Raw genomic sequence first — 70,471 nt, 5'->3', positions numbered from 1 at the left:
TTGCTCAGCCTCATCTGCCCATGGCACTGCTCGCACAGAGGCACAGAGACTGGGGCTGCTTGCTTGTTTTACCCCCTCAAACTTCAAACGTAGCTTAGGTGGTCCGTGCCGGGCGACTTTGACAGCCCTGCTCCGAAAATGCAAACGTCTGCAGATAGCTCGCAGGCAGAAAGAGCTAGCCTGGAAAGCTGTTGCTCAGCCTCATCTGCCCATGGCACTGCTCGCACAGAGGCACAGAGACTGAGGCTGCTTGCTTGTCTTGCCCCCTCAAACTTCAAACGTAGCTTAGGTGGTCCGTGCCGGGCGCATCCGGCAGCCCTGCTCTGAAAATGCGAACGCCTGCAGATAGCTCGCAGGCAGAAAGAGCTAGCCTGGAAAGCTGTTGCTCAGCCTCATCTGCCCATGGCACTGCTCGCACAGAGGCACAGAGACTGGGGCTGCTTGCTTGTCTTGCCCCCTCAAACTTCAAACGTAGCTTAGGTGGTCTGTGCCAAGCGCCTCCGGCAGCCCTGCTCCAAAAATGCGAACGTCTGCAGATAGCTCGCAGGCAGAAAGAGCTAGCCTGGAAAGCTGTTGCTCAGCCTCATCTGCCCATGGCACTGCTCGCACAGAGGCACAGAGACAGAGGCTGCTTGCTTGTCTTGTCCCCTTAAAATTCAAACGTAGCTTAGGTGGTCCGTGCCGGGCGCCTCCGGCAGCCCTGCTCCGAAAATGCGAACGTCTGCAGATAGCTCGCAGGCAGAAAGAGCTAGCCTGGAAAGCTGTTGCTCAGCCTCATCTGCCCATGGCACTGCTCGCACAGAGGCACAGAGACTGGGGCTGCTTGCTTGTCTTGTCCCCTCAAACTTCAAATGTAGCTTAGGTGGTCCGTGCCGGGCGCATCCAGCAGTCCTGCTCCGAAAATGCGAACATCTGCAGATAGCTCGCAGGCAGAAAGAGCTAGCCTGGAAAGCTGTTGCTCAGCCTCATCTGCCCATGGCACTGCTCGCACAGAGGCACAGAGACTGGGGCTGCTTGCTTGTCTTGTCCCCTCAAACTTCAAATGTAGCTTAGGTGGTCCGTGCCGGGCGCATCCGGCAGTCCTGCTCCGAAAATCCGAACATCTGCAGATAGCTCGCAGGCAGAAAGAGCTAGCCTGGAAAGCTGTTGCTCAGCCTCATCTGCCCATGGCACTGCTCGCACAGAGGCACAGAGACTGGGGCTGCTTGCTTGTCTTGTCCCCTCAAACTTCAAACGTAGCTTAGGTGGTCTGTGCCGGGCGCCTCCGGCAGCCCTGTTCCAAAAATGCAAACGTCTGCAGATAGCTCACAGGCAGAAAGAGCTAGCCTGGAAAGCTGTTGCTCAGCCTCATCTGCCCATGGCACTGCTCGCACAGAGGCACAGAGACTGGGGCTGCTTGCTTGTTTTACCCCCTCAAACTTCAAACGTAACTTAGGTGGTCCGTGCCGGGCGCATCCGGCAGCCCTGCTCCGAAAATGCGAACGTCTGCAGATAGCTCGCAGGCAGAAAGAGCTAGCCTGGAAAGCTGTTGCTCAGCCTCATCTGCCCATGGCACTGCTCGCACAGAGGCACAGAGACTGGGGCTGCTTGCTTGTCTTGTCCCCTCAAACTTCAAACGTAGCTTAGGTGGTCTGTGCCGGGCGCCTCCGGCAGCCCTGCTCCGAAAATGCGAATGTCTGCAGATAGTCCGCAGGCAGAAAGAGCTAGCCTGGAAAGCTGTTGCTCAGCCTCATCTGCCCATGGCACTGCTCGCACAGAGGCACAGAGACTGGGGCTGCTTGCTTGTCTTGTCCCCTCAAACTTCAAACGTAGCTTAGGTGGTCCGTGCCGGGCGCCTCCGGCAGCCCTGTTCCGAAAATGCAAACGTCTGCAGATAGCTCGCAGGCAGAAAGAGCTAGCCTGGAAAGCTGTTGCTCAGCCTCATCTGCCCATGGCACTGCTCGCACAGAGGCACAGAGACTGGTGCTGCTTGCTTGTCTTGCCCCCTCAAACTTCAAACGTAGCTTAGGTGGTCCGTGCCGGGCGCCTCCGGCAGCCCTGCTCCGAAAATGCGAACGTCTGCAGATAGCTCGCAGGCAGAAAGAGCTAGCCTGGAAAGCTGTTGCTCAGCCTCATCTGCCCATGGCACTGCTCGCACAGAGGCACAGAGACTGGTGCTGCTTGCTTGTCTTGCCCCCTCAAACTTCAAACGTAGCTTAGGTGGTCCGTGCCGGGCACATCGGGCAGCCCTGCTCCGAAAATGCGAACGTCTGCAGATAGCTCGCAGGCAGAAAGAGCTAGCCTGGAAAGCTGTTGCTCAGCCTCATCTGCCCATGGCACTGCTCGCACAGAGGCACAGAGACTGGGGCTGCTTGCTTGTCTTGCCCCCTCAAACTTCAAACGTAGCTTAGGTGGTCCGTGCCGGGCGCATCCGTCAGTCCTACTCCGAAAATGCGAACATCTGCAGATAGCTCGCAGGCAGAAAGAGCTAGCCTGGAAAGCTGTTGCTCAGCCTCATCTGCCCATGGCACTGCTCGCACAGAGGCACAGAGACTGGGGCTGCTTGCTTGTCTTGCCCCCTCAAACTTCAAACGTAGCTTAGGTGGTCTGTGCCGGGCGCCTCCGGCAGCCCTGCTCCGAAAATGCAAACGTCTGCAGATAGCTCACAGGCAGAAAGAGCTAGCCTGGAAAGCTGTTGCTCAGCCTCATCTGCCCATGGCACTGCTCGCACAGAGGCACAGAGACTGGGGCTGCTTGCTTGTTTTACCCCCTCAAACTTCAAACGTAGCTTAGGTGGTCCGTGCCGGGCGCCTTTGACAGCCCTGCTCCGAAAATGCAAACGTCTGCAGATAGCTCGCAGGCAGAAAGAGCTAGCCTGGAAAGCTGTTGCTCAGCCTCATCTGCCCATGGCACTGCTCGCACAGAGGCACAGAGACTGGGGCTGCTTGCTTGTCTTGCCCCCTCAAACTTCAAACGTAGCTTAGGTGGTCTGTGCCGAGCGCCTCCGGCAGCCGTGCTCCGAAAATGCGAACGTCTGCAGATAGCTCGCAGGCAGAAAGAGCTAGCCTGGAAAGCTGTTGCTCAGCCTCATCTGCCCATGGCACTGCTCGCACAGAGGCACAGAGACTGAGGCTGCTTGCTTGTCTTGTCCCCTTAAAATTCAAATGTAGCTTAGGTGGTCCGTGCCGGGCGCCTCCGGCAGCCGTGCTCCGAAAATGCGAACGTCTGCAGATAGCTCGCAGGCAGAAAGAGCTAGCCTGGAAAGCTGTTGCTCAGCCTCATCTGCCCATGGCACTGCTCGCACAGAGGCACAGAGACTGGGGCTGCTTGCTTGTCTTGTCCCCTCAAACTTCAAATGTAGCTTAGGTGGTCCGTGCCGGGCGCATCCGGCAGTCCTGCTCCGAAAATGCGAACATCTGCAGATAGCTCGCAGGCAGAAAGAGCTAGCCTGGAAAGCTGTTGCTCAGCCTCATCTGCCCATGGCACTGCCCGCACAGAGGCACAGAGACTGGGGCTGCTTGCTTGTCTTGTCCCCTCAAACTTCAAACGTAGCTTAGGTGGTCTGTGCCGGGCGCCTCCGGCAGCCCTGCTCCAAAAATGCGAACGTCTGCAGATAGCTCGCAGGCAGAAAGAGCTAGCCTGGAAAGCTGTTGCTCAGCCTCATCTGCCCATGGCACTGCTCGCACAGAGGCACAGAGACTGGGGCTGCTTGCTTGTCTTCTCCCCTCAAACTTCAAACGTAGCTTAGGTGGTCTGTGCCGGGCGCCTCCCGCAGCCCTGTTCCGAAAATGCAAACGTCTGCAGATAGCTCACAGGCAGAAAGAGCTAGCCTGGAAAGCTGTTGCTCAGCCTCATCTGCCCATGGCACTGCTCGCACAGAGGCACAGAGACTGGGGCTGCTTGCTTGTTTTACCCCCTCAAACTTCAAACGTAGCTTAGGTGGTCCGTGCCGGGCGCCTTTGACAGCCCTGCTCCGAAAATGCAAACGTCTGCAGATAGCTCGCAGGCAGAAAGAGCTAGCCTGGAAAGCTGTTGCTCAGCCTCATCTGCCCATGGCACTGCTCGCACAGAGGCACAGAGACTGAGGCTGCTTGCTTGTCTTGCCCCCTCAAACTTCAAACGTAGCTTAGGTGGTCCGTGCTGGGCGCATCCGGCAGCCCTGCTCCGAAAATGCGAACGTCTGCAGATAGCTCGCAGGCAGAAAGAGCTAGCCTGGAAAGCTGTTGCTCAGCCTCATCTGCCCATGGCACTGCTCGCACAGAGGCACAGAGACTGGGGCTGCTTGCTTGTCTTGTCCCCTCAAACTTCAAACGTAGCTTAGGTGGTCCGTGCCGGGCACATCGGGCAGCCCTGCTCCGAAAATGCGAACGTCTGCAGATAGCTCGCAGGCAGAAAGAGCTAGCCTGGAAAGCTGTTGCTCAGCCTCATCTGCCCATGGCACTGCTCGCACAGAGGCACAGAGACTGGGGCTGCTTGCTTGTCTTGCCCCCTCAAACTTCAAATGTAGCTTAGGTGGTCCGTGCCGGGCGCATCCGTCAGTCCTACTCCGAAAATGCGAACATCTGCAGATAGCTCGCAGGCAGAAAGAGCTAGCCTGGAAAGCTGTTGCTCAGCCTCATCTGCCCATGGCACTGCTCGCACAGAGGCACAGAGACGGGGGCTGCTTGCTTGTCTTGCCCCCTCAAACTTCAAATGTAGCTTAGGTGGTCTGTGCCGGGCACCTCCGGCAGCCCTGCTCCGAAAATGCAAACGTCTGCAGATAGCTCACAGGCAGAAAGAGCTAGCCTGGAAAGCTGTTGCTCAGCCTCATCTGCCCATGGCACTGCTCGCACAGAGGCACAGAGACTGGGGCTGCTTGCTTGTTTTACCCCCTCAAACTTCAAACGTAGCTTAGGTGGTCCGTGCCGGGCGACTTTGACAGCCCTGCTCCGAAAATGCAAACGTCTGCAGATAGCTCGCAGGCAGAAAGAGCTAGCCTGGAAAGCTGTTGCTCAGCCTCATCTGCCCATGGCACTGCTCGCACAGAGGCACAGAGACTGAGGCTGCTTGCTTGTCTTGCCCCCTCAAACTTCAAACGTAGCTTAGGTGGTCCGTGCCGGGCGCATCCGGCAGCCCTGCTCTGAAAATGCGAACGCCTGCAGATAGCTCGCAGGCAGAAAGAGCTAGCCTGGAAAGCTGTTGCTCAGCCTCATCTGCCCATGGCACTGCTCGCACAGAGGCACAGAGACTGGGGCTGCTTGCTTGTCTTGCCCCCTCAAACTTCAAACGTAGCTTAGGTGGTCTGTGCCGAGCGCCTCCGGCAGCCGTGCTCCGAAAATGCGAACGTCTGCAGATAGCTCGCAGGCAGAAAGACCTAGCCTGGAAAGCTGTTGCTCAGCCTCATCTGCCCATGGCACTGCTCGCACAGAGGCACAGAGACTGGGGCTGCTTGCTTGTCTTGTCCCCTTAAAATTCAAATGTAGCTTAGGTGGTCCGTGCCGGGCGCCTCCGGCAGCCCTGCTCCGAAAATGCGAACGTCTGCAGATAGCTCGCAGGCAGAAAGAGCTAGCCTGGAAAGCTGTTGCTCAGCCTCATCTGCCCATGGCACTGCTCGCACAGAGGCACAGAGACTGGGGCTGCTTGCTTGTCTTGTCCCCTCAAACTTCAAATGTAGCTTAGGTGGTCCGTGCCGGGCGCATCCAGCAGTCCTGCTCCGAAAATGCGAACATCTGCAGATAGCTCGCAGGCAGAAAGAGCTAGCCTGGAAAGCTGTTGCTCAGCCTCATCTGCCCATGGCACTGCTCGCACAGAGGCACAGAGACTGGGGCTGCTTGCTTGTCTTGTCCCCTCAAACTTCAAACGTAGCTTAGGTGGTCTGTGCCGGGCGCCTCCGGCAGCCCTGCTCCAAAAATGCGAACGTCTGCAGATAGCTCGCAGGCAGAAAGAGCTAGCCTGGAAAGCTGTTGCTCAGCCTCATCTGCCCATGGCACTGCTCGCACAGAGGCACAGAGACTGGGGCTGCTTGCTTGTCTTCTCCCCTCAAACTTCAAACGTAGCTTAGGTGGTCTGTGCCGGGCGCCTCCCGCAGCCCTGTTCCGAAAATGCAAACGTCTGCAGATAGCTCACAGGCAGAAAGAGCTAGCCTGGAAAGCTGTTGCTCAGCCTCATCTGCCCATGGCACTGCTCGCACAGAGGCACAGAGACTGGGGCTGCTTGCTTGTTTTACCCCCTCAAACTTCAAACGTAGCTTAGGTGGTCCGTGCCGGGCGCCTTTGACAGCCCTGCTCCGAAAATGCAAACGTCTGCAGATAGCTCGCAGGCAGAAAGAGCTAGCCTGGAAAGCTGTTGCTCAGCCTCATCTGCCCATGGCACTGCTCGCACAGAGGCACAGAGACTGAGGCTGCTTGCTTGTTTTGCCCCCTCAAACTTCAAACGTAGCTTAGGTGGTCCGTGCCGGGCGCATCCGGCAGCCCTGCTCCGAAAATGCGAACGTCTGCAGATAGCTCGCAGGCAGAAAGAGCTAGCCTGGAAAGCTGTTGCTCAGCCTCATCTGCCCATGGCACTGCTCGCACAGAGGCACAGAGACTGGGGCTGCTTGCTTGTCTTGTCCCCTCAAACTTAAAACGTAGCTTAGGTGGTCCGTGCCGGGCACATCGGGCAGCCCTGCTCCGAAAATGCGAACGTCTGCAGATAGCTCGCAGGCAGAAAGAGCTAGCCTGGAAAGCTGTTGCTCAGCCTCATCTGCCCATGGCACTGCTCGCACAGAGGCACAGAGACTGGGGCTGCTTGCTTGTCTTGTCCCCTCAAACTTCAAACGTAGCTTAGGTGGTCCGTGCCGGGCACATCCGGCAGCCCTGCTCCGAAAATGCGAACGTCTACAGATAGCCCGCAGGCAGAAAGAGCTAGCCTGGAAAGCTGTTGCTCAGCCTCATCTGCCCATGGCACTGCTCGCACAGAGGCACAGAGACTGGGGCTGCTTGCTTGTCTTGCCCCCTCAAACTTCAAATGTAGCTTAGGTGGTCCGTGCCGGGCGCATCCGTCAGTCCTACTCCGAAAATGCGAACATCTGCAGATAGCTCGCAGGCAGAAAGAGCTAGCCTGGAAAGCTGTTGCTCAGCCTCATCTGCCCATGGCACTGCTCGCACAGAGGCACAGAGACTGGGGCTGCTTGCTTGTCTTGTCCCCTCAAACTTCAAACGTAGCTTAGGTGGTCTATGACGGGCGCCTCCGGCAGCCCTGCTCCAAAATTGCGAACGTCTGCAGATAGCTCGCAGGCAGAAAGAGCTAGCCTGGAAAGCTGTTGCTCAGCCTCATCTGCCCATGGCACTGCTCGCACAGAGGCACAGAGACTGGGGCTGCTTGCTTGTTTTGCCCCTTCAAACTTCAAACGTAGCTTAGGTGGTCCGTGCCGGGCGCCTCCAGCAGCCCTGCTCTGAAAATGCGAACGTCTGCAGATAGCTCGCAGGCAGAAAGAGCTAGCCTGGAAAGCTGTTGCTCAGCCTCATCTGCCCATGGCACTGCTCGCACAGAGGCACAGAGACTGGGGCTGCTTGCTTGTCTTGTCCCCTCAAACTTCAAACGTAGCTTAGGTGGTCCGTGCCGGGCGCATCCGGCAGCCCTGCTCCGAAAATGCGAAAGTCTGCAGATAGCTCGCAGGCAGAAAGAGCTAGCCTGGAAAGCTGTTGCTCAGCCTCATCTGCCCATGGCACTGCTCGCACAGAGGCACAGAGACTGGGGCTGCTTGCTTGTCTTGTCCCCTCAAACTTCAAACGTAGCTTAGGTGGTCTGTGCCGGGCGCCTCCGGCAGCCCTGTTCCGAAAATGCGAACGTCTGCAGATAGCTCGCAGGCAGAAAGAGCTAGCCTGGAAAGCTGTTGCTCAGCCTCATCTGCCCATGGCACTGCTCGCACAGAGGCACAGAGACTGGGGCTGCTTGCTTGTCTTGCCCCCTCAAACTTCAAACGTAGCTTAGGTGGTCCGTGCCGGGCGCCTCCGGCAGCCCTGCTCCGAAAATGCGAACGTCTGCAGATAGCTCGCAGGCAGAAAGAGCTAGCCTGGAAAGCTGTTGCTCAGCCTCATCTGCCCATGGCACTGCTCGCACAGAGGCACAGAGACTGGGGCTGCTTGCTTGTCTTGTCCCCTCAAACTTCAAACGTAGCTTAGGTGGTCCGTGCCGGGCGCCTCCGGCAGCCCTGCTCCGAAAATGCGAACGTCTGCAGATAGCTCGCAGGCAGAAAGAGCTAGCCTGGAAAGCTGTTGCTCAGCCTCATCTGCCCATGGCACTGCTCGCACAGAGGCACAGAGACTGGGGCTGCTTGCTTGTCTTGTCCCCTCAAACTTCAAACGTAGCTTAGGTGGTCCGTGCCGGGCGCCTCCGGCAGCCCTGCTCTGAAAATGCGAACGTCTGCAGATAGCTCGCAGGCAGAAAGAGCTAGCCTGGAAAGCTGTTGCTCAGCCTCATCTGCCCATGGCACTGCTCGCACAGAGGCACAGAGACTGGGGCTGCTTGCTTGTCTTGTCCCCTCAAACTTCAAACGTAGCTTAGGTGGTCCGTGCCGGGCGCCTCCGGCAGCCCTGCTCCGAAAATGCGAACGTCTGCAGATAGCTCGCAGGCAGAAAGAGCTAGCCTGGAAAGCTGTTGCTCAGCCTCATCTGCCCATGGCACTGCTCGCACAGAGGCACAGAGACTGGGGCTGCTTGCTTGTCTTGCCCCCTCAAACTTCAAACGTAGCTTAGGTGGTCCGTGCCAGGCGCCTCCGGCAGCCCTGCTCCAAAAATGCGAACGTCTGCAGATAGCTCGCAGGCAGAAAGAGCTAGCCTGGAAAGCTGTTGCTCAGCCTCATCTGCCCATGGCACTGCTCGCACAGAGGCACAGAGACTGGGGCTGCTTGCTTGTCTTGCCCCCTCAAACTTCAAACGTAGCTTAGGTGGTCTGTGCCGGGGGCCTCCGGCAGCCGTGCTCCGAAAATGCGAACGTCTGCAGATAGCTCGCAGGCAGAAAGAGCTAGCCTGGAAAGCTGTTGCTCAGCCTCATCTGCCCATGGCACTGCTCGCACAGAGGCACAGAGACTGGGACTGCTTGCTTGTCTTGTCCCCTTAAAATTCAAACGTAGCTTAGGTGGTCCGTGCCGGGCGCCTCCGGCAGCCCTGCTCCGAAAATGCGAACGTCTGCAGATAGCTCGCAGGCAGAAAGAGCTAGCCTGGAAAGCTGTTGCTCAGCCTCATCTGCCCATGGCACTGGTCGCACAGAGGCACAGAGACTGGGGCTGCTTGCTTGTCTTGTCCCCTCAAACTTCAAATGTAGCTTAGGTGGTCCGTGCCGGGCGCATCCGGCAGTCCTGCTCCGAAAATGCGAACATCTGCAGATAGCTCGCAGGCAGAAAGAGCTAGCCTGGAAAGCTGTTGCTCAGCCTCATCTGCCCATGGCACTGCTCGCACAGAGGCACAGAGACTGGGGCTGCTTGCTTGTCTTGTCCCCTCAAACTTCAAACGTAGCTTAGGTGGTCTGTGCCGGGCGCCTCCGGCAGCCCTGCTCCAAAAATGCGAACGTCTGCAGATAGCTCGCAGCCAGAAAGAGCTAGCCTGGAAAGCTGTTGCTCAGCCTCATCTGCCCATGGCACTGCTCGCACAGAGGCACTGAGACTGGGGCTGCTTGCTTGTTTTGCCCCTTCAAACTTCAAACGTAGCTTAGGTGGTCTGTGCCGGGCGCCTCCGGCAGCCCTGTTACGAAAATGCAAACGTCTGCAGATAGCTCACAGGCAGAAAGAGCTAGCCTGGAAAGCTGTTGCTCAGCCTCATCTGCCCATGGCACTGCTCGCACAGAGGCACAGAGACTGGGGCTGCTTGCTTGTTTTACACCCTCAAACTTCAAACGTAGCTTAGGTGGTCCGTGCCGGGCGCCTTTGACAGCCCTGCTCCGAAAATGCAAACGTCTGCAGATAGCTCGCATGCAGAAAGAGCTAGCCTGGAAAGCTGTTGCTCAGCCTCATCTGCCCATGGCACTGCTCGCACAGAGGCACAGAGACTGAGGCTGCTTGCTTGTCTTGCCCCCTCAAACTTCAAACGTAGCTTAGGTGGTCCGTGCCGGGCGCATCCGGCAGCCCTGCTCCGAAAATGCGAACGTCTGCAGATAGCTCGCAGGCAGAAAGAGCTAGCCTGGAAAGCTGTTGCTCAGCCTCATCTGCCCATGGCACTGCTCGCACAGAGGCACAGAGACTGGGGCTGCTTGCTTGTCTTGCCCCCTCAAACTTCAAACGTAGCTTAGGTGGTCCGCGCCGGGCGCCTCCGGCAGCCGTGCTCCGAAAATGCGAACGTCTGCAGATAGCTCGCAGGCAGAAAGAGCTAGCCTGGAAAGCTGTTGCTCAGCCTCATCTGCCCATGGCACTGCTCGCACAGAGGCACAGAGACTGGTGCTGCTTGCTTGTCTTGCCCCCTCAAACTTCAAACGTAGCTTAGGTGGTCCGTGCCGGGCGCCTCCGGCAGCCCTGCTCCGAAAATGCGAACGTCTGCAGATAGCTCGCAGGCAGAAAGAGCTAGCCTGGAAAGCTGTTGCTCAGCCTCATCTGCCCATGGCACTGCTCGCACAGAGGCACAGAGACTGGGGCTGCTTGCTTGTCTTGCCCCCTCAAACTTCAAACGTAGCTTAGGTGGTCTGTGCCGGGCGCCTCCGGCAGCCCTGCTCCAAAATTGCGAACGTCTGCAGATAGCTCGCAGGCAGAAAGAGCTAGCCTGGAAAGCTGTTGCTCAGCCTCATCTGCCCATGGCACTGCTCGCACAGAGGCACAGAGACTGGGGCTGCTTGCTTGTTTTGCCCCTTCAAACTTCAAACGTAGCTTAGGTGGTCCGTGCCGGACGCCTCCAGCAGCCCTGCTCTGAAAATGCGAACGTCTGCAGATAGCTCGCAGGCAGAAAGAGCTAGCCTGGAAAGCTGTTGCTCAGCCTCATCTGCCCATGGCACTGCTCGCACAGAGGCACAGAGACTGGGGCTGCTTGCTTGTCTTGTCCCCTCAAACTTCAAACGTAGCTTAGGTGGTCCGTGCCGGGCGCATCCGGCAGCCCTGCTCCGAAAATGCGAAAGTCTGCAGATAGCTCGCAGGCAGAAAGAGCTAGCCTGGAAAGCTGTTGCTCAGCCTCATCTGCCCATGGCACTGCTCGCACAGAGGCACAGAGACTGGGGCTGCTTGCTTGTCTTGTCCCCTCAAACTTCAAACGTAGCTTAGGTGGTCTGTGCCGGGCGCCTCCGGCAGCCCTGTTCCGAAAATGCAAACGTCTGCAGATAGCTCGCAGGCAGAAAGAGCTAGCCTGGAAAGCTGTTGCTCAGCCTCATCTGCCCATGGCACTGCTCGCACAGAGGCACAGAGACTGGGGCTGCTTGCTTGTCTTGCCCCCTCAAACTTCAAACGTAGCTTAGGTGGTCCGTGCCGGGCGCCTCCGGCAGCCCTGCTCCGAAAATGCGAACGTCTGCAGATAGCTCGCAGGCAGAAAGAGCTAGCCTGGAAAGCTGTTGCTCAGCCTCATCTGCCCATGGCACTGCTCGCACAGAGGCACAGAGACTGAGGCTGCTTGCTTGTCTTGCCCCCTCAAACTTCAAACGTATCTTAGGTGGTCCGTGCCGGGCGCCTCCGGCAGCCCTGCTCCGAAAATGCAAACGTCTGCAGATAGCTCGCAGGCAGAAAGAGCTAGCCTGGAAAGCTGTTGCTCAGCCTCATCTGCCCATGGCACTGCTCGCACAGAGGCACAGAGACTGGGGCTGCTTGCTTGTCTTGTCACCTCAAACTTCAAACGTAGCTTAGGTTGTCCGTGCCGGGCGCCTCCGGCAGCCCTGCTCCGAAAATGCAAACGTCTGCAGATAGCTCGCAGGCAGAAAGAGCTAGCCTGGAAAGCTGTTGCTCAGCCTCATCTGCCCATGGCACTGCTCGCACAGAGGCACAGAGACTGGGGCTGCTTGCTTGTCTTGTCCCCTCAAACTTCAAACGTAGCTTAAGTGGTCCGTGCCGGGCGCATCCGGCAGCCCTGCTCTGAAAATGCGAACGTCTGCAGATAGCTCGCAGGCAGAAAGAGCTAGCCTGGAAAGCTGTTGCTCAGCCTCATCTGCCCATGGCACTGCTTGCACAGAGGCACAGAGACTGGGGCTGCTTGCTTGTCTTGTCCCCTCAAACTTCAAACGTAGCTTAGGTGGTCCGTGCTGGGCGCCTCCGGCAGCCGTGCTCCGAAAATGCGAACGTCTGCAGATAGCTCGCAGGCAGAAAGAGCTAGCCTGGAAAGCTGTTGCTCAGCCTCATCTGCCCATGGCACTGCTCGCACAGAGGCACAGAGACTGGGGCTGCTTGCTTGTCTTGCCCCCTCAAACTTCAAACGTAGCTTAGGTGGTCTGTGCCGGGCGCATCCGGCAGTCCTGCTCCGAAAATGCGAACATCTGCAGATAGCTCGCAGGCAGAAAGAGCTAGCCTGGAAAGCTGTTGCTCAGCCTCATCTGCCCATGGCACTGCTCGCACAGAGGCACAGAGACTGGGGGTGCTTGCTTGTCTTGTCCCCTCAAACTTCAAACGTAGCTTAGGTGGTCTGTGCCGGGCGCCTCCGGCAGCCCTGCTCCGAAAATGCAAACGTCTGCAGATAGCTCGCAGGCAGAAAGAGCTAGCCTGGAAAGCTGTTGCTCAGCCTCATCTGCCCATGGCACTGCTCGCACAGAGGCACTGAGACTGGGGCTGCTTGCTTGTTTTGCCCCTTCAAACTTCAAACGTAGCTTAGGTGGTCTGTGCCGGGCGCCTCCGGCAGCCCTGTTCTGAAAATGCAAACGTCTGCAGATAGCTCACAGGCAGAAAGAGCTAGCCTGGAAAGCTGTTGCTCAGCCTCATCTGCCCATGGCACTGCTCGCACAGAGGCACAGAGACTGGGGCTGCTTGCTTGTTTTACACCCTCAAACTTCAAACGTAGCTTAGGTGGTCCGTGCCGGGCGCCTTTGACAGCCCTGCTCCGAAAATGCAAACGTCTGCAGATAGCTCGCAGGCAGAAAGAGCTAGCCTGGAAAGCTGTTGCTCAGCCTCATCTGCCCATGGCACTGCTCGCACAGAGGCACAGAGACTGAGGCTGCTTGCTTGTCTTGCCCCCTCAAACTTCAAACGTAGCTTAGGTGGTCCGTGCCGGGCGCATCCGGCAGCCCTGCTCCGAAAATGCGAACGTCTGCAGATAGCTCGCAGGCAGAAAGAGCTAGCCTGGAAAGCTGTTGCTCAGCCTCATCTGCCCATGGCACTGCTCGCACAGAGGCACAGAGACTGGGGCTGCTTGCTTGTCTTGTCCCCTCAAACTTCAAACGTAGCTTAGGTGGTCCGTGCCGGGCACATCCGGCAGCCCTGCTCCGAAAATGCGAACGTCTGCAGATAGCTCGCAGGCAGAAAGAGCTAGCCTGGAAAGCTGTTGCTCAGCCTCATCTGCCCATGGCACTGCTCGCACAGAGGCACAGAGACTGAGGCTGCTTGCTTCTCTTGTCCCCTTAAAATTCAAACGTAGCTTAGGTGGTCCGTGCCGGGCGCCTCCGGCAGCCCTGCTCCGAAAATGCGAACGTCTGCAGATAGCTCGCAGGCAGAAAGACCTAGCCTGGAAAGCTGTTGCTCAGCCTCATCTGCCCATGGCACTGCTCGCACAGAGGCACAGAGACTGAGGCTGCTTGCTTCTCTTGTCCCCTTAAAATTCAAACGTAGCTTAGGTGATCCGTGCCGGGCGCCTCCGGCAGCCCTGCTCCGAAAATGCGAACGTCTGCAGATAGCTCGCAGGCAGAAAGAGCTAGCCTGGAAAGCTGTTGCTCAGCCTCATCTGCCCATGGCACTGCTCGCACAGAGGCACAGAGACTGGGGCTGCTTGCTTGTCTTGTCCCCTCAATCTTCAAACGTAGCTTAGGTTGTCCGTGCCGGGCGCCTCCGGCAGCCCTGCTCCGAAAATGCAAACGTCTGCAGATAGCTCGCAGGCAGAAAGAGCTAGCCTGGAAAGCTGTTGCTCAGCCTCATCTGCCCATGGCACTGCTCGCACAGAGGCACAGAGACTGGGGCTGCTTGCTTGTCTTGTCCCCTCAAACTTCAAATGTAGCTTAAGTGGTCCGTGCCGGGCGCCTCCGGCAGCCCTGTTCCAAAAATGCAAACGTCTGCAGATAGCTCGCAGGCAGAAAGAGCTAGCCTGGAAAGCTGTTGCTCAGCCTCATCTGCCCATGGCACTGCTCGCACAGAGGCACAGAGACTGGGGCTGCTTGCTTGTTTTGCCCCTTCAAACTTCAAACGTAGCTTAGGTGGTCCGTGCCGGGCGCCTCCAGCACCCCTGCTCTGAAAATGCGAACGTCTGCAGATAGCTCGCAGGCAGAAAGAGCTAGCCTGGAAAGCTGTTGCTCAGCCTCATCTGCCCATGGCACTGCTCGCACAGAGGCACAGAGACTGGGGCTGCTTGCTTGTCTTGTCCCCTCAAACTTCAAACGTAGCTTAGGTGGTCCGTGCCGGGCGCATCCGGCAGCCCTGCTCCGAAAATGCGAAAGTCTGCAGATAGCTCGCAGGCAGAAAGAGCTAGCCTGGAAAGCTGTTGCTCAGCCTCATCTGCCCATGGCACTGCTCGCACAGAGGCACAGAGAGTGGGGCTGCTTGCTTGTCTTGCCCCCTCAAACTTCAAACGTAGCTTAGGTGGTCCGTGCCGGGCGCCGCCGGCAGCCCTGCTCCAAAAATGCGAACGTCTGCAGATAGCTCGCAGGCAGAAAGAGCTAGCCTGGAAAGCTGTTGCTCAGCCTCATCTGCCCATGGCACTGCTCGCACAGAGGCACAGAGACTGGGGCTGCTTGCTTGTCTTGCCCCCTCAAACTTCAAACGTAGCTTAGGTGGTCTGTGCCGAGCGCCTCCGGCAGCCGTGCTCCGAAAATGCGAACGTCTGCAGATAGTTCGCAGGCAGAAAGAGCTAGCCTGGAAAGCTGTTGCTCAGCCTCATCTGCCCATGGCACTGCTCGCACAGAGGCACAGAGACTGAGGCTGCTTGCTTGTCTTGTCCCCTTAAAATTCAAATGTAGCTTAGGTGGTCCGTGCCGGGCGCCTCCGGCAGCCCTGCTCCGAAAATGCGAACGTCTGCAGATAGCTCGCAGGCAGAAAGAGCTAGCCTGGAAAGCTGTTGCTCAGCCTCATCTGCCCATGGCACTGCTCGCACAGAGGCACAGAGACTGGGGCTGCTTGCTTGTCTTGTCCCCTCAAACTTCAAATGTAGCTTAGGTGGTCCGTGCCGGGCGCATCCGGCAGTCCTGCTCCGAAAATGCGAACATCTGCAGATAGCTCGCAGGCAGAAAGAGCTAGCCTGGAAAGCTGTTGCTCAGCCTCATCTGCCCATGGCACTGCTCGCACAGAGGCACAGAGACTGGGGCTGCTTGCTTGTCTTGTCCCCTCAAACTTCAAACGTAGCTTAGGTGGTCTGTGCCGGGCGCATCCGGCAGCCCTGCTCCAAAAATGCGAACGTCTGCAGATAGCTCGCAGGCAGAAAGAGCTAGCCTGGAAAGCTGTTGCTCAGCCTCATCTGCCCATGGCACTGCTCGCACAGAGGCACAGAGACTGGGGCTGCTTGCTTGTCTTGTCCCCTCAAACTTCAAACGTAGCTTAGGTGGTCCGTGCCGGGCGCCTCCCGCAGCCCTGCTCCGAAAATGCGAACGTCTGCAGATAGCTCGCAGGCAGAAAGAGCTAGCCTGGAAAGCTGTTGCTCAGCCTCATCTGCCCATGGCACTGCTCGCACAGAGGCACAGAGACTGGGGCTGCTTGCTTGTTTTACCCCCTCAAACTTCAAACGTAGCTTAGGTGGTCCGTGCCGGGCGCCTTTGACAGCCCTGCTCCGAAAATGCAAACGTCTGCAGATAGCTCGCAGGCAGAAAGAGCTAGCCTGGAAAGCTGTTGCTCAGCCTCATCTGCCCATGGCACTGCTCGCACAGAGGCACAGAGACTGGGGCTGCTTGCTTGTCTTGCCCCCTCAAACTTCAAACGTAGCTTAGGTGGTCCGTGCCGGGCGCCTCCGGCAGCCCTGCTCCGAAAATGCGAACGTCTGCAGATAGCTCGCAGGCAGAAAGAGCTAGCCTGGAAAGCTGTTGCTCAGCCTCATCTGCCCATGGCACTGCTCGCACAGAGGCACAGAGACTGGGGCTGCTTGCTTGTCTTGTCCCCTCAAACTTCAAACGTAGCTTAGGTGGTCCGTGCCGGGCGCCTCCGGCAGCCCTGCTCCGAAAATGCGAACGTCTGCAGATAGCTCGCAGGCAGAAAGAGCTAGCCTGGAAAGCTGTTGCTCAGCCTCATCTGCCCATGGCACTGCTCGCACAGAGGCACAGAGACTGGGGCTGCTTGCTTGTCTTGTCCCCTCAAACTTCAAACGTAGCTTAGGTGGTCCGTGCCGGGCGCCTCCGGCAGCCCTGCTCTGAAAATGCGAACGTCTGCAGATAGCTCGCAGGCAGAAAGAGCTAGCCTGGAAAGCTGTTGCTCAGCCTCATCTGCCCATGGCACTGCTCGCACAGAGGCACAGAGACTGGGGCTGCTTGCTTGTCTTGTCCCCTCAAACTTCAAACGTAGCTTAGGTGGTCCGTGCCGGGCGCCTCCGGCAGCCCTGCTCCGAAAATGCGAACGTCTGCAGATAGCTCGCAGGCAGAAAGAGCTAGCCTGGAAAGCTGTTGCTCAGCCTCATCTGCCCATGGCACTGCTCGCACAGAGGCACAGAGACTGGGGCTGCTTGCTTGTCTTGTCCCCTCAAACTTCAAACGTAGCTTAGGTGGTCCGTGCCAGGCGCCTCCGGCAGCCCTGCTCCAAAAATGCGAACGTCTGCAGATAGCTCGCAGGCAGAAAGAGCTAGCCTGGAAAGCTGTTGCTCAGCCTCATCTGCCCATGGCACTGCTCGCACAGAGGCACAGAGACTGGGGCTGCTTGCTTGTCTTGCCCCCTCAAACTTCAAACGTAGCTTAGGTGGTCTGTGCCGGGGGCCTCCGGCAGCCGTGCTCCGAAAATGCGAACGTCTGCAGATAGCTCGCAGGCAGAAAGAGCTAGCCTGGAAAGCTGTTGCTCAGCCTCATCTGCCCATGGCACTGCTCGCACAGAGGCACAGAGACTGGGACTGCTTGCTTGTCTTGTCCCCTTAAAATTCAAACGTAGCTTAGGTGGTCCGTGCCGGGCGCCTCCGGCAGCCCTGCTCCGAAAATGCGAACGTCTGCAGATAGCTCGCAGGCAGAAAGAGCTAGCCTGGAAAGCTGTTGCTCAGCCTCATCTGCCCATGGCACTGGTCGCACAGAGGCACAGAGACTGGGGCTGCTTGCTTGTCTTGTCCCCTCAAACTTCAAATGTAGCTTAGGTGGTCCGTGCCGGGCGCATCCGGCAGTCCTGCTCCGAAAATGCGAACATCTGCAGATAGCTCGCAGGCAGAAAGAGCTAGCCTGGAAAGCTGTTGCTCAGCCTCATCTGCCCATGGCACTGCTCGCACAGAGGCACAGAGACTGGGGCTGCTTGCTTGTCTTGTCCCCTCAAACTTCAAACGTAGCTTAGGTGGTCTGTGCCGGGCGCCTCCGGCAGCCCTGCTCCAAAAATGCGAACGTCTGCAGATAGCTCGCAGCCAGAAAGAGCTAGCCTGGAAAGCTGTTGCTCAGCCTCATCTGCCCATGGCACTGCTCGCACAGAGGCACTGAGACTGGGGCTGCTTGCTTGTTTTGCCCCTTCAAACTTCAAACGTAGCTTAGGTGGTCTGTGCCGGGCGCCTCCGGCAGCCCTGTTACGAAAATGCAAACGTCTGCAGATAGCTCACAGGCAGAAAGAGCTAGCCTGGAAAGCTGTTGCTCAGCCTCATCTGCCCATGGCACTGCTCGCACAGAGGCACAGAGACTGGGGCTGCTTGCTTGTTTTACACCCTCAAACTTCAAACGTAGCTTAGGTGGTCCGTGCCGGGCGCCTTTGACAGCCCTGCTCCGAAAATGCAAACGTCTGCAGATAGCTCGCATGCAGAAAGAGCTAGCCTGGAAAGCTGTTGCTCAGCCTCATCTGCCCATGGCACTGCTCGCACAGAGGCACAGAGACTGAGGCTGCTTGCTTGTCTTGCCCCCTCAAACTTCAAACGTAGCTTAGGTGGTCCGTGCCGGGCGCATCCGGCAGCCCTGCTCCGAAAATGCGAACGTCTGCAGATAGCTCGCAGGCAGAAAGAGCTAGCCTGGAAAGCTGTTGCTCAGCCTCATCTGCCCATGGCACTGCTCGCACAGAGGCACAGAGACTGGGGCTGCTTGCTTGTCTTGCCCCCTCAAACTTCAAACGTAGCTTAGGTGGTCCGCGCCGGGCGCCTCCGGCAGCCGTGCTCCGAAAATGCGAACGTCTGCAGATAGCTCGCAGGCAGAAAGAGCTAGCCTGGAAAGCTGTTGCTCAGCCTCATCTGCCCATGGCACTGCTCGCACAGAGGCACAGAGACTGGTGCTGCTTGCTTGTCTTGCCCCCTCAAACTTCAAACGTAGCTTAGGTGGTCCGTGCCGGGCGCCTCCGGCAGCCCTGCTCCGAAAATGCGAACGTCTGCAGATAGCTCGCAGGCAGAAAGAGCTAGCCTGGAAAGCTGTTGCTCAGCCTCATCTGCCCATGGCACTGCTCGCACAGAGGCACAGAGACTGGGGCTGCTTGCTTGTCTTGCCCCCTCAAACTTCAAACGTAGCTTAGGTGGTCTGTGCCGGGCGCCTCCGGCAGCCCTGCTCCAAAATTGCGAACGTCTGCAGATAGCTCGCAGGCAGAAAGAGCTAGCCTGGAAAGCTGTTGCTCAGCCTCATCTGCCCATGGCACTGCTCGCACAGAGGCACAGAGACTGGGGCTGCTTGCTTGTTTTGCCCCTTCAAACTTCAAACGTAGCTTAGGTGGTCCGTGCCGGACGCCTCCAGCAGCCCTGCTCTGAAAATGCGAACGTCTGCAGATAGCTCGCAGGCAGAAAGAGCTAGCCTGGAAAGCTGTTGCTCAGCCTCATCTGCCCATGGCACTGCTCGCACAGAGGCACAGAGACTGGGGCTGCTTGCTTGTCTTGTCCCCTCAAACTTCAAACGTAGCTTAGGTGGTCCGTGCCGGGCGCATCCGGCAGCCCTGCTCCGAAAATGCGAAAGTCTGCAGATAGCTCGCAGGCAGAAAGAGCTAGCCTGGAAAGCTGTTGCTCAGCCTCATCTGCCCATGGCACTGCTCGCACAGAGGCACAGAGACTGGGGCTGCTTGCTTGTCTTGTCCCCTCAAACTTCAAACGTAGCTTAGGTGGTCTGTGCCGGGCGCCTCCGGCAGCCCTGTTCCGAAAATGCAAACGTCTGCAGATAGCTCGCAGGCAGAAAGAGCTAGCCTGGAAAGCTGTTGCTCAGCCTCATCTGCCCATGGCACTGCTCGCACAGAGGCACAGAGACTGGGGCTGCTTGCTTGTCTTGCCCCCTCAAACTTCAAACGTAGCTTAGGTGGTCCGTGCCGGGCGCCTCCGGCAGCCCTGCTCCGAAAATGCGAACGTCTGCAGATAGCTCGCAGGCAGAAAGAGCTAGCCTGGAAAGCTGTTGCTCAGCCTCATCTGCCCATGGCACTGCTCGCACAGAGGCACAGAGACTGAGGCTGCTTGCTTGTCTTGCCCCCTCAAACTTCAAACGTATCTTAGGTGGTCCGTGCCGGGCGCCTCCGGCAGCCCTGCTCCGAAAATGCAAACGTCTGCAGATAGCTCGCAGGCAGAAAGAGCTAGCCTGGAAAGCTGTTGCTCAGCCTCATCTGCCCATGGCACTGCTCGCACAGAGGCACAGAGACTGGGGCTGCTTGCTTGTCTTGTCACCTCAAACTTCAAACGTAGCTTAGGTTGTCCGTGCCGGGCGCCTCCGGCAGCCCTGCTCCGAAAATGCAAACGTCTGCAGATAGCTCGCAGGCAGAAAGAGCTAGCCTGGAAAGCTGTTGCTCAGCCTCATCTGCCCATGGCACTGCTCGCACAGAGGCACAGAGACTGGGGCTGCTTGCTTGTCTTGTCCCCTCAAACTTCAAACGTAGCTTAAGTGGTCCGTGCCGGGCGCATCCGGCAGCCCTGCTCTGAAAATGCGAACGTCTGCAGATAGCTCGCAGGCAGAAAGAGCTAGCCTGGAAAGCTGTTGCTCAGCCTCATCTGCCCATGGCACTGCTTGCACAGAGGCACAGAGACTGGGGCTGCTTGCTTGTCTTGTCCCCTCAAACTTCAAACGTAGCTTAGGTGGTCCGTGCTGGGCGCCTCCGGCAGCCGTGCTCCGAAAATGCGAACGTCTGCAGATAGCTCGCAGGCAGAAAGAGCTAGCCTGGAAAGCTGTTGCTCAGCCTCATCTGCCCATGGCACTGCTCGCACAGAGGCACAGAGACTGGGGCTGCTTGCTTGTCTTGCCCCCTCAAACTTCAAACGTAGCTTAGGTGGTCTGTGCCGGGCGCATCCGGCAGTCCTGCTCCGAAAATGCGAACATCTGCAGATAGCTCGCAGGCAGAAAGAGCTAGCCTGGAAAGCTGTTGCTCAGCCTCATCTGCCCATGGCACTGCTCGCACAGAGGCACAGAGACTGGGGGTGCTTGCTTGTCTTGTCCCCTCAAACTTCAAACGTAGCTTAGGTGGTCTGTGCCGGGCGCCTCCGGCAGCCCTGCTCCGAAAATGCAAACGTCTGCAGATAGCTCGCAGGCAGAAAGAGCTAGCCTGGAAAGCTGTTGCTCAGCCTCATCTGCCCATGGCACTGCTCGCACAGAGGCACTGAGACTGGGGCTGCTTGCTTGTTTTGCCCCTTCAAACTTCAAACGTAGCTTAGGTGGTCTGTGCCGGGCGCCTCCGGCAGCCCTGTTCTGAAAATGCAAACGTCTGCAGATAGCTCACAGGCAGAAAGAGCTAGCCTGGAAAGCTGTTGCTCAGCCTCATCTGCCCATGGCACTGCTCGCACAGAGGCACAGAGACTGGGGCTGCTTGCTTGTTTTACACCCTCAAACTTCAAACGTAGCTTAGGTGGTCCGTGCCGGGCGCCTTTGACAGCCCTGCTCCGAAAATGCAAACGTCTGCAGATAGCTCGCAGGCAGAAAGAGCTAGCCTGGAAAGCTGTTGCTCAGCCTCATCTGCCCATGGCACTGCTCGCACAGAGGCACAGAGACTGAGGCTGCTTGCTTGTCTTGCCCCCTCAAACTTCAAACGTAGCTTAGGTGGTCCGTGCCGGGCGCATCCGGCAGCCCTGCTCCGAAAATGCGAACGTCTGCAGATAGCTCGCAGGCAGAAAGAGCTAGCCTGGAAAGCTGTTGCTCAGCCTCATCTGCCCATGGCACTGCTCGCACAGAGGCACAGAGACTGGGGCTGCTTGCTTGTCTTGTCCCCTCAAACTTCAAACGTAGCTTAGGTGGTCCGTGCCGGGCACATCCGGCAGCCCTGCTCCGAAAATGCGAACGTCTGCAGATAGCTCGCAGGCAGAAAGAGCTAGCCTGGAAAGCTGTTGCTCAGCCTCATCTGCCCATGGCACTGCTCGCACAGAGGCACAGAGACTGGGGCTGCTTGCTTCTCTTGTCCCCTTAAAATTCAAACGTAGCTTAGGTGGTCCGTGCCGGGCGCCTCCGGCAGCCCTGCTCCGAAAATGCGAACGTCTGCAGATAGCTCGCAGGCAGAAAGACCTAGCCTGGAAAGCTGTTGCTCAGCCTCATCTGCCCATGGCACTGCTCGCACAGAGGCACAGAGACTGAGGCTGCTTGCTTCTCTTGTCCCCTTAAAATTCAAACGTAGCTTAGGTGATCCGTGCCGGGCGCCTCCGGCAGCCCTGCTCCGAAAATGCGAACGTCTGCAGATAGCTCGCAGGCAGAAAGAGCTAGCCTGGAAAGCTGTTGCTCAGCCTCATCTGCCCATGGCACTGCTCGCACAGAGGCACAGAGACTGGGGCTGCTTGCTTGTCTTGTCCCCTCAATCTTCAAACGTAGCTTAGGTTGTCCGTGCCGGGCGCCTCCGGCAGCCCTGCTCCGAAAATGCAAACGTCTGCAGATAGCTCGCAGGCAGAAAGAGCTAGCCTGGAAAGCTGTTGCTCAGCCTCATCTGCCCATGGCACTGCTCGCACAGAGGCACAGAGACTGGGGCTGCTTGCTTGTCTTGTCCCCTCAAACTTCAAATGTAGCTTAAGTGGTCCGTGCCGGGCGCCTCCGGCAGCCCTGTTCCAAAAATGCAAACGTCTGCAGATAGCTCGCAGGCAGAAAGAGCTAGCCTGGAAAGCTGTTGCTCAGCCTCATCTGCCCATGGCACTGCTCGCACAGAGGCACAGAGACTGGGGCTGCTTGCTTGTTTTGCCCCTTCAAACTTCAAACGTAGCTTAGGTGGTCCGTGCCGGGCGCCTCCAGCACCCCTGCTCTGAAAATGCGAACGTCTGCAGATAGCTCGCAGGCAGAAAGAGCTAGCCTGGAAAGCTGTTGCTCAGCCTCATCTGCCCATGGCACTGCTCGCACAGAGGCACAGAGACTGGGGCTGCTTGCTTGTCTTGTCCCCTCAAACTTCAAACGTAGCTTAGGTGGTCCGTGCCGGGCGCATCCGGCAGCCCTGCTCCGAAAATGCGAAAGTCTGCAGATAGCTCGCAGGCAGAAAGAGCTAGCCTGGAAAGCTGTTGCTCAGCCTCATCTGCCCATGGCACTGCTCGCACAGAGGCACAGAGAGTGGGGCTGCTTGCTTGTCTTGCCCCCTCAAACTTCAAACGTAGCTTAGGTGGTCCGTGCCGGGCGCCGCCGGCAGCCCTGCTCCAAAAATGCGAACGTCTGCAGATAGCTCGCAGGCAGAAAGAGCTAGCCTGGAAAGCTGTTGCTCAGCCTCATCTGCCCATGGCACTGCTCGCACAGAGGCACAGAGACTGGGGCTGCTTGCTTGTCTTGCCCCCTCAAACTTCAAACGTAGCTTAGGTGGTCCGTGCCGAGCGCCTCCGGCAGCCGTGCTCCGAAAATGCGAACGTCTGCAGATAGTTCGCAGGCAGAAAGAGCTAGCCTGGAAAGCTGTTGCTCAGCCTCATCTGCCCATGGCACTGCTCGCACAGAGGCACAGAGACTGAGGCTGCTTGCTTGTCTTGTCCCCTTAAAATTCAAATGTAGCTTAGGTGGTCCGTGCCGGGCGCCTCCGGCAGCCCTGCTCCGAAAATGCGAACGTCTGCAGATAGCTCGCAGGCAGAAAGAGCTAGCCTGGAAAGCTGTTGCTCAGCCTCATCTGCCCATGGCACTGCTCGCACAGAGGCACAGAGACTGGGGCTGCTTGCTTGTCTTGTCCCCTCAAACTTCAAATGTAGCTTAGGTGGTCCGTGCCGGGCGCATCCGGCAGTCCTGCTCCGAAAATGCGAACATCTGCAGATAGCTCGCAGGCAGAAAGAGCTAGCCTGGAAAGCTGTTGCTCAGCCTCATCTGCCCATGGCACTGCTCGCACAGAGGCACAGAGACTGGGGCTGCTTGCTTGTCTTGTCCCCTCAAACTTCAAACGTAGCTTAGGTGGTCTGTGCCGGGCGCATCCGGCAGCCCTGCTCCAAAAATGCGAACGTCTGCAGATAGCTCGCAGGCAGAAAGAGCTAGCCTGGAAAGCTGTTGCTCAGCCTCATCTGCCCATGGCACTGCTCGCACAGAGGCACAGAGACTGGGGCTGCTTGCTTGTCTTGTCCCCTCAAACTTCAAACGTAGCTTAGGTGGTCCGTGCCGGGCGCCTCCCGCAGCCCTGCTCCGAAAATGCGAACGTCTGCAGATAGCTCGCAGGCAGAAAGAGCTAGCCTGGAAAGCTGTTGCTCAGCCTCATCTGCCCATGGCACTGCTCGCACAGAGGCACAGAGACTGGGGCTGCTTGCTTGTTTTACCCCCTCAAACTTCAAACGTAGCTTAGGTGGTCCGTGCCGGGCGCCTTTGACAGCCCTGCTCCGAAAATGCAAACGTCTGCAGATAGCTCGCAGGCAGAAAGAGCTAGCCTGGAAAGCTGTTGCTCAGCCTCATCTGCCCATGGCACTGCTCGCACAGAGGCACAGAGACTGGGGCTGCTTGCTTGTTTTGCCCCTTCAAACTTCAAACGTAGCTTAGGTGGTCCGTGCCGGGCGCCTCCAGCAGCCCTGCTCTGAAAATGCGAACGTCTGCAGATAGCTCGCAGGCAGAAAGAGCTAGCCTGGAAAGCTGTTGCTCAGCCTCATCTGCCCATGGCACTGCTCGCACAGAGGCACAGAGACTGAGGCTGCTTGCTTGTCTTGTCCCCTCAAACTTCAAACGTAGCTTAGGTGGTCTGTGCCGGGCGCCTCCGGCAGCCCTGTTCCGAAAATGCAAACGTCTGCAGATAGCTCACAGGCAGAAAGAGCTAGCCTGGAAAGCTGTTGCTCAGCCTCATCTGCCCATGGCACTGCTCGCACAGAGGCACAGAGACTGGGGCTGCTTGCTTGTCTTGTCCCCTCAAACTTCAAACGTAGCTTAGGTGGTCTGTGCCGGGCGCCTCCGGCAGCCCTGTTCCGAAAATGCAAACGTCTGCAGATAGCTCACAGGCAGAAAGAGCTAGCCTGGAAAGCTGTTGCTCAGCCTCATCTGCCCATGGCACTGCTCGCACAGAGGCACAGAGACTGGGGCTGCTTGCTTGTCTTGCCCCCTCAAACTTCAAACGTAGCTTAGGTGGTCCGTGCCGGGCGCCTCCGGCAGCCCTGCTCCGAAAATGCGAACGTCTGCAGATAGCTCGCAGGCAGAAAGAGCTAGCCTGGAAAGCTGTTGCTCAGCCTCATCTGCCCATGGCACTGCTCGCACAGAGGCACAGACACTGGGGCTGCTTGCTTGTCTTGCCCCCTCAAACTTCAAATGTAGCTTAGGTGGTCCGTGCCGGGCGCATCCGTCAGTCCTACTCCGAAAATGCGAACATCTGCAGATAGCTCGCAGGCAGAAAGAGCTAGCCTGGAAAGCTGTTGCTCAGCCTCATCTGCCCATGGCACTGCTCGCACAGAGGCACAGAGACTGGGGCTGCTTGCTTGTCTTGTCCCCTCAAACTTCAAACGTAGCTTAGGTGGTCTGTGCCGGGCGCCTCCGGCAGCCCTGCTCCAAAATTGCGAACGTCTGCAGATAGCTCGCAGGCAGAAAGAGCTAGCCTGGAAAGCTGTTGCTCAGCCTCATCTGCCCATGGCACTGCTCGCACAGAGGCACAGAGACTGGGGCTGCTTGCTTGTCTTGCCCCCTAAGATGGTAAGGATGCAGGGAAGAAGTCCCACAGTCCATGACAATGGACCGGTAGAGAGAAGACCTGCTGACACAGCCTGGAACACCGCAAAAGAGAACCGACTAGAAACTTCCGAGGCGTGAGATCAATCCATGCTTTACGCTTCTAAGGCAAGAAGAGACACGCCCAGTTGGCACTGTGCCAATGAGTATGGGCATTCAAAACCCCAGTAGTGGTGCCTGATGTGCATAATGTGCTCCTTGACTGTGAAGAACAACAAGGATGTTTAGACCCTGGTAAGGTCTAAGACACAGAAGACGGACGACACAAACACAGCACCACAGACACGGGCTGGAACTGCCCTGCCCACTTGGGCTGAACACAAACCCCTTCTTTCCCTTTACATGCCCAAAGGGGCCCGCTCCTGCACAGTCCTCTCCCCTATGCTAACTTCACAAGCCCTCCCTGTGATGCCCAACCATGGTCCCCTCCCTCCAGATCCTCCCCAGTCCCTCAACTTAGCTTTTAGAGGGTCCAGGGTCTGAATCCATGCTCAACATGAATGCGCATCACCTAACCGGATGCTCCGGCAGTCACCAGGTTCCGCTTCCTCCTCTGCAAAAAAAAAACAGTAAGCATCACGCCGGCCAACAACACCATCCATAGCATCCCCCTCAGAAGCACTGGGATTCTCCGCTCACCTGCTCGGACCAGAATGTGATGCTGCGGCCCTCATCGCTCTCGCTAACCTAAGATATTAAGAGACAAAATTACCGTTGCACTGCTGAGAAATCACCTGCCCCAGGCGGCTCCTCACCGCCACCCCAGCTCACCTCAAACACTGGTCCGATGGCAAAGGCGGGCCACACAGCCCCTGCAAAACCGAAAGAGATACGTGTCATTGAGGTGCCGTATGATACTTTGCTCCGAGACACTGATCCGACCCATGCCAGCCTCACCTTGTCAGATCTCTTGTCAGCATGCTGCTTTGTGTGTCTGAGACCATGTGACGCCTGCAAAGAAAACAAAGTAGAAGACACATGCTGAGATACTGCCAAAATTGCAGCCTGCCCGCACCGATTCCCATCTCCTGCTCCTTCACCTTGGCTGCTTGCCTGTGTCGCCCCTGCCGTTCACATGTTGCCACTTCAAGGCTCTGGTACCACCTGAAAAACCACAAATAAGGGATATTGATAACTTCAATGACAACACCCTACCAGAACAATAACTGCTACTGTAGCCTACTACTCATTGTTCTCCTTGACCGAGGCACCACTGGTGCCCATATCCTCCTTCGCTTTTTTCTTTGCACCTACAACATTGGGGAAAAAACCCACCAACCATAATGCAGTCACATAGCCACCAAACACATCCTCCCTCTGATGCTATGCACCCATCCGCCTTCATAGATCAGTCTGTTCAATGCCTCCATTGGTCCTCTGTGTTCATCTTGTCCCCTGATATCTGAAAAAAAAACATTGAAAAAGTCACCTGGATGCTGCTCAGGCCATTAACTGTTCCAGATGTATTGATTCCATTTTGGAATACTATCTACAGTGCAACTGCAGCCTGCCACTAAATAAATGAGAAGGGCCAGACTTCAAGCCCCACACATACAAGCCAGAACGCTGTCCAGATTCAAGCTCCTTTGCTGCCGCTGATTGACCCCTCCCACGCAGCTCCCAGCACCTCCTCTAACCGCTGCTCAAATGACAGACCACGCAGCCTGCCGATGGCTGCTCCCTGCGAGCTCGCTGCCCAACCTCAGCTGGAACAGTCTAGGCCTATCGACTTATTAACCGCAGCTTCCTATCTCTATTCCTTCTACCCCTGACTTTACACCCCTGGACAGAGCAGCTCCAAGCCAACACACAGGCACAGACTGACGGTACACACACCGCCAAAAACAATGTGATTCAAAGGAGAGAGAAAATTCTCCGCAAGAAGAATGACTCCCCGACAGGAGACGCTGTCCAGCAAGAAGACCTACGGGGCCGCAACGGCCCAGAGCGAGGAGCCGTTAAGGCAGCCCCAGAAAAACAGATGACGCAAGAGACCCTTACAAGAAGTTACGGTCAACACAGATGACGGATGCACGAGAAGCCTGGATTCAAGAGCTAAGAAAGTAAGAATGCAGGGAAGAAGTCCCACCGTCCATGAAAATGGACCAGTACAGAGAAGAGCGGCTGACACAGCCAGGCATGATGCCGCAGATGAGAACCTACCGGAAACTTGTGAGATGTGACACCGATCCATGCTTTACGCTCACAGGGAAATAAAAGAATTGCCCAATTGACAGTATGCCAGTGACCACAGGCATTCGAGACTCTAGGGATGGCACCTGATGTGCCAAAGATGCTCGTTGAGCACAAAGACCAATGAAGAACTGGACACCCAGCGAAGTTTTAAGATGCATAAGACGAACCACACAAACAACACACCACAGACACAGGCCAGAACTGCCCTGCCTGCTGGGGCTTAAGAGAAACCCCTTCCCTTTACTGGCCCAAAAGGGGCCTGTTCCGGGACAGCCCGCTCCCCTACGCTAACTTCACGAGCCCTCCCCACGATGCCCAACTGTGGTCCCCTCCCTCCAGACCCTCCCCGGGCCCTGATCTCTCTGCTTCGCTTTCAGAGGGACATGGTTCTAAACCCATCCTCAACAGAAAATGCATCGGATATCTGGGATGCTCCTGCAGTCACCAGGTTCCGCTTCCTCCTCTGCAAAAAAAAGAAAACCCACAAACAGTTCTGACAGTAAGCATCGCCCTGGCCAACGCAATGCCTTCCACGACATCCCCATCCTCGGAAGCACTGGGATTCTCTGCTCACCTGCTGGGTCCGGAATGGGACGCTGCGGTCCTCATCGCTCTTGATAACCCAAGATACCAAGAGACGCAAAGTTACTGTTGCGCTATTAAGAAATCATCTGCCCCGTGCTCCTCCTCGCTAACGCCCTGGCTCACCTCAAACGCCGGTCCACTGCCAAAGGCCCCTGCCAAAGCTTGTATCTTCACTGACAATAAGACACCTGAACATTAACTGCTACTGCAGGCCGCGAGTCACTGCTCGCCTTGCCCAAGTCACCTCTGCTGCCCGTAAACCCGCTTTGCGCCTTCAAAATTAAAAAAAAACACCCACAAATCAAAACCTAAAAGCTAGTCCTTTAACCACCGGTCACATCGTCCCTCCGACATCACATGCGAACCCACCTTCTTGCGACGCTCCGCACGCCTCTCTTCCGTCACCCTTTGGCGCATGGCTTGTTCCTCTGCATCTGCAAAAAGCATCTTGTAGAAGTCACCCCAATGCTGACCGATAGCTTAGGAATTCCAGAGGTCTTATTTCCATTCAGAAATACCACCTAGAGTCCAACTACAGCCTGCCGCTAGAAAAAAACAAAATCAAATGCAAAAGAACATTAAGCTCTTCACGTACAAGCCTTAACACCTTTGAGGTTCAAAGGCCTGACGTTCAGCCCTCCATCTTCAGATGCGGAGGCCCAGAGGGTTTACGCTTCATCTCTCGTCTTTGTCATAGCACCCCGTCAGCCACCGAGAGACTCAAACCAAACGAACCTCGTTGACGTCCCAGTGCGACTCCAAAACTAAACTAAGAGAAGCCGATAAACCCTGCTCCCTTCCTCAACAGTCCCCATGTCTCAAAGCTTTAGACACCCCTTCTCTTCTCCTGAACTGGCAAGGAAGGAACCGCACGCCCCCTCCCGACAGCTGCTTCCCCGTATTTGCACCCCTGAATCCCCCACATGAGCCACTCCTCGGGAGCCGTTCTTCTGAACCACGCCCTGTGTTCTGTGGGTATCTCCCACATTACGCCTTCCCGCAGCCTCAGTGATCTGCTACAAGACCACAAAGTAAGCAAAACCCCGATGCTTATAATCTACGAGGGGCCCGCCACAAACCGCAGAGTTTCCAGGGGTGACACAGACTACTGAGCAATCAGTAAACATGAGCCATCCCGTGCTCTGAAAGACACTATGTGTCACAACCCTGGCACTTGCTTGAGAAATGCTCAATCTCTGTACAAATGTGTACAAGATGTTTACCTTAAGCCCTGCTGGACAATGTCATCATCATCAATCTGATTAACAGACACGGTGTCAGCAAGTCACACAGTAAACAGCACCGCTAGTGAAAAAAATGCAAGGTTCCATCTTCAATTGAGTCAGGAGTTTCAGGAAAGCATAACACACCTAGAATAAAGAGAAAGACATGTACTATTAAACAATCTCACCGTCCACAAACTCTGACTAAAAATATTACTCACCTGAAGAAAAAGGCTGCAGGTAACTGTACGCTCTACCAGATCTGCCGCCTAGCTTTGACTCGTTCTTAAAGTCCTAACTCAAACAGAGGTCTCTGCTTCTCTAAATATCAAAATACATCTCCCTAAGTAGCTTAGCTCAAAAGCTGTAATTGATTAAAGGAAGAGTAGACCTCTAAGTCCAAAGAAAGCCAGGAGTGGAATGAGCTCCCCCACTGGCAGCTGTGGCTCATATACTCCCGGCCTCGCCCACCACCCTTCCCATGCTCCTCTGGGAAAGGGGAGGGGTGAACCACCCAAAGGTATAAAGCCGGCAGGAAGAGCAGCAGCTAGTTCTCTCCTCTGCCTTAAATTTATGTTGAGTGAAGCACCGACGGGAGATGGCAATGCTTACTGGAAACAACTATACCTGGTCTTTTACCGTAACTACATCTGTCACAGCAGCAATGTGACTGAGTAAGTAATAAAACTTAATTTTTCTGTGGTGTGGAAAGAAAAAGAGGTCCTACTAAGCTATATAAGAACATAGTTTGCTAAATGCAGTAATGATATTATTACCAAAATTTATGCTTTTTGGTTTCCTATAAAAAGAACCCAAAATACTACAGGTTTACTCTTTGTTTGTAGCGAGAGCAGGCATACGACCTAACTCCAGAACTATTTTCTGGATAGGACTGAATAACAAAGCAAAATTCGAATCCGTAATACTCTTTTCTCAAAAATATCTCTGGTCGCAAAGTGAATTATTTACTGTCAACGGTCGATAAATCAGAGCCGCTTTGAAGCTTTCTCTGGCTGACTCCCCTAAGATGACTAGGTGAGTCCCAAAGGACAGAAAATGTTAAAAAAAAATAAAGTGGAAATACAAGAAACATATCGAAAACTATACAAAAGCAGCCTGACTGACACCTAAATAGATAGGAGAAAAATAAATTGCAAAACTCAACAAAAGAACTCCATGGGACATGGGTCGATAAAAACAGATGAAGGCTATCACTTTCTCTGAAAAACCAAAGAGGAGATAGGAGCTGACGACAGACATCTTTATGGTGCCAGCTACCAAATATAAGCCTACGATAAGACAGAAAAGGAAAATAGTGCTCTGGGACACAAAGATGGCTTTGAAAAACAGTCTGGTAGAACAGGAGGTCTTTGTCACAGGGATCGGGGCGGTCCCGAGGGGGCCAGAGAGATTGACGAAGTCTCCAGGATGAGGTGAGTGGACACGATGCAAAACTCTGCAGGGTGTTCTGGCAATATACAGATGTTCTCAGGGGACGAGCGCCCGCATGGAGACATTCTAGATGGCAGCGAATAAGGTAAGAGAGCTCTGAGGCGCAGGGAAACCCGAGGAAGGGTTTTGTCTAAATTGGGGAGATACAAAGAGGGTGGCAGACCTCAAAGGGTGCCAAGGGGCACGTGGACCGTCTCGGGAAGTGTCGTGACGGGAGCGAGAGGAATGCGGACGCACATCCAAACGGGGGATCACTGACACAAATAGGAACTCGGGAATGGATCCAAACAGAGGACGGATGTCCTGAGGGACCGAGGACCAAACAGAGGCATCCGACATAGTTGAAGACAATGTAAATGTATTCTGGGGCAAAATGAAAACCAGAGGAGCATTTGCTTTCAAATAAGAAAGGTACAAAGCCTGCTGCAGACCTAAAGGATGGCTGTGCAATGCAAGGATGCTCCCGGGAAGCATCGTGACAGAAATAGAGGGGTGCAGGCGTGGCCAGGGTCACAAATGGCAGCTTGAGGGCACAAAGGTACTCGGGAGGGGATCTGAACAGACTACGGACGTTCCGAGGGAGACGCTGACCCGCTAGAGATGAGCGAGGTGGAGGAGAGGACAAAAAGACTGCTCTGAAGAAGAGGGGACATTCCAGCAAACCGAGAGGGGTATGAATGACACTTCAGAGATAAAAGTATGCCAACAAGACGCTCTAAAGCCTCGGGATGAACTGAGAGAAAAGGGGGGGGGGGGAATAGATACAAAGAAAACTTAAAAAGCAACAGAGTATGTGACGAATGAGAAAAAATAGGGATAGATGGCTCAATAACAGGGAATGTAGAAATCAAATTTAATTAGCAAACGAGTACAAGGCAGAGGAGAAAAAAGCTAAAACGTAGGGACAGAAAATGACATAAAAGTAGAAGCGGGAAAAAAAATGAAGTCTTTCAAGGAGAAAAAACCCTAAAAATAGGGATGACAAACTAAATAAACGGAGACACAGAAAGGAAATTGATAAATGGAAAGAGTACGCGACAGATAACAATGAATAAAAATGTGGAGATGGGAACTAGATGGAAGCAGACGTACAAAGAAACTGTCAAAAGCAACATGATTAAGGCAATAAAGGAAAAAAAAACAAACCAGGAACATCAAATTAAGTACACAAAGACACAGAAACAAAATTTCAAAAGCGACAGGGCACAGCACTGACTGGCTCAAAATAAAAAATAAAGGCAGCAAACTGGATAAAAGTAGATACGTGTCCCGGTTTTGACTGGGACAGAGTTAATTTCCCTCCCGGTAGCTGCTGTGTTTCAGATTTAGCAGGAGAAAAATGTTGATAATGCTGACTGTTTTAGTTGTTGCTATGAAATCGAGGGCTTTTTCCAGTTTCTGATACACGGCTAACAGTCAGGCATGCAGGAGCATAGCCAGCCAGACAGCCGAGCTACCCGATGGAAATATTCCATACGATAGAGATCATTTTCCGTTAATGACCGGGAATTGGTCGGGAGTCGGGAAGCTATCTGCTTTCTCATTTCCAGGACTTTGAACTCTTTCTGGGAGTTCGGTCTTTCTCGGGAATTTTGTCAAATTTGCAAAATTTGCCAGTTAGGCACGCTGTGCCGCTGCTTGGGGACCGGCTGCGGATCGGTCATCAGGTGGTTTGAAAACCTGTATCATATATAGCTCGGTTTGCATATTCTTTATTATCATTATTAGTAGTATTAGTATTTACTGTATTGTGTTATTAAACTGCCCTTATCTCAACCCACGAGTTTTCCCTTTTGTCCGTTTCTCCTCCCCGCTCCGCTAGGGGGAAGGGGAGGGGTAAGCGAGCGGCCGTCGAGCTTAGTCGCGGGCTGCCAGGTTAAAACATGACAATATAGAAACAAATTTAAAAGGGATGTGATGCGCAACAGACGGGAGAGAATAAAAAATGGGGTTAGGAGTATCGATGAAAGCAGACATAGAAAGAAAATTTAAGTGACCTCGTAGAGCACAGACAGGAAAAAAGTAAATAAAAGAGCGAGAAAAATACATGAACCTGAACATAAAAACATAAAATTCTAAAGGGAACACATTAGGATGAGAAAAAAAATTAAAATAGCAGAAAAATCTAAGTGGGCGACAGACGCAGAAAGAAAATTTTAAAAGCGACTGGGTATGGAACAGATAAGAAGGAATTAAAAATTAAAGATGGTGCAGCTAGGTAAAAATAGACGAGAAAAGAAAATCTAAAAGTCACAGGGTACACGATACACAGGAAACAAATAAAAACCAGTTAGAGACATCTTAACAAAAGTAGAACAAAAATGTGTAAAGCTACAGGATACAGATAACATTAACAATCGGGGACAGAAAATGAGATAAAAGCACACCAAGTAACAAAATTTCAAAACAAAAATAATTGAGTAAAAAAACGAAAAATAGGGACAGCGAACGAGATAAAAGTAGACACAGACAATTTTAAAAGCAACGTGGTTTGTGAAAGACAGGAAACACCTGAAAACTAGAAACCGACGCTGGATAAAAGTAGACTGAGAAAGACCATTTTAAAAGTGACTGGATTAAGAAAATTTAAAAAAAATAAGAATAGGGACAGCTAACTAAAATGCAGACATCTAAAAAAAAAAAAATCTAAAAACCGCCAGGGTACACAACAGATGAGAGAGAATTAAAACCAGGGACAGGAGCTTGACAAAAGTCGATGTTGAAAGAAAATTTTAAAGGCGACAACGCTAAGGAAAGACAACGAACTAATACAAAAAAATACAGCAAATCGGATAAGACACGGATAGGGCATTTGAAAAAAAAAAAAGGATAATGAAGGAAAAAAAATGAAAAACGCACTCAAAGGAAGACAATGTAAAAAGCAAAGGTGAAAAGGATGGACGAGAAAACCGTTGCAAAATACAGACCGTGAACTGGATAAAGGAAGACATATAAAATACTAGAAGCCACGGTGATTAGGGAAATAGAGGAAAAATTTAAAAAAAAAGGACAGCAAGCGAAATAAAACAAACATAGGAAGTAAATTTCAAAAGCTATGGGAATTAAGAGAGCAAAAGATTAAAAAGAAGAAACTGAAAACTAAATAAAAGTGGACATTAAAAAATGTTAAAACCATGGGATTAAGAGAAAAAATTACAAAATAAAGATGGCACGCTGAATAAGAAGACTCACGGCAAGTATACAATAAAAGGGAAGGAGTACGTGACGCACGGAAGAAAAATAAGATGTAGGGATGGGGAGCTTGATAACAGTAGACATAGAAATCCAATTTGAAAATCCAAGGCATTAAGGGATGAAAAAATTTAAAAATAGGCGGAGTAAATAAAGACGTAGACAGAAAAATTAAAAAGCGAGGGTGTTAAGGAAAGGTGAAAAATAATTTTATAAAGACAACAAAACGAAAAAATGTAGGTGTGGAAAGAATCTTTTAAAAGTGCTATTCGACAGGGAAATAAAGGGAAAATATTACAACAGGGACATCAAAACGAAGATAAAAACTTTAAAATTGGGTCAGCGAACAAAAACACACTTAGAAAAAACTTAAAAGCGACAGCGCTAGGGAAAGACAAATAATTAAAAGAGGGCAAATTAAAGACGGCAAAGCGGATAAATGTAGCAAAATCAAACAGCGACGGTATTTAGAGAAATAAATGGAAAACACTAAGAAACAGGAACGGCAAACTAAAGATGTAGGAAAAAATTTTAAATCGACGTCATTAAGGAAAGACAAGAAACAATTTCTTAAAAACAGCAAAGGGAGTAAAAGCGGGCATAGAAAGATTGTTGAACAAACAACAGATTGAGGAAATAAGGGGAAAAAATAAAATATAGAGACAGCCAAAGAAGAGAGATGCACGCAGAAAATTTAAAAAGCGCTAGGGAAAGAAGAGTAATAATTTAAAAAAAGACAGCAAACGGAATACAATTGGACATAGAAGGAATATTTTAAAAAAAGAAGCCACAGAAATAACTTGTAAAAAGCGACGGGTGCAAGGGCGACAAAGAACATTGAAGTGACGGAGATTATGGAAAAGTAATGTAAAAGTAAAATGTGAAAGTAGGGACGGTGAGCTAAAAGAGACGGAGAAAGAAAATTTGAAAAGCGGGACCGCTAAGAAAGGAGAAGAAATAATTAATAAACGCAAGGATGGTGAAATAAAGTTATCGATCGGGATAAAAGTAGACAAAAACTTTAAAAGCGATAACAAGTAAGGACGTAAAGAAACAATTACAAAGTCACAATGGCTAACTAAAAAGGAAACGTTGAAAGAAAATCTAAAAAGCGACAGCGTAGAAGAAACAGAAGACATATTTTTAAAAAGACGGCAGAGAGAAAGGAGGTAGGCCTAGAAAGAAAACTGAGAGACTGAGAGGCGTTAGGGAAATAAAGCAAAAAATTAAAAAGTAGTGACAGCAAACTAAAAGACAAATGTAGTAGGAAAATCTAAAAAGCGAGAGCACAAAGACAGAAAAAAAGGTAAACAAATACAGACCGTCAATGGACTAGCAGTAGACAGGAAATTTTTAAAGCAACGGTGTTTTTAAGGAAATAAGGAAAAAAAATTTTAAAATAGCGACAGCAAAATAAAACAAGTGTAGAAAGAAAAATCTAAAAAATGATGGCTAAAAAGCAAGAGAAGAAATAATTTTTAAGAGGCGGCAAAGGCAAAAAGTAGACATAGAAAAAACTTCTACAAAACAAAAGGAGTAGGGAAATGAAAGGAAAAATGAAAAATGGGAACAGCTAACAAAACAGAGGTAGAAATAATATCTAAAATGCGAGGGCGCTAAGGAGAGAAGAAATAAATAAAAATAAAGACAGCGAATGGGGTGAAAATAGATGGAAAATCTTAAAAGCGACGGTGATTAACTAAACAAGGAACAATTTAAAAAATGGAGATGGCAAACTGAAACCGAAACGTAGAAAGAAAATATAAAAAGCGGCGGCGCTGAGGACAGGCAAGTAATTGAATGAGAAGACAGCAAATGGGATAAAAGTAGACAAAAAAATCTTGAAAGCGACGGCGATGAGAGAAACGAGAATAGATTACTAATAGCGACAGCGAACTAAAACGGAGAAAGGAAAATCTAACAAGCGACAGCAAAGAAGCGAGAGAAGAAATAAAGAGAGCAAAGGCAAAAAAAGGAGGTGTACATCACGGATGGAGCGGTGCGCTTCATTCGTAAGAGAGAATTGACGACATGTTTATTGATCTAAAACAGCAATTATACAAAATTGGATAGTTAATGTGACAGTAGTTGAACAAGATTCGACGGTGAGGTATGCCGGATTATTTACCGCATAGAAGATGGGATGGGACGAAACCGTCACAGATACCCTCCCGTGGAGCCGTGAGGTTCAGAATGGACCCCTTTGCTTTCTAAACTCCTTCTCGGAGAGGAGTCTAGGTGTGGTTGGATCCAAGCTTAGCCCCGGACTCCGTAAACGGTTTACGTCTAAAGGATCATATGCACGCAATCCATCCTTTACATCTCTTAGCTAAGATTTTCAAGCATTCCGCACGCTTACTAGTCACTTAAAGAGTATCTGTTGCGGCGAGGAATCTCTCGACCTTGAGGAGTAACCGTGAGCGGTTGTCCCTAACTCGGGGGGAGAACCCCGCGCGCAGCCCGGTGCCGTGCAGGAAAGCTCAAAGGGCTCAGACTGCTCGCTATTTATAAGACGATTGACTCAGTCGTATCTGCGTACCGACAGCAGCTTCCCAATTTTGCTCAAGTTGGGCATTGACCGGCACCGCGGTTGGGTGGGCGCATCGTGCTGTTATCGGTCTGCCCCAAATCCGCTTTGACCAGATGCATCCGTCGCAACCTTCACTGGTGCTTGTCGCTTCAACAGGGTTACGGGTCGGGTCGGGGGACGACGCCGTCATAGCCTACAAAAAAAAATTCCAAAAAACGAGGGGATTAGGAAAATAGCAGGAAAAATTTTTTAAAAAGGGGCAGCCAAAGAAAACGGAGACTTATGATGTGGAAAATTGACGTTTAGTTTGATTTTGTTATAGCTTTAGTTTAATTTTGTTCTATAGCTTTGCAGCTATGTTAAGGTGAGAGTTAACCGCTGAGGTTTAGTTTAGTTCTGTTCTTGGTAACCTTGCTAACAAGGACTGCTGTGAGCTCAAATGTAGCTAACGAGGACCACTTGCGAGACGAGCAAAGAGAAACAAGGACTGATAACCAGAACTTTATTGTCTGTAAGAAACAACTCTCTAGCTGAAACAGCTTCTACGGTTCAGGACTCGGCCAGCGCAGATGACTCAGGAATTTTTGAGCCAAAAGCGAAAGCGCATGGCGAGGAGGACTACGAGCCTTCATCCAGAAGACCCCCACAGACGACCACCGGATGACGCTGCGCATGCACCAAAGAGGGGCGGAGTACAATAATGAATTCCTAGAAATCATTATAATTATCAGGCCTCTTCCTAGAAATAATTACAATAATCCAGCCTACTTAGATAAGCTTTGTAATAAATAGGTGGGTGCTTTGTGACTCGGTGTGTAAGTTAGGAGGAACGATCCCCCTTGCGCCCGGCGCCACAATAAACATACGTGCTTTATAACTCTCTGCGAGTTGTGGACTTTGTTTCCACACGTCAATTTGGCGACCCAGGTGGGACCCTCTCCGTTCGGCTGCGGGATCTGCTGAGGACGGGACTCCTCCGGGCGCCCCTGAGATTTCGCGGGAGGACTGCCCCACTCACTCAGATGGCCACGGGGACAGACAAGGACCATCATTAGCGGACCAGGTATGTTGTAACTGTAAAGGGATACCTGTAAGTCGTGAGGAGATGTCCCATGCGAGGTGAAGAACATCGGTGCTCGTTCCCGGGGTTGGGGGTTTGAGGTCCCCTTAAGGCGGCGGTGGGGTAAGTCTTGTAAGTCTCGCACCCTGACTAATAGTAACTAGGGTTCTCCCGACTGCAGTGGCAGGAGTTATATTTGGTATTGCCATGGCTATTGTTATATGCTGTAAAAATCCGCTACCATGCGTCATGCGCAGGATCGTATCGTCCAACACTATTATAACGCCTGATAATAAGACTTTGACATTTGTACGGAGTGCCAGGCTAGTCCTATAAAGCATGTGTATTTTTGCGCTGTTATTGCGTGTTAAAAGTGCTGAGTGAGCGAGCGATTGGGCAAGCGAGATGCAGCCTGGCTACAAAGTGAGCGCAGAGTTCTGATCCGCAGTTCCGTGTTCTCCGTGAGGAGAGCGGCAGGAGACGAACGAAGCATGAGAAAGGAGCGAATGTTGATTTTAAAGTAATTACCCCAGTGTTGTTATTGATGGGATATTCGTAACATTACATTGTATTTATTATGTGTCACATACCGTTCCAGATTAGATAATATAACTGGGGAGCAGTTATATTATATGAGACGGTTTAAGGGTTACAGTGTGTAGTTCCCTGTAAAAGGTATAAAATTGCAGTCCGGTAACTACTACTCGGTGCGAAAAGTATAGAAGTTCGGTTAAGAGCCGGAGCTGTCAGCGTTAGAAGGATTTGTTTAGGTGCAAAGCTGGTTTGTTGTACTCGATTGAGGGACAGAGAGGTGGACGTGGTAAATGACGGGAGGTAAACAAAGCGGAGGGATAGCGAAAGAGAGCCCTTTAGGCCGTATTTTGGCTCACTGGAAGGATATAGGAGCACTGCCGGGCAGGACGGCGAACAAAAGGCCCTTAATAAAGTATTGGAATTGGTGGTGGCCTTTGTATAGATTAGATGAGGAAAAATAGCCCCTTAAAGGAACACTGAATTGTAATACTTTGCTGCAACAGATGGTATTTTTGAGAAGAGAAAGGAAGCGGGATGAGGTTTCCTATGCGGACGTGTTCCTTACCCTCCAAAATCACCCCGAGTACCAAATAGACCATGGATTGACAGTCCCACAGGACTCCCTAGCATTAGCTGTAGAAAAGGACAATAAGAGAGAGAGAAAAGGGAAGTTGGAAAGATCTTGCTCAGCGTGTAGTATAGGGCAGAGGTGTACAAAGTTGGATAAAATGAGGGATCCCGGATGGAATGACCTGCCAGAACATTACGAGCTGCCGGTAGGGGTACAACATAGGGAAAGGGAAAGCTCTGACTCTGAAACCCCTCCAGATAGTCCAATATCTTCTCGTACCCAGAGAAAAGGGGAGCAGGCAATAATACGAGCACACCTAAGAGAAGCTGTCGGACCAGAGGGAAGCCCCATTTTGATAAAGGTCCACTTTTCCTCATTTGACCTGGAAATGTGGAAAAATGTGGCAAAAAGCTACCAGAGTGATTCTGTAGGGGTAACTAACATTTCCGGTTCCTGGTAAAGCGGCATAATCCCGATAGGATAATATCCTGACAGATATTCAACTGTTGTTGGACCATATGACAGAAACCGAGAGGCAGTAATATGAAAAACAGCCCAAGATCTGGCTGATGATCAGCTTAAGAATACGGGAGAGGACATAAAAGACCATTTTCCCTTATGAGATCCACCTTGGGATCATAATAGGGGAGTTCATATAAAGTTATTGAATGCCTACGGAGATTGGATTATAAAGGGAATGGAGCGGGCTATTCCAAAATGATTAATTGGTCAGCCTTACATGCCGTTCGGCAAGGTCCAAAAGAAACCCCCTCGCAATTTTTGGATAAATTACGGGACGCTATGAGGCGACACGCTGCTTTAGACCCAGGATCGGAAATAGGAATCCAGCAGTTAGCGTCTTTATTCATTGGGCAGTCAGCAAGTGACATCTGGAGAAAGCTGCAGAAACCAAGAATGACAGACAGTAGGAATTTAGAAACTTTACTGGATTAAACATGGAGAGTGTTTAGTAACAGGGAAGAGGAGGATCGAAGGAAAGACAAGCGGATGTCGGTAGTGGCATTACAAGAGAGTAAAAGATTCAGAAGTGAGGGATCTAAGAGGCCCTTGGAAAGAAATCAGTGTGCATGGTGTAAGCGGAGGGGACATTAGAAAAATGAGTGTCCAGAAAGGCAGAGAAGGAAGAAAAGGATACAGGCCCGCATCTAGGAGGATGGACAGGACCTGGGGAATCTACTCTAGCGGATCCACTGGTTGTATTAGAGCTAGGGAAATGGCAACAGGGCGTGGAATTTCTAGTCAATACCGGGGCAACGTTCTCTGTTTTAAATCAAGCTTTGACACCTGTAGATGATGACTTTGTAACAGTAAGGGGAGCTACTGGCCACAGTGAAAAGACGTACTTTCTAAAACCTCTTAAATTCAAATTAGGGAAACAATTGGGGGTACACAAATTTTTATATATGTCTAATTTGCCAAGGCCTCTATTAGGACTAGATTTATTGGAACAATTACAGACAGAAATAAGATTTGGCAAAGGGAAAGTAGAACTCCAGGTGGGAAGTGACCAGCTAATTGAAGTTTTGAGTTTGGCCCTCAAATACCCCCATTGGCTAGGGAGTACCTGAGGAAGTCCAGAACCAGGTATACCCGGGAGGATGGGCCACAGAGACACTGGGAAAAGTGAAAAATGCCTCTCCAATAATAGTCAAACCTAAGCAAGGAAAGCGGCCTGTAAGAATCAGACACCCTTAGAATGGAAGACAGGGCAGGAATTCGACCAGCGATCGACTGGTTCATCAAATATGGGCTATTAATAGAGTGTGAATCAGAATATAATGCTCCCATTTTACTGATTAAAAGGCCGGATGGTAGTTATTGAATAGTACAAGATATCAGGGCTATCAGTAGAATTGTAGAGGACCCGCACCCTGTCGTGGCAAACCCATACATATTATGAACCTGAACTGGCCTGGTTTACCGTCCTGGACTTGAAAGGCGCCTTCTTTTGCCTCCGATTAAGTCCAGAAAGCCAGTCGTTGTTTGCATTTGAATGGGAAAACCCAGACTCCGGAAGAAAGACACAGCTGACATGGACTGTGTTACCCCAGGGGTTTAAGAATAGCCCCACTCTTTTCGGAAATTGCTTAGCTACGGACTTGGAACAATGGGAGCAACCCCACGGAGCAGGAACAATATTACAATATGGAGATGATCTATTACTAGCCACCGAAAAGAAAGAACTTTGTATAACATGGACAATGAGTCTGCAAAATTTCCTGGGACTTAACGACTATCGAGTTGCTCCACAGAAAGCCCAAATAGCTCAACAGCACGTAACCTACCTCAGATATGAGATAGCTGCGGGCCAATGAACGCTGGGGACAACGAGGAAGGAGGCCATCTGTCAGATCCCTCGACCGCAGAGAGCTAAAGAGCTCCACACGTTCCTGGGAATGACGGGATGGTGTTGCCTATGGATATATAATTACAGACTCTTGATAAAACCGCTCTATGAAGCATTAAAATCTGATTTAAAAAACCCTCATCTGGAATGAGGAAGCAGAAAGAGCGTTCCAGCAGCTAAAGAAAAAGCTGATGGACGCCCTTGCTTTGGGATTGCCAGACACTACTAAGCCCTTCTGGCTGTTCTCTCACAAAAAACAGGCAATAGCCCTAGGAATCCCAACCCAAAATCTGGGACTGTATCAGAGGGCAGTGGCATACTTCTCTAAACAACTTGATGAAGTAAGCAAGGGTTGGCCTAGCTGCCCGACGGCAGGAGCAGCGGTAGTGCTGAATATTCAAGAAGCATGTAAGTTTACACTAGGCCAAAAGATTACAGTACTAGTATCTCATACCGTATCAGCAGTATTAGAGGTGAAGGGAGGACACTGGCTCTCACCACAAATGTTTCTTAAATATCAAGCTATCCTGGCAGAGCAGGATGATGTGGAAATAGCGGTTCCTGGTACGCTGACGGAAGCAGCTTCGTTCCACAAGGAGCCCGCAAGGCAGGAGACGTGGTAACCACTACAGATCAGGTAACAGAGTCCAAAGTCCTTGCCCCAAACACCTTGCCTCAAAAGGCAGAAATAATAGCCTTAACTCGAGCATTAGAACTAGCCAAAGGCAAGAAAATTAATATCTGGACAGACTCTAAATACGCCTTTGGGGTAGTCTGTGCTCATGGAGCTGTGCAGAGAGAGGACTCCTGTCTACCCAAGGAAAACTTATAAAACATGCCAAAGAAATTCTTAAGCTCCTGGAAGTGGCACAGCTGCCTGAGAAAGTGGCTATTACGCATCGTAAAGCTCATCAGAAGGGAGACACTGCTCAGGAACTGAGCAATGCCATGTGGACCGTGAAGCTAAAAGAGTAGCTGAGAATAATGAATTGAGGGTGCAATCTTTAGTCCCAGACGGTAAAATACAAATGGATTGTGAACCAAATTATTCTAAAGACAATCAAAAATTAACTGAAGACCTAGGGGGGAAAAACAGAGAAAGGTAGGTGGGCAAAGACTCCACAAGGTAAAATAATAACACCATTTTCTGTGTTATGAGCCGTAGTTAAGGCAGAACACAGAAAATCTCATTGGGGAACAGAGGGCTCGTATAAATATTTGAACTGGCTGATAACTGCCCGAAATCAATACACCACTATCAAGCTGGTAACATAACAATGCCAGGTTTGTTTACAGAGTAACCCTAAGACAGGACCTAAAGCCCAACTAGGACAAATTGGGAAACGTAGTTACCCAGGGCAGCGGTAGCAAATTGATTTCTCAGAACTCCCAAGAAAAGGGGGTTTCCATACCTGTTGGTCTTGACAGATACCTTTTCAGGATGGCCAGAAGCATTCCCTTGTCGAACTAATAAAGCTAGGAAAGTAACCAAGGTACTATTACAAAAAATAATACTGAGATCTGGGGTTCCTGCGGTAATCTCGTCAGATCCGGGGTCACATTTTATGGCCAAGATCATTCAACAAGTTAGTAAATTTTTGGGAATAGACTGGAAATTACATACCCCATATAATCCAAAGTCAAGCGGTCAAGTGGAAAAAAATGAACCACCTAATTAAACTGCAAATTGTAAAACTGGGTCAGGAGGCTGACCTGTCTTGGCCCCAGTCTTTGTCGTTAGCACTCCTGAGAATTAGAACCAAACCCAGAACCAAAGAAGGACAAAGGGCTTTCGAAATAATATACGGGAGGCCCTATCTTGTAGAAGCAGGAACATCAAGTCAAGTTGGGGATGAGGTATTAACTGGCTACATAATAAGCTCACAGAAGCAGCTTCGAGAAATAGAGAAACTGATCTTAGGAACTAGAGCCCGAGATCTCAATGGGCCCGTACATAATATTGAACCTGGTGATTATGTATATATATGATCTCTTCTAGACTCTCTGCTAGAACCAAAACGGGAAGGACCGTTCCAAGTGCTGCTGACATCCCACACAGCACTTTAGATTAAGGAGCAGACATCCTAGATCCAGCATACAAGGGTGAAGAAAGCTCCTCAGCAACAATGGAAAATAAAATCCACTGGACCCCTGAAGCTCCGCATCCAAAGGCGCTAATGTGGACTAACCAAGCTAAGTTAAGAACCTTAGCGATAATGTGGGCTGTGACTGTGCTGAAACCCACGGGAGTTGATACTTGGGAATGGCCTTGGTCAAGGGCCTATTTTGGACATACAGGATTTATAGACAAAGACTTAGCAGGAATGAATTTAGCAACTGTCATAATATGAGATAACAGGGAATTGCTTATAACAGTGACAAATATTTTGCAAAAACCCTTAAAGAGGGTAACCTTACAGCAAAAGAATTTGCAAAAGAAGAAAGAAAAGGGGGGACTCCATGTAGGAAATTGACGTTTAGTACAGTTTTGTTAAAGCTTTAGTTCAATTTTGTTCTATAGCTTTGCAGCTATGTTAAGGTAAGAGTTAACCGCTAAGGTTTAGTTTAGTTCTGTTCTTGGTAACCTTGCTAACAAGAACTACTGTGAGCTCAAATGTTGTTAACAAGGACCATTTGTGAGACAAAGAGAAACAAGGACCGATAACCAGAACTTTATCATCTGTAAGAAGCAACTCTCTGGCTGAAACTGGTTCTGTGGTTCGGGACTCGGCCAACACAGACAACTCGAGAATTTTTGAGCCAAATGTGAAAGCACGCTGTGAGGAGGACTACGAGCCTTCATCCAGAAGACCCCCACAGACGACCACCGGATGACGCTGCGCAAGCGCTAAAGAGGGGCGGAGTATGATAATGAATTCCTAGAAATCATTATAATTATCAGGCCTCTTCCTGGAAATAATTACAATAATCCAGCTTGCTTAGATAAACTTTGTAACAAATAGGTGTGTGCTTTGTGACTCGGTGTGCAAGTTAGAAGGAGCAATCCCCCTTGCGCTTGGCGCTGCAATAAACTTACGTGCTTTATAACTCTCTGCGAGTTGTGGACTGTGTTTCCGCACGTCAATTAGAAAGAATGTTTAAAAGGTGCAGGCACCACGGAAAGAGAACAAATTATTAAGAAAAAAAACCCGAAAGGGAATAAAAGCAGGTGCAGAAAGAAAATTGAAAAAGGCGAGGGGGATGATGGGAATAAAGGGAAAAAATAAAACATAGGGACAGCAAATTAAGAGATGGAGAAAGAAAATTTAAAAAGCAAGCGCACTAAGGAAAAATGAGAACCTAAAACAAAGACAGTGAAATGGGATAAAATTTGAAAATTTAAAAAGTTATTGTGATTACAGAAATAAGTAAAAAATCTAAAAGTCACGATGGTAAACTAAAATGGAAATGTAAAAAGAAAATCTAAAAGGGACGGCATAGAAGAAAGAGAAGAAATAAATGAAAAAATGCATCGAAGGGAAAAAGTAGGCATAGAATGAAAACTTGAAGAGCTACGAGCGTTACGCAAATGGAGGAAAAAATTGTGAAAGAGGGTCTGCAAACCAAGAGAGAATTGCAGAAAGAAAAATCAAAAAGCAACAGCGCCGAGAAAAGACGAGAAAGAATTCAAAAATAAAGGTTAGCAAATACAGACCGCGAACGGGATAAAAGGAGACAGAAAATTTTCAAAGTGATGAGGATTAAGAAAATAAGAAAAAAAAATTTAAAATAGCAATGGGCAATGACAACATAAATGTAGAAAGAAAATCTAAAAAAGGCTGGCAACAAAGCGAGACAAGAAATAATTTTATAAAGCCAGCAAATAGAAAAAAAAAAGTAAGCATAGAAAGAATGTCTAAAAAGCTAGAAGGATTAAGGAGATAAGGGCAAAAATACAAAATTGGGGCAGTAAACTAAAACAAATAAGTAGAAAAAATATGTAAAAGGAGAGGGCGCTAAAGAAAGACAAGAAATGATGTAAAAATTTAGACACCAAAATAAAGACGGAGAATTGGATAAAAGTAGGGAGAGTTTTTGAAAACAACAATGATTAAGGAAATAAGGAAAAATTTAAAAAACGAAGATCACACCCTGAAAAAGAAAGGTAGGATGAACATCTAAACAGCGATGGCGTAGAAGCGAGAGAAGAAACAATTAAAAAAAGAGAGCAAAAGGAAAGAAAGTTTAGAGGCCGATGAGCATTAGGGAAATAAAGGAAAAAAATTATGGAAAAAAAAAAGTACAGCAAACTAAAACAGAGGTGTAGAAAGAAAAGCTAAAAAGCTGCAGCACTGAGGAATGATAAGAAATAAATTAAAAATAAAGGTAGACAAATAAAGAACGCAAACAGGATAAAAGTAGACAGAAAATTTTTAAAGCTACGAGGAAAAAGACATAAGGAAAATATTTAAAAACAGATACAGCAAACAAAATGGAGATTTAGAAAGAAAATTTCAAAGTCTACGGCACTAAAGACAGACAAGAAATATTTTTTAAAAAAGCAAAGGGAATAACAGCAGGGATAGACAGAAAATTTAAAAAGTGAGAGGGATTAAGCAAATAAAGAGGAAAAAACAAATATAGGGGACAGCAAACTGTAACGGAGACTTAGAAAGCGTAAAAAGCGAGGGCGCTAAGGAAAGACAAGAAATAACTAAAAGATGTCGAAAACAAAAACACGCTAGCGTAGAAAGAACATTAAAATAACGAGTGGGCTTAGGAAAATAAAGGGAAAACTAAAAAAATAGGAACATCAAACTAAGAGGTAGAAAGAAAATTTTAAAAGCGAGAGCACTAAGGCAAGACAATAAATACTTAAAAGAAATAACAGTAAAAGAAAAACAGTGAATAGGGTAAATGAATAAAACTGAAAAGAAGGACAGGGGTTAAGGAAATAAAGTGAAAAAATCACAAATAGGGATGGCAAAACGAAACAGGTGTAGAAAGAAAACGTAAAAAGCGAGGGCTCTAAGGAAAGATAAGAAATAATTTAAATATAAAGGTGGAAAATAGGATAAAAGTAGACAGATTTTTTAAAGGAAATGAGGATTACAGAAGTAGAAAACTAAAAAGTGGCGAAAGCAAACTAAAACAGAGATGTAGAAATAACATGTAAAACTCGACAGTGCTAAGGAAAAATGAGAAAAGTTAATTAAAAAAATAAAGGCGGCTAATGACATGGAAGTAGAAAATTTAAAAACCGACAAAGGTTAGAGAAATAAAGGGAAAAATTAAAGCTTAAGGACAGACAACTAAAACAGAGACGTAGAAAGGAAAGCTAAAAAGCTGGGGGACTATGGAAAGAGAAGAAAGAACAAAAAAGAAAGGCACCGAAGGGGAAAAAGTCTACAGGAAGAATGTTTAACAAGCGACAGGTGTTAAGGAAATAAAGGGAAAAACTAAAAAATAGGGACAGCAAACTAAAATGGGTATAGAAAGAAAATGTAGAAAGCGGCACTAAGGACACATGAGAAATATTCAAAAACGCTAACGGTGAAATAAAGACCACGAACCGGGACAAATATATACAATCTAAAAAGCGACGGGGATTAAGGAAATAAATGGCAAAAAAAGAAGCTATGGCATAGAAAAACACAGATGCAGAAAGAAAATTTTAAAAGCGAGGGTGCTAAGGAAAGATAAGAAATTATTTAATAAATAGCAAAATAAAAACAGTGAATAGGATAAAAACAGGCACAGAAAGAAGATTTAAAAAGCAATGGCACTAAAGAAAGACAAGAAACAATTTTAAAAAGGCAGCAAAAGCAATGAAAGTAGGCATAAAAAGAACACTTTAAAAACTATAGCTGTTAGGGAAGCAGAAAATTAGGAAATAGGGACAGCATACTAAAACAGAGCCATAAAGAGAAAATTTAAAACACGACAGCACTAAGGAAAGACAAGAAACAAAAAATAAAGACAGCGAAAGACACAAAAGTAGACGGACAAATTTAAAACCAGCAGTGATTAAGGAAGGAAGGAAAAAACTTCAAAAGGGCGATGGCAAACTATAAGGAGAAATAGACAGACAACGTTAAAAGCAAAGGTGCTAGTAAAAGTCCAGAAATAAAGACGTCGAAGGGGAAAAATTGGGCATAGAACGAACATTGAAAAAGCAATGGGTGTTACGGAAATGAAGGAAAAAATGAAAGAATAGGGACAGCAAACTAAGACAGATGTAGAGAGAACACTTAAAAAGCGACGACACTAAGAAAATGCAACAAATAATTAAAAAAACAGTGATATAGAGATAGCAAAGGGGACAGAAGTAGAAAAATCTAAAAGCAAAGGAAATCAGGCAAATAAATGGAGAAATGGCGAACTAAAGAGACGTAGAAAGGAAATCTAAAAAGCAAGGGTGATAAGGAAAGAGAAGAAATAATTAAAAGTAAAGACAGAGGATGGGCTAAAAGAAGACAGAAAATTTTAAAAGCCACAGGGACTAACGAAACAAGGAACAAATTTTAAAAGAGACCGAGAACTAAGTCAGAGAAACAAATTTTAAAAGCGTATGTGATAAGGAAAGAAAAGCAATAATTTTAGGAAAAACAGCAAAGGGAATAAAATCAGTCATAGAAAGAAAATTTTCCAAGCGAGCCATTTTATGGAAATAATGGGAAAAATCAAAAATAGGGACAGTGAACTAAAATGGAAACATAGGAAGAAAATCTAACGAGCGTTGGCACTAAGAGAAGACGAGAAATAATTAAAAATAAAGACGGGGAATGGAATAAAAGGAGAAAGAAAATTTTAGAAGCAAATAGGATCAAGGAAATATGTAAAAATTAAATCATAGCAACATTGAACTGAAAGAAGTAGAAAAAAATTGTAAAACGTGAGGGCGCTGAAGAAAACACATGGACAAATACATGAAGAGACAGAAAATGAAATAAAAGCAGACAGACAATTTTTAAACCAATGGTGGTTACGGAAACAAATAAATAATTAAGAATTAGTGACAGCAAACTAAAACAGACACGCAGAAGGGAAATGTAAAGAGCGCCGGCATCGAGGAAAAAAAGACTACAAAATAATTTAAAAAGGAAGAACTAAAAAACAGCAACGGCAAACTAAAACACTGACAGAAAATTTAAAAAGCGACTGCGCTAAGGAAAGAGAAGAAATTATCTAAAACTGAAGGTGGCAATTGGGAAAAGGTACATAAAAAGAAGATTTTAGAAGAGACACAGATTAGGGAAAGGAAGGAAAAAACTTTCAAAACTAGGGATTGCGAAGTAAAACCTAGACGCCAAAAGAAAATCTAAAAAGCAATGGCGCTAAGGAGAGAAGAAAAAAATGAACAAACACAGCACACGGGACAAAAGTAGACAGGGAGAACTTCTAAAAAGCGACAGCGATTAGGGAATTAAAGAAATATAGGGATAACGAACTTGATAGTAAAAGCGAGGGGCTACACGACTGACAAAGAACAATTAAAAACAGGGATTGGCAGCTTCATAAAAGTAGATGCAGAAAGAACATTTCGAAAGTGACAGGGTAAAGGACAGACAAGAAAAAAATTGAAAAAGAAGGACAACAAACTGCATAAAAGTTGACATATTAAGAACATTTAAAAAGCAAATGGATTAGGAACAGAGGGGGAAAATGCCTAAAAACAGGCTCGGCAAACTAAATAAATGAAACAAAATTCAAAAAGCGATACAGTAGAGGACAGGCAGGAAGAAATAAAACACACAGACGGGGAACCAATTAAACGTAGACACAAGGAGCACATTTAGAAAGCAACAGGGTACTGGCCGTACAGGCAAGAAGTTAAACACTGGGAGAGCGACCCTGATAGATGGTCCCAGGGAAAGGACATCGGAAGAGTGACAGGGAGCAGAGCAGAAGGGGTCGCTGAAAACAGATGTAGGTCGCTGGGTAGAGGGAGACCTAGAAGTGCAATTTTCCCAAGAAAGAGGGAAGAAGGCAATGGGAGAAGAATGAAATAATAACAGCTGGGCAGCCAGAACAGGAGAGATGTAGAAAGGAAGTGTAGAAGGCGACAAGATACAGGGTGATGTTGTCAGAAGAGCGTAATGCTTCGGGGAGCCAGACAGCCCAAAAAGGAAAGTGAGGCAGGGAGGCAGGCAGAGATCTGGAGAAGCGCGGCGGGGATGTGCGTGGACTCATGACTCACCGCAGCTCCTGGCAGGAGACCAGGAGATCTTCGCTACCCCGATGCTTCTCTCTCCATCTCTGCCACCTTCCTCTTCCGCAGTGCTGGCTGCCCAATCCTAGCCTCGATGCTTCTGTCCCACGAGGCTTCCCAGACGCATGGCGGCTCACACGTGCAGCCAACAGAAGCAGCAACCTCCCAGAGCCATGTGTGGGCAGTGCGCTGTGTCGGGGATGGCTGGGACCGATCCTTCCTCACTGCAGATCTGGCTGTTCCTTGCTGGAGGCGGCTGCCTGGGGAACCCCCTTCGATTCGCTCCTGCAGGCAGGCATGCCCGGGCAGCCCTGTTCCCAGCCAGAGCCCCTTGGCACAGCAGGGCCAGCCCCATCCTTGGCCTCACTGGCTGCACCAGGGGCTGCCTGAATGAGGATTTGCTCAGTCGGGACTGTCAATCCACCTTTGGCAAAAGGAGCCAGAGGGACCCCCAAGGCCTACTGAATTTTATTCACATAGTTTTAAGGATGCAGAAAAATGTTATACAGTATGGAAAAAGGGACTATTTGTAGTGAGCCGAGCATTGCGAGTAGCGGAACATATCATCCACCAACAGCCAATTATACTTAGAAGCCCTTTTAAAATAATGTTACAGTTTGGCTGTGGCTGGCAACAAAAGGGCCACGCGGTCACCCTGCCGCCCCTCCCCCCACTGGGGTGCGGAGGGGAATAGAAAGAAACAGGCAAAAACTGGTGGGTCAGGATAAGGGCAGTTTAACAGAATAGTAAACAAAGGGAGCAGTAACAACAACGATACAGACAAGGAGAATACACAACACAACAGCAGAACGCAGAGAGCTGCTCTCACCACCCGCCGCCGCGCGTTCCCGAGCCACGACTGCCTTCCCACTGCCCAGCTCCCCCCAGCCAGAACCCAGCATGATGGCACATGGTATAGAATACCCTGCTCTGGTTGGCCAGGCTGGGTCATTCCGCCCGGCTGTGTTCCCTCCTGGCTCCTGGTGAAAATTAACCCTGTCCTGGCCGAACCCAGGACAGATAATGAAACCAATTTTGGCTGGAACCCCACCCCCTGACGGGGTGGCACAGCATGCATCTGTGTGAAAGGGGTATGCACAGATTAAACATTGTATCATCTTCCAAATATCCAAGGGCACACTCAAAAAACTAACTATACAAGAAGAATTTCCCCTTAAGTACAAAAATGATCCTCCATCCCCAGTTATACGAGTTGCCCCTCCGCTTTCTAAACAACTAGAGAAGGTTTGGTTTACCGATACCTCAGCTAGACAGGAAGGGGAAGTGTGGAAATATCAGGCAGTGGCTTTACAGATTCGAACTGAAGAAAAAAAAAAATCATAACAGAAAGAGAAGGTAATGCACAAGTATGAGAACTATTTGCAGTCTGAAGCATATTCCAACATGAAGCTCCATCTTCTCCTATCTATATCTATACTGACTCTTTTGCTGTCTTTAAGAGGTGCATGAAATGGCTTTCTTTATGTGACCAAAACAGGTGGGAGGTAAATCAGATACCCATATGGCAGAAGGACAAATGCAAGGTATCCTAAGAAATGTCAAACAAGGAAATTTTATCATAGCCTGAGTAGCTTCCCGTCAAAGTGGAGGCGATCTAACTAGCCAGTGGAACAACAACGTAGATGAACTATCCTATTTAACTCCCCTACAAAACAAACCTATAACGGAAAATTCAAAAAGATCACTAAAATTGCTGCATATTAAAAGAGTGCATACAGGAAGCAAACATCTCTACTGTGAGGCGCACGCTTGAGGCTGGCTCGCTACCAAAGAAAGTTGTTGCACTTGTATGTCTGCATGTAGCCTGTGTCGTAGTCAACTTCACAAACATCTCTCAGACCACACTCCCTTACACATTAAAAGCAGGAAGGGACTGAGGAAAACCTGGAAAGTAGATTATATTGACCCTTTCTGAAACCCCCGAGGTAAAGCAACACATATTAGTGGGACTCAAACATCGCCCCCGGGCGCCACCGCGCATGCCCGGCCCCCGGGCGCCACCGCGCATGCCCGGCCCCCGGGCGCCACCGCGCATGCCCGGCCCCCGGGCGCCACCGCGCATGCCCGGCCCCCGGGCGCCACCGCGCATGCCCGGCCCCCGGGCGCCACCGCGCATGCCCGGCCCCCGGGCGCCACCGCGCATGCCCGGCCCCCGGGCGCCACCGCGCATGCCCGGCCCCCGGGCGCCACCGCGCATGCCCGGCCCCCGGGCGCCACCGCGCATGCCCGGCCCCCGGGCGCCACCGCGCATGCCCGGCCCCCGGGCGCCACCGCGCATGCCCGGCCCCCGGGCGCCACCGCGCATGCCCGGCCCCCGGGCGCCACCGCGCATGCCCGGCCCCCGGGCGCCACCGCGCATGCCCGGCCCCCGGGCGCCACCGCGCATGCCCGGCCCCCGGGCGCCACCGCGCATGCCCGGCCCCCGGGCGCCACCGCGCATGCCCGGCCCCCGGGCGCCACCGCGCATGCCCGGCCCCCGGGCGCCACCGCGCATGCCCGGCCCCCGGGCGCCACCGCGCATGCCCGGCCCCCGGGCGCCACCGCGCATGCCCGGCCCCCGGGCGCCACCGCGCATGCCCGGCCCCCGGGCGCCACCGCGCATGCCCGGCCCCCGGGCGCCACCGCGCATGCCCGGCCCCCGGGCGCCACCGCGCATGCCCGGCCCCCGGGCGCCACCGCGCATGCCCGGCCCCCGGGCGCCACCGCGCATGCCCGGCCCCCGGGCGCCACCGCGCATGCCCGGCCCCCGGGCGCCACCGCGCATGCCCGGCCCCCGGGCGCCACCGCGCATGCCCGGCCCCCGGGCGCCACCGCGCATGCCCGGCCCCCGGGCGCCACCGCGCATGCCCGGCCCCCGGGCGCCACCGCGCATGCCCGGCCCCCGGGCGCCACCGCGCATGCCCGGCCCCCGGGCGCCACCGCGCATGCCCGGCCCCCGGGCGCCACCGCGCATGCCCGGCCCCCGGGCGCCACCGCGCATGCCCGGCCCCCGGGCGCCACCGCGCATGCCCGGCCCCCGGGCGCCACCGCGCATGCCCGGCCCCCGGGCGTTTGCGCGGCAGGAGCGCTGCAGTACCGCTTTCTGGCCACCCGGCGGCAGAAGCGAGCTCGAGGCCGTACGCTCCCGAGGCGCAGCCGGACCACTTTTCGGGGCACAAGCACAGCCCGCAGGCTGCAGGAAAACGGACGAAACCGGCAACAAAACTACACCACGTCCTGCGCAACGGGGGCCGTGGCAGCACCAAGTGCAACGCCGCATGTGACAGAGAGCAATGCGGTTTCCTGGCAGCCAGATCTGTGAAAGCGACACGTTCCCGGCCTGCCCTGGCCAGAACAGTACAGTCCCCCGGCAGCCAGGGGCCGAAAGACCGCACCTCCCCCGGTTGAGCCGGGGAACCATCGCGGCCGACCGCGAGCCCCGCGCCCCAGGACTACAGCTCCCAGCACGCCGCGAGAGGTAACTTCCCTGCTGCCTGAGCTTGCGGGGACACCGTGCCCCACCGCCGAGACCCCCGGTACCCCCCGAGCGCGCAGCGCAGCCCCGCGCTCCACACGGCGCCGCACACACACACACCCCCCCCCAGCTCCGGGCAGCCCCCGACTCGCGGCTCCGACACGGCGCCGCACACCCGCCACACCCTGCCTCCCCGACAGGGTCCTGCTCTCCCGGCCGCCCCCCGACAGATAACACCGCCCTCCTGGGGGCTTTCCCCGGGACCCACCGGTTGATCGCCTGCCTGCCTGCCCGCCCCCCCCCCGCTCACCTTCTTCCTTGCTGCAACCCGGCGACGTTCGGCGACGGCTCCACTCGTCCTTTGCCTCGCACCAGCCCCTCTATAGTCACCCGGCGCAGGGCAGTTCCAGCCCCTCCACCAGCAGCCCCCCAATTAGAGGGAGGTGCCATCGCCATCAGCCTCACTGCCCACATCTGGGGCTCGTTCAGCCCCAGCCCACAGCTGTAGCCCATCAGGAACAGGGGGCCATCACCCCAGCCCCACAGCCCGTCGCCTCCTCTCCTGGACTCTGTCGCAGCCCCTCACCCTGTGCAAAGGAAGCACAAACGCAGCTGGGAGGGCAAAGCGGACCACTGGTGTTTATTCAGTCATGCACCCAGCCAGTCCCGGGAGCGGGTCTGCTCCGGGGCTTGGGGCCCCCGAAGCTCCTCCTGCCCCTTGGACACCTTGGCAGTCCTTCCTGGATCTGCGCCCGTTGGTCAAGTGGAGAACAGTCGGTCGGTTGGCTCCTGGAGCGATGCACTGCTGGGCAGAGGCTGCCAAAAATAAGGAGCAGGGTGCAGGACATTACAAGAGAGGAGAAAAGTGACAGCTGGCTGGACAGCAGCGGTGTAATGAGAAAGCAGGGAAAGGGACAGTGAGAGAAGGACAGGGACAGGCAGTCCCACAGAGATGGAGAAAGAAGCAGCAGGGGGAGAGGAAGAGCGGCAGCAGAAAGAAGGAGCAGGACAGAGACTGAAAAAGAAGGACAGGGAGCAGGACAGAGGTGCAGAAAAAAACTTGCAATGGGCAGCACAACAAAGAGGAAGGAAAAAAGAACAGGGGCAAAGACCAGGACCAAGAAAGATAGGCAGAGACAAAAAAAAAAGCTACAAACAAAAGGGCAGAGAGGGAAGAATGAAACAACACAGACAGGGAGCTGGGACAGAGAAAGATGGAGGGAAGCGGCAGGGGTGGAACAACACAAACCACATAGCTACATGCTACAAGGCAGAGAGGGGGAAATTAAGAAATAGGGACTGTGAACTGGAAAAAAGAGCTAGAGAGCAAGAAGAATAGCAATGCATACAGAAAGAAATGGCATGGGGGGAGGAATTCTAAAGTAAGGTCATCAGGGAGCCAGAGACGGCGAGATGGAGAAAGGACAAAAGCAACAGGCTACAGAGTGGAGAGGGAAGAATTAATGAACAGGGGCAGAGAGCCAGCCTGAAAGAGACCAAGAAAAGAGAAAGGCAAAAGATCATACAGGTGACAGGGCAGAGAGGGAGGAATTAAAAAAACAGGGACAGGGAGTCGGACACAGAGAAAGGCAGAAAAAGCAACAGGCCACAGCAACAGGCCACATGGCAGAGAGGGAGGAATGGATAAATAGCAACAGGGGACCGGACAGAGTGCGATGGAGAATGGAAACAAACAGCAGTGGGCTCCAGGGAAGAATGAGGAATTAAAGAACAGGGACCGGGAGCTGGACAGCGAGACATGGAGAAACAGAAGGAAAAAACCAAACAGTGATGGGCTACAAGACAGACAGGGAGCAAATAAAAAAACAGCGCCAGGGAGCAGGACACAGAGAGATGGAGAAAGGGGAAAAAAAAAAAAGTGACAGGCTACAGGGCTAGCCCAAGCTGGACAACGGAAATATTCCATACCATAGATGTCATGCTCAGATTATGAATGGGGACTGGTCAGGGGGCCAGAATCGGCTCTTCTCATTTTCATGAGTTGGAATCCTCTCTTGACTGGGAGGTCAAACTATTTTGGGAATTTAGCAAAATTCACAATTTCCAGGTTCAAGGTTCTGTGATTGCTGCTTGGGGACTGGCTGTGAATCGGTTGTCAGGTGGTGAGAAAAATTATATTGTATATAGTTTGGTTTACATATTCATTATTATCATTATTATTATTGCTAGTAGTAGTAGAAGTATTAGTATTATTAGTAGTATTTCCTTTGTTGTCTTATTAAACTGTCTTTTATCTCAACTCACACGCTTTACCTTTTGTCCGTTTCTCCTCCCCATCCCACTGGGGAGGGTGGGGGCTGTGAGCGAGCGGCTCTCTAGTGCTTAGTTGCCAGCTGCCAGGTTAAACCACGACAGACAGAGAGGGGGGAATTAAAAAAACAGGACTGGGAGCAATCTACAGAGAGATGTCCGGGAATTAAAATGTAAAGAGCGACATGTACAGGGCAGAGCGGGAGGAATTAAAAAAAAAATAAGTAAAGACTGGGAGCTGGACAGAGAGACAGAGAGAAACAAAACACAGTGATGGGCTACAAGACAGAGAGGGAGGAATTAAAAAATCCTGGCAGGGAGCCAGACAGGGACAGATGGTGAAAGAAATCATACTGTGGCACAAGGCGGAGAAGGACGAAACTGAAAAACAGGGCCTGGGAACTGGAAAGAGCCAGAGAAAGAAAAAACTACCAAGGGGCTCTAGGGCAGAGAGGGAAGAATGAAAAAACAGGGGCGGGGAGACAGAGAGAAATAAGAGGGGGAAAGCAAGAGGCCGCAGGGTCCAGAGGGAGGAAGTGCAAAAGAAGGGCTTGGAGCCAGACAGGGCTCCCAGATGGAGAGGTGGAGAAGACGACCTTCAGAAGTGACAGGCTACAGGGCAGAGAGGGAGGAACTTAAAAATATCAGGACCTTGAGCCAGACCGAGAGAGACGGAGAAACTAAAAATGGCAATGGGTAACACGGCAGAGAGGGAGGAATTACAAAACAGGGACAGGGAGCCAGAACAGAGAGACTGAGAAGGAGAAAAGTCCCGACGGCTTCTGAAAAGAGAGGGAGGAATTGAAAACTAGAGAGTTAGACAGAGAGAGACGCAGAAAGAAAAAACTGCAGCAGACTACTGGGCAGAGGAGGAGAGTTGAAAAATGGGGACAGCGAGACGGACAGAGAGGGAGAGAGAAAGGAAAGAAGTGACAAGCAACGTGGCAGAGGGAGGAATGACGAAAGAGGGACAGGGAGCCAGACAAACTAAGATGGGGAAAGAAAAATATAATGACAGGCTAGAGGACAGAGAAGGAAGACTTAGAAAAACAGGGACAGGGAGAAAGACAGAGCGAGATGGAGAAAGGAAAAAACAGTGACAGGTGACAGGACAGAGAAGAAGAAATTGAAAATGAGGGGCAGTGAGCAGAATAGAGATTAAGAAAGCAGTAGACTCACAATGTGCTACAGAGAAAAAAGAAAGGAGTAATGACGGGCAGCAGGCCAGAGGGACAAGGAAAGACAAGAGGAAAGACAGAGCAACAGAGAAAACAGGTGAGGGACTGGGAGCCAGAAAGAAGGATAGCGTGAAAGGAAGAGCAACAGGGAACAGGACGCTGGGATAGACAGCAAATGAGAGCAACAGAGAGAATGGCAGAGAGGCGGAGCACAAGACAAAACAGGGACTGAGAGCGGAACAGAGAGGTGAAGCAATAAATAACAGGGCCAGGGAGCAAGACAGCGGAAGAGAGACAGAGAGAGAGGGACAGGTAAGACAACAGATAATTGGAGAAAGAAAAGAAAAAAGAAAGAAAAGAAAGGGAACAGCACAGAGGGTCACAGAAAAAGAGAGGGATGGCAGAAAGAAAAGTAAGATGAGGGAGGAAGACTGAGGAGCAGAGACGAAAAGGTACAGGGGAAAGGACAGAGATGGAGAAAACAAAGACAGACTGGAGGCAGAACAAAGGGCAAAACCGACCAGGACAGGGAGCAGGACAAAGGGATGGAGGAGGAAAAAATAGCGATAGGCTGCAGAATAGGGGGAGAGAGAGAAAAAGAGCAAGAGAAGGAGAATGACAGAAGGGTGCAGAAAGACTGGGACACGAAAAAGGGGGGGGTTGGGACACACACATCGGAAGGGTAGAAAGAAAAAGACAGGGATGAGAAGGAAGACAGCGTGATAGAGCGAGACGGAGGGAGCGGGATGCAAGGATACAGAAAAGCAGAGGTACAGGGAAAAGGAAAGAATGACAAGGAGAGAAAGCCAAGGGTGGGGAGCAGGAGAGAGAGATGGAGAACAAAAAAGTAGCGATGGACAGAAGGACAGAAATACAGAGAATGAAAAAAATACTTATAGGGAGCACAACAGGGATAGAATAAGGGAAAAAAATCAAGAGGGAGAAGGACAGGTAACAGGACCCCGAGGGAGTGAGAGGGAGGGAACACAAAGCAAGGCAGAGGAATGGAGAAAAAAAAATGGGGACAGGAAGAAAAGCAGAGTAACCAAGAGGAAAAAAAGAACCAGAAAGGGAACTGGACAGAGATAGGCAGCAGGAGAGAGAGATGGAGAAAGCAAAAACAGTGCCAGGGACAGAGTGACAGGCAAAAGAGAGGGATGGGGACCAGGACAGTGTGGTATAAACAGAGAGCAGGACACAAGATTGCAGAGAGAGAGGTCCAGGGAAGCAGAAAGAATGACAGAGAGAAAAAGAATAGAGGCAGGGAGCAGTTCAGAGAGCTGGAGAAAGGAAAAATACTGCTGGGGAGCAGCACAGGGGGATGGAGAAAGACAGAGGGACAGGGAGCAGGGCAGAGAAATGGAGAAAGAAAATAAGCGATGGGGAGCAGGAAAGAGGACTAGAAAGAGAAAAACAAGACAAGGGAGAAAACCAAGGAGCAGAGAGAGAAAGAAAGGTCAAAAGAAAAGGTCGGAGAGTTAGAGAAATCAAGAAAAATAGGTACGAGGAGCAATAGAGAATAGGAGATGGAGCAAGAAAATACAGGGCTGGCGAGCAGGACAGAGGGAGAGAGAGATGGGGGCAGGGGGAGGAGAGGAAGAAGAAAGGAGAGACAAAGATGGCAACAGGGCACAGGACACACAGACAAGACAGAGAAAAAGTATAGGGAACAGGACAAAGGGACCGAGAAATAAAGAAAGGGTCAGTACAAAGAGACCAAAGGCGGGGGGGGGGGGGGTGGCAGGGAGCAGCAAGGGGCTAGAAAACGGAGGAAGAGAAGAAAGTGCCAGGAAGCAGGACAGAGGAGGAGAGAAAGGAAACACGGGCAAGCCGGCTCAACAGGGACGTACACCAAGAAACGACCAGATAGGCAACGGGACAGAGAAAAGACAGGAAAACCTGCGACAGGAAGCAAGACAGAGGGATGGTGAGAGGAAACAAGGGGCAGGGAGCAGGACAGAGGTGGAGAAAGAAGCATTGGGGCAGAAGGGTAAAAAGAGAAAGAAGAAAGGCAAGAAGGATGGGGAATGACAGAGAGGGGAAAGAGAAGGACAAGGAGCAGGACAGATTGTCAGAGAAAGACAGGGACAGGGAGCGGGACAAGTGATAGAGAAAAAAGGGACAGGGAGACAGGATAAAGTGAAAGACAGGCAAAAATAAGAGACAGGGGAGCAGGACAGAGATGGAGGGGGGAAAAGCCTCCGCTGGGCAGCAGGAGAGAGAGGCAGAGAAGGGAAAAAACAGCACGTGGCTGCAGGACGAGAGATGGAGTGAGGAATTAAAAAACAGACACAGGGAACATGACAGAATGACAGAGAGAAAAAAGGGACAGAGAACAGGACAGTACGGGGGGGAAAAAGCAACTGTGACAGGCAGTGGGAAAGAGGTATGGAGAAAAATACTGAGGAAGAGAGAAAGAAGGGACAGCTAGCTGGACAGGGGGATAGAGAAATAAAGGATGGGAGAAAGAATAGGACAGAGAGAGAAAGGCAGGAAAAACAGCGAGAGGAAGCAGGGCACAAAGACAGCAAGAGGAAAAAGGGACAGGGATATAGACAGAGATGGAGAAAGACAAAGACAGCAGAGACACAGAAAAAGAGACAGAAAGAGCAGGGCATAGAAGGACAAATCAGGACAGCGGCAGGATGGAAATGGAGAAAAAAACCTAGGATGGTCAACAGGACAAAGAGGAATAGGAATATGGGCAGAGAACGGGACAAAGGGATATAGTGAGAAATGACAGGACAGCAAGCATGACAGAGTGACAGACCAGAACAATGACAATGAGAGAGACAGAGACAAAGAGACCATGAGAAGCACAGGGGTTGGAGAAAGAAAGAGACGTATATTAGGAGCCCTGCAAAGATATGGAGTACGAATGAGGAAAAAAAAAAAAGGGCCACGGAGCAGCACAAAGGGTCAGAGAGTAAGAGACGAAAAGGAAGGAGAATGGGGACAGTGAGAAACACAGTGAAAACAACCAGCGACAGCGAGCAAGACAAAGGGATACAGGGAGAAAAAGAAGGAAGGAGGGAAAGAGCTAAGAAGGCAGGGACACAGAGCAGCGCGTACCGGCACATAGAGAAAAAGAACACCAGAGAACAGGCCAGAGAAATGGTGGAGAGATAAAAAGAGAGAGAGGGAGCAGGACACAAACACAGACAGAAGAGAAGAGGTACGGGGAAGGAAAAAAAAAAAAAAAATTTTAAAAATTACAGCAGCATGGGAAAGAGATGGGGCCAGGGGAGGGCCTGGGATGCAGAAGAGGGGTGACATGGCCCTGAGGGCCCGGCACTCGCCACAGCTCTCACTCTTGGGACTGCTGGGAGACTCTGCCGCTTCAGATGCTTCTTTCTCTCCTACCTTCCTCTTCCGTAACTCCAGTTGTTTGGCTGTCCTCCACCTAAGGGAAAACGTGCATGTCTCACAGCTCTTACAAGACAAGACTCCCTAGACAAATAGCTTCGCTTGCTTGCATGCTGCACGGCTGTACCACACTGCTGGTGACACATACAGACCCGGCGGGGCATGCTGGTGGCCTGGCCTGCTGCAGGCTACGAAGAGGGATCCTTCCTCACGTGGAGAGGCAGCTGCCAGGCAAATGGCATTCAATTTCTTCTTCTGCACCCTTCTCTGGCCTCTCCAGCTTCTGCCATGACAGCTCCTGTCCGCAGCCACTCAGCGCTCCGCCTCTCCCTTTTCGCCCCCACGCCGCCAGCACAGCGAGGCCCGGCACACACAGCCCACACAAGCCTGGAGCAGGCGCAGCCAACGGCATCCCCAGGGCAGTAACGGACAAACGCGTCCTCAGCGCGGCCCCTGCCACGCAGACAGAAGCAGCGACGACCGCGTTACGGGAGACTGAGGCACGCTCCAGGGCCAGCGTGCCGCCCGCACCACGGGCCTTGGGGGAGGCCGGGCGCTCCGGGACAGGCTTCAGGGGACGTGCTGGAGCTGGGGGCGGCTGCGCGGGGCGAGCGGGGCCGGGGGAGGCTCAGAGGGAGCGCTGGCGAGTTGCGGAGGTGCCCGGCATCTGCGCCTGGGGGTGTGCCCGCCTCCTTCCCCTCTTCCCTTCCGTCACCTCCCGCCTCTGGCCCCGGGGCTGCCCGCACCTGGCTCACCCCCAGCGCAACAGCAGCCTGCCGCAGCGGGCGGCTCGAAGCTTCCCGTCCCACCACCTTCGGGCAGCCACGAGACGCGCCCGCCGGAGGGAAGCCCTCACCTCACCGCTGGCCTCTGCGCTCCCCCCGCCGCCGGGACCCGCGACGAGCGCGCCGCCGTGCTGCTCCCGGGCATCGCGCGTGCGCCGCAAGCCGACGGCGAGCCGGCAGGGCCACACCCCAGGCGAAGGCCGGGCTGCAGAACCGGGTTGCGGCCGCAGCGTTTCGTTACCGGGAGGCAGCAACGGGCGCGGCGGCATCGCCCCGCAGGCCCGCAGCACCGCGTTGCCGTTACCGGCGGATGGCAGAGTGGAGCACGTTGATCGGCGTCGCGCGCCACTAATTAAAAAGAAGCGACGGCGAACTAAAACGGAGATGTAGAAATAAAATGTAAAAAGCGAGAGCACTAAGGAAAGAGAAGGAAACAAAGACAGTGAACGGCATAAAAGTAGAAAATTTAAAAAACAACGGGGACTAGGGAAATAAAAGAAAAAAAAATTAAAAATAAGGACAGCACACTAAAACGGGGATGTAGAAAGAAAATCTTAGAAGTGAGGGCACTAAAGAAAGAGAAGAAATAAAGACATTGAATGGAAAAAAAGTAGACATAGAAATAATACTTAAAAACCGAGGGGGGTAAAAAAATAAAGACAAAAACTGAAAATCAGGGACAGTGAACTAGAACAGATGTAGAAAGAAAATTTAAACAGCAACAGCACCAAGGAAAGACAAGAAATTAGTGAAAGACAAGACAGCGAAATAAAGACAGGGAACGGGATAAAAGTAGACCGAACATCTTAAAAGCAACAGTGATCAAGGAGAGAAGGAAAAAAATTTAAAAATAGTCATGGCGAACTAAAATGAAGATGTAGAAAGAAAATCTAAAAAGTGATGACAGAAGCAACAGAAGAAATAATTAAAGAGAGCGAAGGGAAAAAAAGAAGGCATAGAAGTTTTACAGAATGAGAGGATTAGGGAAATAAAGGGAAATACACAAAAAACAGAGACAGCAAATGAAAATGGAGACGTAGAAAGAGTATCTAAAATGCAAGAGCATTAAGGGAAAATAAGAAATTATTAAAAAAACAGCAAAGGGAATAAAAGCAGGCGTAGAAAGAAAATTTAAAAAGCCAGAGGGATTAGGGAAATAAAGGGAAAAAATAAAGTATATGGACAGCCAACTGAAACAGAGACATAGAAAGAAAATCTAAAGAGCAACAGGAAAGACAAGAAATCATTAAAAAATAAAGCGGGTTAGAAGTAGGCATAGTAAGAACATTTAAAAAGTGATAAGCATTAGGGAAATAAAGGAAAAATTATGAAATAAGGACAGCAAACTAAAAGAGATGGAGAAAGAAAATTTAAAAAGCAACAGCACTAAGGAAACACAAGAAAGAAAAAATAAAGACAGCGAACAGGATAAAAGTAGACAGAAAATTTCAAAAGCAAGACAGATTAAGGAGATAAGGAAAAATTAAAAAGTAGCAATGTCTAACTAAAAGGGACACGTAGAAAGCAAACCTAAAAACCTATAGCACTAAGGAAAGAGAATAAATTAGTTTAAAAAATACAGACAGTGAACAGTAAAAAGGTACTCAGAAAGATTTTAAAAGCAATGGGGATTAGGGAAATACAGGAAAAAATCAAAAAATAGGGACCGCGGATTAAAACTGAGATGTTGAAAGAAAATTTCAAAAGCAGTGGCACTAAGTAAAGAAGGAAAAAAAAAAAAACCACAGAAAACAGGATAACAGTAGACAGAACATTTAAAAAGCAACAGCGACTAGGGAAATAAAGAAAAAAATAAGAACAGCAAACTTGAATCTGGTGTCCCATTCATCCTGTCAGGGAATTAAAACACTCAGCCAGCCAGGGACCATCAGTAGATTGTTTTATTTGATGCATTAAGTCCTGGAGACGTTAGATGTCATCCTCTATGCTGGCTGATTCATCAGTTATGTTGAAGCAACTCATGCCTTCAAAATTGAAGCAGCGTTTATGGTGTCAAAGGAGGAAATAGTCCACCGTCACTCAAATTTGCAATGTTCATTGGCGTACAGCTGTTACCTACTCAGAAAAAATAGCAATGAGACACATTAATATCAAAATCACTTGGCATAGTATAATTCTGTAATATAGCTACTAGGGTTGGGATACCAATGAAACACGTAGTCAAAAGACCTGCAGCTAGTAATCTTCTCTTAGTACAAAAGGCAGATGAGTTAGTTACAGTCGAGGCTAATGAAATAGAAGTATTTACATGTTGTTCTTGTGGAAAGATATCCAGGCCATGTGCTTATAGTGCAAGACTACAAAGCATAACCAGCCAACCTGTGATAGGGGAGGAAAACAGGAGTGTCTTCTCCTTCCAGTAATACGTTGCTAGGAGCAACATAAATGGAACATTACTCCAGCTCCTTCAACCAGTATTACTCCATGTTTGATAACCTGATGTGGGGTAATTGCCCACACAGATTGGAGAGCTATGTCTTATGCTTTTTGAGACTGAACTTCGATTCGATGTTGGGTTCATGACACCAGTAACACCGTTCCAATGCTATCTCCTCTAAATAAGGCACAGGTATTTGTCGAAGACATCTGAAATACAAGAACTCGAGAATCTGGTATCAACAAAGGATCTAAAATAAGAGGAGAAGTCGGGGTACAGAACCATATGGCATTCTAAGGAGTTATTATATGAATCTTCACATCTAGACTAGTAGGTCACAGTCCCACCACGCAATCTATCGGTGTAAACAATTCAATTTCCCCTACAGTTAGTATTTTGGGACAGATACCATCTGGAAGAATTTCAATCGTCACCATGTTTTGTACTGGAGGTGGTGTACTTGTATCGGTATATCAGGCAGCTTTTTTGTGTTCTTCTAAAACTCATCATAAGGGGGAGCCTCCTCCACAGGAGATGTAGGGATATCTCCAAGGATAGTTTCCAAGAAAAGTTCCAAGGAAGAGTTTCCCCTAGTGTGGGCATATGATTAAATGATACAGTTCCTACAAGAGTAGCATGTAGAGGGGTGACATGTCATTTTCCTGGCAGAAATTGTTACTGTAAATAATGTTTCCATTTCCAATGTGTGGCTGCCTGAGCTACCCCCTGCAGGGGCTCTAACAAACATCAGTAACCCACCCATGTATAGGTATGGGTGTGTGTACAGTCACACTGTCTTGGCCTGTGATTCTTTCAGTTTCTTGCAGTGCCAGAACTGCAGCTAAAATGTGTTTTCCTATTGGGGTACAATGTATAGTGGAGCCTTGTAATGCCTTGGACCAAAATCCTACAGGTTCTTTCTGATTTTCAGTTCAGTCATCTGCCCCAATCCCCACAAGACTATAGCATCTATAATTGTTACTTCTAATTCAAAAGGATGTCTTTGCCTAGGAGTGTATGAGCACATGCTTAATCAAATAATTTTTGCAGACAATGAAAGGCTTATTGTTGTTGCTTGGTCCACTGCCAAACAACCTTCTTCCTAGTTAATTTCTGCAGAGGGCGCATTAATACCGCCAGATGTGGGATGAAAGTTCTCCAATACCCTAAAAGTCCCTGAAAGGTCTGTAACTGTTTTACTGTGATGGGTAGTGGAAATTGCTGGACAGTTTGCTGTACCTTGTTTGGTATTTCTCTAATCTAAACCATGCCAAACTATTCCCAAAAATCGTACAGTAGTACTAGGGCCCTGTATCTGCTTTGGATTAATTGCCCAGCCTTGGTCCTGTAAACGTGCTTTCAGCTATTTGGCAGCTACTTTAATTTCTTGTTGTGACTCTGCCATCATCAATAGATCATCAATAAAACAGTAAACAGTAACGGTACCCAACCATAGTGCTACATCAGCTGCTATCATTTGGTGGCAAATGGAGAGAGACTGCGTATCCCTGAGACACTACTTTGAAAGTATATTGCTTTTGTTGCCAGGTAATGTCTTGCCTCGATGTGGCAGGCGGGGTGGAGGGTGGACGCAGAGTTGGTGGTGGGGCTGGGGGCGGTCATCTTTTTTGCATAAATGCTAATTTTTGCCATCAGCAAAACATTTCTGATGTTGTGATCCCATCTGTTTCTGATCATGGGATACCGGCTTGTCCAAGATCATTCCACATTTGTTTCCTTGTTACCTGTGCTGTAACTCCTTTCAGTTCTGCCGGCTTTCCTTTATGCACCACCCAAACAGATGGCCCCAAAATTACAGCCCCAAAATTACAGCCCAAATTTCCCTCAAGGTATTTGCTACGGTGTCTACATTACCAGTAACATTTGTCACTGCTGGTATAATCCAGGGTTTTAGTGAAGCAGGCACTCCTCCCAATACCTGCATTTTGACACTTCTTGTTACTGCTACACTGTCTGGATTGGATTCCATAACCAACGCATGAGCCATCCCCATCTGCCACAACAAATTAATACCTTCTTCCATTGTACACCAGTTTCTGAAGGACAACACTAATTCGGCAGGTTCTGCATATGCTGTTAAAACTGCTGCACACAACTATTGATATAGCGTAGGTGCAACAATGTGTCACCTATCAGGACCTCTGACATTTTGCAACTGAGCATATCCTTGTTGTATCTCATCATCATTGGCTATAGGACTTAATAAATCTCTTTTCACTCGCTAATAAATGGACGCAGCTCCACTACGCCAAGCTTGCAAAATCCATGCCAGTATGCCTTCCTCACTCTTTTGCTGATAGGTCTTTAAGAATTCCCTTAACTCTTTCAGAGTGTAAGTACACCCGATCTACACGCCCCTGTCCACTTGTTCCTGCTACCTCATCATTTGCATGAGGAGTTGTACTTCCACCACCTTCCTGCCTTGTAAGTCTGGATCAAATTCAAACTCAGTCTCGGAGTCCAAGGATTCACTTCAAATATTTCCATCCCATCCCTCGAGATCCCATGACCATCTTGTGGTGGGAGCACGAATGTCGGAAATCAAAACCTTGCTTTTTCAATATTTGTCCCTTTGTTTATTCGTGATACACTGTACCAACAGCTCTACATTATCTTGGAGCTCATAGCACCACTATGCTCAAATAGTAATTACTTCTTGGTAAACCATCAACCCTAAGCAATAACCACTAAAGCCAGGTGAAAACCTGGAAATGCTGTTACAGTTGTTTTACAACTGGGGGCGGGGGGGGGAGGGCGAATAGTACCTTCTGCCTGACAAATGGTGTTTCTGAGAAGTCTCACACACTACTAAATGTTTAACATGTTCACAGTTTCAAAGATCTTTTCATATCCTGCATAAAGGCATTGAATGGTGCTTTGTATAACCAACTTCAGGAAAAAAGGGGTCAAAACAATGCTGAGTTACATGTGAAATAATATTAACTCAAATAAAAGGTTACTTTTAGCATTCAGAATCAGTAGACCGATCAGTCAAAGGCAAGACAACTGACTGACTGATAGCTGTTAATGATGTAAATGGGTTCCACGGCAGAATCGGGAGTATGTGTTACTGCATCTAAGGGAGAAAAGATATTACAGAGAACTTTGCTAACTACACGCAATTCCTTAGCTATAGCTATTGCAAACAACTATACATGGTACGTAGAGAAAGCTAATGAGAACAACCACACTGGCCATGCAGAGAAGAACACTTAAAGATGCTGGTACATACTAGAAAGCAACTCTCTTCAGGGGAAAAAAAAACCCCAACACAACATCTTTTACGATCCTATGTAAGCTGACACTTTCAACATGAAGTTGAAACAGAAAATATCCGTGCCTTTATGTGCATCTTTGTAATAGGTAATATTCCAAATTCAATCCGATAAAAAAATGAGGTGAGGGTTTTTTAATAGGTAATTAACCGTATGATGCTTTGTAGTATAGGCTTAGGGAAGTCTCACAGTGCTCCTCTATTACCAGAGACACAAAAAAAGGCATTGTGATAAACATAAAAATAAAAGCCAAGTTATGACCGAGTAACACGTCTGATGAAAGACAAAGAATTCTGATAGACCCAGTAACTGATGTTTTTCTTCCCTCAAAACAGTTACTTCATTTTTCACGAAGCAGCATCATCCAGCCTCAACAGCTAAACTCAGTAAGCATTTTTGCCTCCTGGGGTTTTCCAGGGGTTATTCTGAGTAGTGATAAAGCCTGTAGTGTTACAAAATTATGTCACATTAAATGAATTGAACAGAGAGCATTAATCTGAGCAAATTACTTCCAATGATTAGAAAACCATGGCTGTAGCAAAATGAGACAATAGTTTCCATTAGAGAACAGAAAAATAATGCCATATAGAACCTCCTTTCTCCTAGACCCTACAGCTCAAGGAAGGTTTTCATTCTGCTGTGACACAATTTAGAAAATATTTCCAGGATCTCTGGTAGAGTACATTCTTAGCCTTTAAGTTATCTATAAGTGCCTCGGATGATGGGTGAAAACACAATTTTCTTTCGGAGAACCCTGAATTCCAGCTGAGGGGGAAGGTATGGGAAGAAAAGAGAAACATGTAGCATTCTTCTAATTGGTTACATTCCTTGTGTACATTTACAAGCTGCTTCTGGCAGAGATGGTGCCAACCATCTCTGCCAGAAGAAGCTTGTAAATGTACACAAGGAATCAGCGGTAAGGCTTGGAAGAAACCATTCTACATTTAGGCTAGAGAGAAGATGGAAATAGAAGTTGTCTCCACAGGTTAAAAGCTCCTGTTCTCCCCTGTCCTCTTTTGAGATGTTTCTCCTGTATTTCAGCCATCCAATCAACTGCATTGAATACACGCATCTAGTCAATCACTTCTAAGACTGCCAGAACACAGACATTCCACCTACTCCCATGTTCTCATTGTTTACTGTTCTGACACCCACTTGCTTTGCTGAAGAGGTATCTGCTGCCTCCAGTGTTTTCAGCCATACTGATTCTCCTTCCTCTTTTGCATGCATGTCTGTATTCTGCTAAAAATAGTTCCCTCATTTTTATAAAAGATGCATCAGATGGACATACAACCCTTGCTTAGATAGCCCTTATTTTTGCCTACATTGACCGTGCTTTAGAGACTTTATAAGTGAATTTTGGGAAGTATTTCCAGTTCAATTGTTTACCATTAAAAGGCTTTCCCCAGCCTCCTCCCTGACTGAATCCGTAGTGCAGCAGAGAGTTAAAAAAAAAAGAAAGCCTCTTATCATTGTCTGTCTTTATTATCTATGCAGCCCATATTCACAGAAAATTAAACATCTCAGCACATCAGTACAGACTCTGGGAACAGTCACCCATGTTAGTTATCTTATTATTAGAAAATGCTTTTGAGACACATTTACAGAAGTCCCCATATGATAACTCTCTTGAGTAAGTGTGTGTTTCTCTGCCAAGTTTCTCTGAATTACCAAGGACAGAGAGTTTAGCAGTTCAGTATACTTCCCTAGTAGCTCCTGTTGATCTCTGAACATGTAATCCCAAATTAGATTATCAATGTGACAGATTATAATACCGCGTATCGCAGTGTTAACCCAGTCCTCCTCCCTTCTTTTTGGACTGTCCGTAAAACACAGCAGTACTACCGAGCACTGCCTCTCATGCTTTGTGGCCTTGGACAAGCCTCCCTGCTTGTCTTGTGTGGAGTGAAGAAGAAAGTATGCAATACGACAGGCCCAAGCATCCAAAAGAAAAATGGAAAGTCCTCAACCCTTACACATAGTATCAGAATAATCTTTGCAAAAGCATTGTTGGTGGGACACATGCTTCAGGCCCTGCAGAGGAAAAAGCTAATGGATTTCTCCAAATGCTTTCAGTAAATGCTCAGCTCCATCCACCAGTAAGCAATATTCCTAAACTTGCAGTCTGAGAAGAAATACCTCTGTTATGATAGAATTTTTCATTCTGATCACCAGAAAGTTTGTGCTGAATGTTGAAGACAAAAACAAAGCCTTCATTGAGGCAAATATGGAGAGCGCCTCTTTCATGAGAAGGAGAAAAGGAATCAGGAAGATAATATGACATTTCGCAGGCATGCAAATCTCACTGAATAGCAGCGCAAGAACACTTTACTGAAATATTATCTGTCGTAAATTGCCTGCACAAAGCCTATTCACAGATGTCTTTGCTCTGCCAATCTAAAGTAGCTATTCTCTCAGCAGTTTAAGAGTAAATACACACTTGTGATGCATCCAGAAATCACTGACTGCATTCAAGTGTCTATTATACAAAAACACTCTAGTTCAGTGAGGCACTCTCAGGCACAGAAGTTTTTTAGTTCTTAAAGTCAGTAATGACAGCTTCATTTCACTGTTCTGCACTGAGGATTTTTTCCATGCAAAGCTCTAGTGCCGTCTGAGAGCGTGGTACAGAACCAGTTCTCCCAGCTGTAGAAGTAATAGTTTTAAGTCAACAACCTCTGTCTGCTCAAAAACAGCTGTGACATGGCCCTCAAATAACAGAAGCCGCCTCAAAAATTCACTAGACTATCTGTTCTGTAAGACCAACTCCCTAGACTGTCGCAGCTTTCAACGGAAAATGCGAGCTGTTTATCGATAGGTCACTCTTCCAATTCTGAATAATTTCAGAGTTACATCTAAAAATAATTACGAAGGGTGGTTCTAGAATGGCAAAAACAAATATACTTTATAAATTCGCTTAGGATTCAGTCAGCCTGAGGCAAGGTGATCAGGATAAGAAGAATGTGTCTTAGGCAGTGTCTTCAGTTCCCCAGCCTCCAAGCACAAGTGTATCCGAAGGTCTTTGCTTAAGCCTCTATTGCATTTTTAACTTTTTCAAGGGCCAGCTCCATTCTGTAGCACTACAGCTAAATTTAAGATTTCTTGACACATTATTGTCAAGGGCATTGAGAAAGATGTTTCTTTGTGTATGTTGTCCTCAGTGGGACGTCTCTTCTACATTAATGGGCTTGTGTAAGATATAGTTGAGTATCTTTGAACAACTGAAGAAAAATGTAAGAACTAACTGTGGAAACTTGCAGGTGTTTCATCATTCGGTTTGTACCTAAAATTACTGAAGTACATGCATCAGCATGAGGAAAATATGGACAATCCGAATGGCTGGAAAAAAGTGGGCCAATCATCACATGTCACTAGAAAATACCGTTTGGTGCACAGACAGATACTAGAGACAAGTTTCATTTTTAAACACTGGCTCACTATATGTGACCAGTGAATAAAAGGTCATTGGAATTTCAACTTCAAATTCAATCGGTTAATCCCTTCAGGCCAGTTAAATGACTGCAACTCACAAACACGAATAAGATCTTGCATTGTGTAGAAAAATCACTACAGCATAGCTGCCATAAATATGCACTGAGATTCACAGAAATGTAATGGAACCTTATTTGTGCTTTTTCTTAGGATCACAGGAAAATTCAGGTTGGAAAGGACCTAAGGAGGTCTCTAGGCTCCTGCTCGAAGCAGGGTCAGCAATAACGCCAGACCCAGTTACCTGGAGCTTGTGAAAAGGAATTCAAGAAAGCAAGCTCTAAATGAAAACCACGGGGCAAAATACTCCTTACCCCTTGATCCTGCTACCACTGTTCAAAAGACTGGAGAGAACTAACCTTAAAAGAACATTTCCAGCAGTCATTTGTCACCTGTATTAATTTATTTGGTTCAAATGATATAAAATCCCTTGTAAAGGAAGTCATATGTATCAATAGGACAACAGAGTTAACGTCGGGGGGGGGGGAGAAATACAGCTTGCTATTATTTGTGACATTCATTAAAATAATCTAATGCTGACAAATCTCAAAACTGATCCTTTGTCTCTCAGTGTTTTGATGACAAAGTACTGCTTAATACGTTTCTTCATTTACTAAATGGTTTAGAGAGCAGCATAAAAGTACAACAGAAAATTAAAGATTTATATTCATGACAACTGTTGCTTTAAAGCACAGCCCTTTGACGAAACAATCTGAATTCTGCTGTTTCAAACTGATGCGCTGTAGTAGCTTGTTTTGGAAATGACAGGTGAGGTGAGAACCTGCCTACATTGTACTAGGTCCCTTTTGACAAGCATCCCAAAGACTGCAGTTTCAGAGCATGAATGAGAAAGACTGAAGCACGATTGACATACTCTGTTGCCTCCTTAGTATGTGGAAGCAGGGATTTGCCCTTCTCATCTAATTTTTTGCATGCAGCATTGCTGTTCCAATACATACAATTAGTGCTAAGAGGTTTTGTTTGGAATAAAATCTATTTGTACAGGAGCAAAACTGCTTTCTTCTCCGCATAGTTCCCTGTCAGTAGGACCATTCCTTTCTTGATGCTCTTATAGCTTAAGGCACTAACAAACAGGAAATTATAGAAACGGAATTGGACAACTTGTTTAACTTCTGACTCACGGGCTCTGCAATTATCTGCTATGTTCAGATTCACTGCAAACTGGTCAAAACAAATGAAGTCTGGTGAA

At 49.8% G+C, this 70,471-nt stretch overlaps 1 protein-coding gene across 9 annotated transcripts; it reads right to left on the bottom strand.

Moving 5' to 3' along the window:
• Positions 1-53,091: 53,091 nt before the first annotated feature.
• Positions 53,092-60,372, bottom strand: LOC142364117 (uncharacterized). Of its 9 annotated transcripts, none has more exons than XR_012766185.1 (4): positions 60,150-60,372; positions 59,239-59,330; positions 54,753-58,784; positions 53,092-53,294 (listed from the first exon to the last, which is right to left on the bottom strand). XR_012766185.1 is itself a non-coding variant. In XM_075442855.1 (3 exons), exons 1-3 carry the CDS (start codon positions 60,345-60,347, stop codon positions 53,119-53,121), a joined length of 414 nt encoding a protein of 137 aa, XP_075298970.1. In that variant the 5' UTR covers positions 60,348-60,372; the 3' UTR covers positions 53,092-53,118. The 9 variants fall into 9 exon arrangements, 2 of the variants coding, with proteins under 2 accessions (XP_075298970.1, XP_075298971.1); XR_012766184.1 differs by having other exon boundaries at positions 59,291-59,330; XR_012766186.1 differs by having other exon boundaries at positions 54,753-58,592; positions 59,291-59,330.
• Between the last annotated feature and the right edge of the window lie 10,099 nt (positions 60,373-70,471).

The sequence above is a fragment of the Opisthocomus hoazin genome, chromosome 25 (assembly GCF_030867145.1).
Source record: "Opisthocomus hoazin isolate bOpiHoa1 chromosome 25, bOpiHoa1.hap1, whole genome shotgun sequence".
NCBI lineage: Eukaryota > Metazoa > Chordata > Aves > Opisthocomiformes > Opisthocomidae > Opisthocomus > Opisthocomus hoazin.
Note: the sequence above shows the minus strand (reverse complement) of the source record. Positions and strands in the feature narration are given on the sequence as shown.

Bases quoted from the DNA above. Each gene is read 5' to 3' on its own strand.
- LOC142364117 (XM_075442855.1), bottom strand. From the start codon at position 60,347: ATGCCGCCGCGCCCGTTGCTGCCTCCCGGTAACGAAACGCTGCGGCCG. The intron at 59,331-60,149 runs GTGAGGGCTTCC...GTTTTCCCTTAG, and splicing joins GCGCAGAGGCCAGCGGTGAG to GTGGAGGACAGCCAAACAAC. The intron at 53,295-59,290 runs GTAGGAGAGAAA...TATTTTTGGCAG, and splicing joins TGGAGTTACGGAAGAGGAAG to CCTCTGCCCAGCAGTGCATC.